The sequence below is a fragment of the Canis lupus genome, unplaced genomic scaffold, assembly GCF_011100685.1.
Source record: "Canis lupus familiaris isolate Mischka breed German Shepherd unplaced genomic scaffold, alternate assembly UU_Cfam_GSD_1.0 chrUn_S1812H2009, whole genome shotgun sequence".
Classification (NCBI taxonomy): Eukaryota; Metazoa; Chordata; class Mammalia; order Carnivora; family Canidae; genus Canis; species Canis lupus.
The window spans coordinates 1-69,134 of record NW_023330670.1 but is presented as its reverse complement, the minus strand read 5'-3'; the positions used below and the strand labels follow the sequence as shown (position 1 = coordinate 69,134).

At 38.7% G+C, this 69,134-nt stretch overlaps 2 long non-coding RNA genes across 4 annotated transcripts; one reads left to right on the top strand and one right to left on the bottom strand.

The window, feature by feature from the left end:
- Positions 1-30,630: 30,630 nt before the first annotated feature.
- LOC119878676 lies at positions 30,631-32,446 on the top strand. The gene is made up of 3 exons (XR_005387067.1): positions 30,631-30,644; positions 32,195-32,320; positions 32,437-32,446. It is a non-coding gene; the product is annotated as an uncharacterized LOC119878676 (long non-coding RNA).
- Positions 32,447-36,610: 4,164 nt separating this feature from the next.
- On the bottom strand, positions 36,611-64,698 carry LOC119878675. 3 transcript variants are annotated; one of them, XR_005387064.1, is made up of 3 exons: positions 64,574-64,698; positions 36,839-36,964; positions 36,611-36,722 (listed from the first exon to the last, which is right to left on the bottom strand). It is a non-coding gene; the product is annotated as an uncharacterized LOC119878675 (long non-coding RNA). The 3 variants fall into 3 exon arrangements; XR_005387066.1 differs by lacking the exon at positions 64,574-64,698 and adding an exon at positions 44,039-44,262; XR_005387065.1 differs by lacking the exon at positions 64,574-64,698 and adding an exon at positions 38,523-38,636.
- Positions 64,699-69,134: the final 4,436 nt, after the last annotated feature.

Here is a 69,134-nt window from a genome sequence, read left to right as displayed (position 1 = left end):
TCTTTGAAAAGCTAGGGGGTAAAGGCTTTGTGATTGAACAGGACAGGAAATCAGGGGACCACCATCCTTTGATGTTAATGTAGCAGGAAAAGGAAAAATATTGAGAGATACCCTGTGGTGTAAAACACGCTAGATGGATGAGCTATTTGATGAACCGTACCACCCATTCAATGATCTCTTAGTGAGACCTTACTATGTATGAAGCACTATGGATAGAAATATGTGTAAGAAATAACTCTCAGCCCCAAGGAGTTTATAGCATAACTGGGGAGAGAAATATAAATCAGTTCTGCAAGGTAGCAGAGTCAGAAGCCAGGGACAACAATATTTGTAAGACTGCAGTGGAGGTGGTCAGTAAAAGCATGAAAGAATGGTACTCAAAGTGGGTCTCAAAATGCAAATTTTTTTTGTTATCTGGCAAACAAGGAGAGCAAAGACAGTGCAGAAAGGAGCGAGTCCAAAGGCATGCAGAGGTGTAAAAGGATGGCGTGGGTAGAAAATGCCATGTACATTGACATAGTGGCAAAATAAAGGACTCAACAGGTGGCACAGGGCTAGTAATGATGTTGGTTTCTGCAAAAATCCAGAGAAAAGAAAAAATCCCCAGCTAAGTCAGTGACAAGTGGGGAGAGAGAGAGAAGAGGATTAACTTAAGAAATAGCTGGAAAGTAAGAATATCAGGATTTAGTACCTCTTGAGAAAGCCATTATGAACCCTTGCCAAGGCTGCATTAGCAACAAAGATACTGAAAACATCATGTTAGAATCAAAACCCCACCTCCTCTTTAAGAGACTACAAGACATAGGGGGCGCCCTGGTGGCTCAGTCGGTAAAGCATCTGCTTTTGGCTCAGGTCATGATCTCAGAGTCCTGGGATCGAGCCCCTCCACCAGCTCCCTGCTCAGCAGGGAATCTGCTTCTCCCTCTCCCTCTCCCTGGCCCCAACTGGCTCATGCTCTCTCTAGCTTTCTCTCAAATGAATGAATGAATACATAAATAAATAAAATCTTTGGGGGGGGGGAAGGGACCACAAGAACTAGTTTTATTATGTCTCACACCTCTGTTTACCTGTTTATCTCTATTTGGGCTAAGCTTTCCCCAAATGCTCACCCTCATATTGCTCAAGTTATTATCTCCAGGGCCCTTTGGATGCAAAACTCAGGGAGTACTATTTACATTATATTCTGTGCAAATAGGACATAGGGTACAAGCTGAATGATGCCCTGCTCACCCCTTCCTCAACTCCCAAATCCTTTCACTGTGACCTTCAAAATGCCCTCCAGAATGTCTTATTGTGTGATCAGCAAACTGCCCTACAGCTTCAACCTCTTGTTTAAATGATTCCTTGCATTAACTGAAAGCTCTGATATCCTGTTGTTCTTGCAGCCTGTCCATGTGGAAACTGTTTTTCCTCTTACATCCAAAGCACCTCAGTGCTAAGAGGTGGAGTAGATGGCTTTGCATCCATAGCTCCTTGCAAACCACTTCATGCCCTTCTCTTTCTTCAAAACTCATTTCCATTTCTTCCCCTCGTCATCACCAATATTTAATGTCCTCCTTCCCATCTCAACCACTGAAGACTTTAGCTTTTGGTTCATTTTTTCTCTTCACCTCTTTCTATGTGATCTCTGGAACTGTGTCATTTATGTGGGTGATTTATCTCCACTTGCTGTCTCTATTCCTGGATCTTCTCACCTCCAACACCTGGTCCTCCGTTCCATTGCAGCTGCACTACCTCAGCCATTTCTCGAATCTCTCAGAACCAAAGTTTGGTACCACTGAAATCTGGGCTGTAGATATCTGGCTCCGGGCCATTGTCCTTTTATTCTTTCCCCTTTTCTGTAGAACTACCACAGCCACAATTTGTCGATTTAATTGAGACTTCCAGTACCCTGACCCCACACATTTTCATTATCATTTAATCCCCTTTTCCTTCTACCTTTTTGCCTGGTTTAAGTTCTATGATTATTGAATCATAGAGATTATTATAATCATAATAATTGATATAATATGATTATATTATAATAATCATAGTTATTATGATGACTCCTTTGATAATACCTATCTTTGCCTCTTTATTCATTCTGCCTGGAGAGGTAGAAAAACTTATTTGATTGGAAAATTTGTGAAGAATTACTGAGCATGCTCAGCTCAACTCTTTCCTTGCCCCGTGGGTGATAAACCTGCCCACAAAAAGCACATGTTCCCCTGTGCCTCTAAAGGCAGGCTCTGTCCTGTGCAAAGATTGGAAGAGGCCTGGTCTGTCCCAGTGCTGCACTGTGCTGGGTAAGCAGGCTAATTCTGCACTGCGCTGGGTGAGTGGGTTCAGTATTAGGAAACTCATTTCTGTTTTTTCTTTTGCCAGTGGTGTTTCAGCCATACTGGTCTTTGGTTTCCTAGAACAACCCAACTCTTGGTACCTTCCTGTTTTTGGCCTTTCTCTGCCTGATTCACTTCTTTTTCTGCTCTTCTTTCAGCTGGCTCTTAATTTTTTAAGGTTTCGACTTAACGCTTCTCTAAAGTATTCCCTGGCTTCACTATTGAAGGTAGGTTGTCGTCCTATTATGCTTATGTCTGCCTCTTGTGGAGTTTAACTTGAATATATTGATCTGGGCCTCAAAGGAGAAGGCGTGTGCTAATTAGAATTTAAACATACGGAGGCATATAAGATGGCCCAAGGAAATAGTCAATGTTGGATAAGTGGAAACAGTGTTGGGCGAGATCAGAACCCTGAAGAACCTATAAGAATTATTTCCAGGGAGAGAATTCAATGATGGAACTTGAGAATGAATAGTCAGAGAGATAGGAATTCCTTGAGACAGGAGAGGAAGGAGAGATCTTTAAGGAAGGTTTAGTTTACAGTGTAGAAGCAGCACTGAAAACTGTCAAAAGGAATCCAAAGTTAGGGTCTGGGCTTTGCTATCTTTCCAAGAGAAATCTTAGCAGAAGTAGGAAGGGTGTTAAAGCCAGGCTACAGTGGATTGGAGACTAAAGACATGGAATAGTTTAGAATAAGTATTTTTGGAAACTCAGCAATGAAAATGAGAGAGATGAAGCAGAATAGTTGGAGGGGAACTTAGGACCAAACAAATTTTATTAAGACTGGAAAAGATTTCACACCAGTTTATAGATGAGGCTAACAGATTGGAGAAATTTACAGTATCGATAGTCTAGGTACTAGAGAAGGCAGGAGGGTAATCAGCTTTAAAGAGGAGTAGCTTACTTCTCCTGACAGAGGAATGCTTCTTCCTCTGACCCTGGAGGGAAGAATGCATATGGCATCGGTAAGTTTAGGAGAAGATGGATAGGAAATCTGGGAACAAGAACATCAGTTGAGAATGTAAGAGTTGAGGCCCTGAGGAGAATGGTAGAAGTTTATAATAGCTGCTTGAGGTGGTAGGTGGGATGATAGACGGAATTTTCACCAAGGAATAGTGAAAGGATTGGTACTTAGTATTATAGCTATGGCTGAGGCCAGTGGGAATCTTTATCCACAAACTCAGGTCTGCAGAAAATACCACACTATTTTTTTTAAGCTAATTTAAATTTACCTCTGAGCCTCAAATTAATAAAGCTGGAGAGTAATTCATTCTCAATTATTACTGGGTTCCCCAACCTCCTCCCCTGAGAACTGTACAAAAGCCGCTACCTTAGAGACCCCTCCAGAAAAGTAGATTTAAGTTATTGGCTCATTCTGCTTAGTACTGAAATAACCACTGCCCAACCCATGAGCCATCCTTCAGATCTGGCAACTCTGCTGCATGTTTTGGGAATAAGACTCTTTTGCTAGTTAATAGCTCCTATGGCCCCAATCCCGTCTACCTGTATGCCTGTTGATGCATTTTCATATACTTGGCATGGACACTCTGGGATCTGTGGACCTCTGACCTTTCCCAATACAGAATGTAATGCAATGATTTTAAAATTGTGACTGGAGAGGCAGATTAAAAACAAAATTTAAGTAAATCCATACAAGCCAGATTGGGGGTAGTGATGGTGTATGAAATTAAATTAAGTTGTCACATACTAAGAGGTTAACTGCAACCTGGGTAAGAAGTTCAGAATCCTATTTTCCCAGATCAGGTGATTAAATTTATAATGTTTACAGTAAAAATTAGGAAACTGTGAAACTCAAAAAGATACCTAGCCACACATGATTTTCTGGGAAACCAAATTCTAGAATATAATGTAGACAGGGTTAGACAAGGTTGTAGGTTAAATAGGGTTAGACAGGGTTGTGGGTTGACCTAGCGAGCAGAACTTACTTACCATGTGGATTGAAGATGGCTGCGAATTCTTTGAAATTTGTGTCATTGAGAGGTTGAGTTGAATTCCTTACTTCTTGAATCTAGCCTGGACTCAGTGACTGCCTAATTAATGGAATTTGGTGGAGTGACATTCCGGAACTTCTGAGGCTAAGTCATTAAAAGCTCAGGGGCTTCTTTTCTGTCGGGGGCCTCCTGAGCAGCCATGTAAGAAGTTTGGTTACTTTGCAGGAGAAACTGCATGGGAAAGTGTTCACCTAAGTCCAGCCTTCTAGACATCCATATTCAGACACGATGAGTGAGTACACTGTCTTTCACTCTCCAACTCTGCTCAACAATCAGCTGAATACCACCAAGTGGCTACCTAGTCAAAGCTAGATGGAGTAGATGAGCCTCTTAGCCAATCTCTGCTTGAATTTATGATTATAAAAATCACCCCACGTAACAAAATTTTAGTTGTTTTAAGCCACTAAGTTTTGGGGAATTTTTTAAGCAGCTGTAGTTGCTTGTTGAATTGTAAGTTTGTCTTGTCAGTCATGTAAAGTAGCAGAGATAATCAGATGTCTTAAATTTGTCAATATAGTTTAAAAGGCTTATTTTTATGTGTGTAAATGGAGACTAACTTTTAAGGAATTTTAATCTGTTGAACTTAAGAATTAATTGAACATTCATCAAAGAATGAATGAATGTGATTTATAAAGGATTTTTACTTCCCATCCCAGTACACTGATAATGATTAGGAAGTCTGACTATATCAAAAGTCTGGGGAGGATGGAGACCACTTTGTTTAAGAGAATGTAAAGTGATGGAATCCTTTGGAACACAATCTGCTGTACCTTACAACTTAGTGATTCTACTCAGTTATTTATCCAAGAAAGATTCATACATCTATACACTAAGAGATGTGTTTAAGAATGTTCATAGCAGGGTGCCTGGGTGGCTCAGTCAGTTAGGTGTCTCACTCTTGATTTTACCTCAGATCATGATCTCAGGGTTGTGAGATCTAGCACCATGTCAGGCTCCCTGCTGGGTGTGGAGCCTGTTTGAGAGTCTCTCTCTATACCTCCCTCTGCCCCTTTCCCTGCTCAGGCATGTGCTCTCTCTCCCTCTTTCTGAAAAAACAAGAACAAAAACAAAAAAACATTTAACAAAACAAGACAAAAACTGAAAACAACCAAGATGTTCATTGACAGAAGGATGGGTATATATAATTGTTGTTTATTCAAATTGTGGAATAGTATATAGCAGTGAAAAATGAGTGAACTATACAGATGCAATAACTTAGGTGATTGTCAGAAATGTAATGTTAGTAAAACAAATTACAGACAAACATAAAGTATGATATCCTATAAGTTCAAAGTCATATCAAGCTAAATATGACTTAGGAATAGACATACTCATTTGTAGATATAAACTTATGGAAAGCAAAGGAATTGTAAACACAAAAATAAAATAGGTAGCTACTTCTGGAAGAGGTGATAGGATGATTACAGAGAGTCTGGAAGGCTTCGAAGGTAATGTTCCTTTTCTTAAACTGGGTGGTAGTTATATGGATGTTTATTTTGTTGTTCTTTAAATCATGCATATTATTTATATGTATCAGTTTATATATGTGTATATATGCACCTATACATATATTCTTTTTATAGCATGAACTACTTCATAATTTAAAAATTCACAATAAAGTGAATTTATTCGATTTCCAAGTTATGTCTCAAAGCTTAAAAAAAAAGTAACTTTACATTACACTTGAATAAATTGACAGCTATTAAAAGCACAACAGTGATTAAGTACTGCTGCCCTTTTCACCCATAGGAACCCTGTAGAACATTTCAAAACTCAACTGGCACAGTTCATACTTTTCTTCTGTCCTCTCTAGTGGGGTTCCCTTCTTTTTAAGATTTTATTTATTTATTCATGAGAGACACAGAGAGAGGCAGAGACACAGGCAGAGGGAGAAGCAGGCTCCATGCAGGGAGCCTGATGTGGGACTCAATCCTGGGTCTCCAGGATTACACCCTGGGCTGAAGGCAGCGCTAAACCACTGAGCCACCCGGGCTGCCCCTCTAGTGGGGGTTCCTATCGTAATATTATTATGAATTTCAGCCTTTACAAAAGATGGAAAGAGTTTGAATATATGCAACTTTTGCGTTTGAATTCAACCTGACAAAGGGAACTATAGCCACAAAACTTCCCTGACAAAGGGAATCTAAAGCATGACTGTCTGCTTGAAATGGAGAAAGAAAAATATAAGGAAATAAAGAGAGGACAAGCACAAACTAATAAATTACCTGGCTATAGATGTTTTATTACACATTTATAATTCTCTACCATTCAACTTTTTTCAGGATTTTTACCATTTATGTGATCCCTTCCTATCAGTTTGTTATAAATAATATGTTCATTTTAAAAAGGCCATATGCTATTCTATAGCATTAACAGCCCAGAAGCTTCTCTCTCTCCCTTCACAAATATTTTTAAAATTTCTTAAAAAATCAGTCTATTCTTGAAAGTCAGTCTTTCATCCTGGCATCTGAGTCAATAAAAGAGCCTTAAATCATCCCTCGTGACTTTATAATCGAATTTCCTTCAATGAGATCCTTGTGTGGGTATTTGCTGACTTAGAAATCTCCCAACTACAAATTGCCCTCTAGGTTTTAAGTTCTGTGCTCTTCCCTTCAGAAATTCTGCTTAGTATTTTTTTTCCCCTCAGCAGAATTTTCTTTTATGGATTTTAAGGTAATAATTAGGCAAGGGACAAATTTCAGAACCCCCTTGCCTTTCTTTCTTGCATTTGATCTCAGTTTTCCTCTCTTGTGTATCCATTCTATTTCTCCCTATACCTTTCGCTACTTTTCCTTTGAACTCCCTCCTTTTTCTGAGTGTGTAGCTATTAATTCCCCAATTCCCAAAATAAACATAAGAGATTTAGTATTTGGTGCTAATCTGCCCCCTATTTTTGCTGCATCTTTGTTTTGCCTGTCTCCAATCTCTTTTCAATTTTTGTCCTGTCTCATTCCAAACATAATTTTATGCCTTTTGCCAAACACATTTTCTCTTGGTTTTACTCCTTTTTAAAATTTAACTCTCCTTTTTCTTGGCAATCATTTGAAAATTTAACAAAATATATAAGTTATTATATTATTTGAAACTTACAAAAGTTTCCCCGGGGAGCGAAGCCAATAGACTTGATCTCTACATCTTGTTTTACAGATAGCCAAAGGAAGGTAGACGGAAATATCTTGCCTTAAGCCATATGTTAAGTCTGTTAGAAAGGCAAATTAGGTCAGGGATCAACTGGCCTCATATCTATCACCACCTGATACACTATCACCTGAACCACTTCTTTCTCAGAGAAATCTAGGGACTACCTACATCAAGTCATCCTCCTCACTTTTCTGCTCTAAACCCAAGTATTCAGATTCAAAGGATAAGGCCCAGAAAGCTCCATGTTTAATAACCCCACAGTCATTCTTAGGTACAGTAAAGTAAAAAAGGAAGGAGGAAGAAGGAAGGAAGGAAGGAGGGAGGGAGGGAGGGAGGAAGAAGAAAGGAAGGAAGAAAGGAAGAAAGAAAGAAAAAAGGAAAGAAAGAAAGGAAAGAGGAAGGAAGGAAAAATTGAAAAAAAGAAAAAAAGCCACTGCTCTACTACTGTAGCTCAGCTTCCTAAGTAGTGAAGTAACTAACCTTTTGTGCACATTGTGTGCATCCAGTATTGTGGTCTATTTTTTCATAGACATGTTATTATTTATTATTAATTCTATAAAAATCTATTGAGTTAGATTTCTTAAATCTATTTTATAGTAGAGAAACTGAGGTTGAGCCAAAGTCATTCAGCTGGTAACACAAAGAGTCAATGCCTACCTCCATTACTCTGGATTTTTAAGAACTGTGGCATGGTACATGTTTTAAATGTAGCATAAATAGGGATGCCTGGGTGGCTCAGTCAGTTAAGCATCTGCCTTTGGCTCCAGTCATGATCCCAGGGTCCTGGGATTGGGCCACCCCAGGCTCCCTGCTCAGCAGGGAGTCTGCTTCACCCTCTCCCTCTGCCCCTCCTCACCAGCTCATGCTCTTTCTGTCTGTCTCACTCTCTCTCAAATAAATAAATAAAAATTAAAAAAAACATAAATGTTGCATAAATAGCTATCAGATATAATGTTACCATATATATGGGATTATATTCATCTCCTAGTATACTGCAAACTATAAAAACATGAAATCGATTAAACTCACTCAAATATGTCTACTTTTTTATTGCTATGATTGACATAAACATTATATTAGTTTCAGGTACACAACATAATGATTTGATACTTGTATATATTGTGAAGTGATCACCATAATAAACTTAGTTACATCCATAAACACTCATAGTTATGAATTTTTTCTTGTAATGAAAAATCTACTCTTGGCAACTTTGAAATATATAATCTAGTATTATTAACTATAGTCACCATGCTGGACATTATATCCCCAGCACCTATTTATCTTATAATTGTAAGTTTGTACCTTTTAACCACCTCTACCCCATTTCACCCATCTCTAAGCTCCTATCTCTGGCAACTACCAATTTGTTCTCTGTATCATGACTTCAATTTCTTTTTCTTTTTTTTTTAGATTCCACATATGACTGAGATATTTGTCTCTTTCTGTCTGACTTGTTTCACTTAGCATAATGCCCTCAAGATCCATCCATGTTGTTGCAAATGACAGAATTTCCTTCTTTTTTTATGGTGAACAATATTACATTATATATATGTACCACATTTTATTTTTCCATTCATCCATTGATGGACACTTAGGTTGCTTCCATATCCTAACTATTGTAAATAATGTTGCAGTGAACGTGGGGGTGCAGATATCTTTTCAAGTTAGTGTTTTTGTTTCCTTTGGGTAATTACCCAGAAGTAGAATTGCTGCATTATATAGTAGTTCTTTTTTTTTTTTTTAAGATTTTATTTATTTATTCATGAGAGAGAGAGAGAAAGGCAAAAGCACAGGCAGAGGGAGAAGCAGGCTCCATGCTGGGAAACCCCATGTGGGACTCAATCCAGGTCTCCAGGATCAGGCCCTGGTGGGAAGGTGGCCGCTAAACCGCTGAGCCACCCAGGCTGCCCTATATAGTAGTTCTAATTTTAGTTTTCTGAGGAACGTCTACACTGTTTTCCATAGTGGTTGCACTAATTTACATTCCTACCAACAGTGCAAAAGGGTTTTCTTTTCTCCACATCCTTATCCCAACTTGTTATTGCTTGTCTTTTTTTTTTTAATATAAAGATTTTATTTTTAAGTAATCTCTGCATCCGATGTGGGACTTAAATTTACAATCCCAGGATGAAGAGTAGCAACTGAGCCAGCCAGGCACCCCACCTATCTTTTTTATAATAGCCATTCTAACCGGGATGAGGTGACATCTCATTGTGGTGATTTATCTTTTCGTGTATCTGTTGACCATCTGTGCGTCTTCTTTGGAAAATGTCTATTCGGATCCTCTGCACATGTTTTTAGTTGTTTAGTTTTTTGCTATTCAGTTTGTACGGGTTCTTTATATATTTTGAATATCGATCCCCTTATCAGATACATAATTTGCAAATATTTTCTCCCATTCAGTAGATTGTCTTTTCATTTTGTTGATGGTTTCTTTTTCTGTGCAAAAGTTTTTCAGTTTGATGTAGTCCCACATGTTTATTTTTGCTTATGTTGCCTTGCTTATGGTATCAAATTGAAAAACATTGTCCTTAAGACTGATATCAAGGATCTTACTGCCTATATTTTCTTCTAGGATTTTTATGGTTTAGGTCTATGTTCAAGTCTTTAATCCATTTTCAGTTGATTTTTTGTGTATGGTGTATGATAGTGATCCGGTTTCATTCTTTTGCATGTAGCTGTGGAGTTTTCCTAATAACATTATTGAAGAGATCATTTATTTCTCCATTATGTATTCTTGATTCCTTTGTCATAAATTAGTTGACCGTGGTATGCATGGGCTTAGTTTTGGGCTATTATTCCATTAATCTATGTGTCTGTTTTTAATGCTAATGCCATATTGTTTTGATTACTAGAACTTTATGATGTCTTTTATTTTTTTTAAAGATTTTATTTATTTATTCATGAGAGAGACAGAGCGAGAGAGAGAGAGAGGCAGAGGGAGAAGCAGGCTCCATGCAGGGAGCCTTACGTGGGACTCAATCCCAGGTCTCCAGGATCATACCCTGGGCTGAAGGCGGCGCTAAATTGCTGAGCCACCCATGGCTGCCCTTAATATAGTTTAAAATCAGCAAGTGTGATACCTTCAGCTTTGTTCTTTCTCAAGATTGCTTTGTTGTGAGTCATGAGTTTACTTTTTCTTGAAAATTATCTTTTAATATAGAAAATGTATAATCAAATACAATGACAAAAGAAATTAAAAATTATGAATATACTAATTACGTCAAAGAACCACGATCAAGTTTTGGTCATAAAATTTACAATGCATTGTTCTGTGTGTGGGAAATGCCTCTTTTTTTTTCTTCCTGCTATCTGGACTACGAATGCAGTAGCTAGAGGTAGAGACCACCTTAAATCGCAAATTAGAAACTGAATATTGAGGATGGTAATAAAAGTCTGAGTCCTGAATGTCTATCCATAACACCCCTGAAACTGCTTTCTAGATTTTAACAAATTCTATCATGTAAATGTTAATGATTGTAAAAGCTAACAAAGCTATACTTGGTATTATTTCAAAAGGATAAATCAACAATGAGAATGTAATATTTTAATAATAATGCATATGTTGTCATTCTTTGGTTCTCAGTTATAGCTATTAAAATTCTGTTTGTGCTTAGCAATCATACAGGAATTGTTTGTAGCACACTTCAAATTTAAAATAAACTCAAAATGAAAATGACAAATCCGCTGTTAAGATAATTATTTATGATTCTATGGTAACTTTTTAGAGATAACTTTGCTATGTCAAAACAAAATTTGAATTTTATAGGATGAGTAATACATTGAGACAACAGAGGAACTCTGTTTTTCCCAGTTTCCAGGTTTCTGGCTCTATTGCACAAGCCAAATGTCCTATATTCCGTTTTAAAGTACTCTAGCAGATTTAGGATTGGAATGCAAGAATACGTTGTAATGCTGGATAAAACTGGACTAATGGGAGGAAATATGAACTCTTGGAGAAAGTTCAAGTATCAACTAAGCCAGTCAAAGAATCACAGTTTATCATTATAATTGATACTTAGAAAAATATCTTCTGAAGAATGAAGTGAAAATCCTTCATTCCCTATTCTAGAAGTTGACCCATTATACCGAATTCTGTCATAGCAGAATTTATTCCCATGATTTAAAATATTTTTTCCACCTTGCTCTTCTCAGAGGGACAGCATCACACGTGTAAGAAGATATTGTCGTTTTTAATCTGTATCTATTGTATATTTAGGGAGTGGATAGGTAAAGTAGGGGTTGGATTTGGAAACCCGGAGAGAACATGAAGAATCAAATATTTTGATTTAAAAAGGAGAAATGTAGTGTTTATAACTAATGTAACAAATTTTAGGAAATTGCTCTTTCTTGTTATTGTTTTTGAATGCAAGATGCATTGAACAGGTCCAAAGAGCAAATTGCAAAGTGGACTTCAGTGGACTTAATGCAAGACGAAATTTCTGCATTTAAAATAGAAACTACTAATATTTTCCTAAATGTTCAAGTTTTATAAAAAAAAAAATAGATAACTTTAATTTCAGGATCTTTATAGGTTGGATTTCCCCCTTTTTTTAATTTAACATAAATAAATGTTAAAATCTAGAGGCATTCTCTGAAGCTATAGAGCTACTAAAAGCCACTACACAAGGAATTCCATTTGAAGATCCCCCCAGAGGACAAATTTAGTGAAAACTCCATTCTATTTTCCTTCTATATAATGCCAGAAGACCAAACTGACCCTGTCAGGATTTGATCCTTTAACTCTGATTTCTCACCATGAGATTTGGACCATATATCATGCTCTAAGTACTTTAGCAAGGCATTCTAAACACTGCATTTCTAATCAGGGAAACATAAAACAAGATTTGTCCTTAAGCTGTTTTACTTTTCCTTATAATGGGTCTCCATTTCCTTTCATGAGGCATTATCTTGATAAATTGCTGTTTTTAAAGCTCACTTCTTTGCCTGGAAATGTGTAATAGGTCAGACACTGAAGGTTCTTGTTGGGGTTGAGATTTTGGCCACATGTTGTATAACCTTACTGCATCTGTACTAATACCCCATGATATTCCTGATTTTGCTCATTGTTTCTAATTTGTATACTGGCTATATTAGTAAATTAGACTGGGTAGATTCTCCAATGATAAAGGATACTCTTAGCTAAACTAAGAACTAAAAAGCAAATCAGAATATTATTTTACTTGGGAAAATTATTGTATTCTCAGTACTTAAGCTCTGTGAAAGAAAGAAAGAAGGAAAAAAAAGAAGAAAGAAAAGAAAGAAAGAAAAGAAAAGAAGAAAGAAAAAGGAGAGAGAGAGAAAGAAAACAGTCCTGTAAGTCAGGTCACATTCCTTGAATTCAAATGTTAATTATTCCCAGAGAAAATTACTGTGCTAATTGATTTATAGATGTATGTTAGAATTTGAATCACTTACCTACATTCAATCCCTAGAAATCTAGCAGTAGTTAAAGAAAACTTACATGGTAATTTGTCTGTACTTATTACACTTGGAGGAACACTTAAAAAACACTACACATAAACAAAACACAAAGCAGGCACATCACGGTGGAGTACAAGTTCCTTAGAGTGACAATAACAATTAGTATAAAAAGAGCAGCGTTGGCTCCATTGAGGACTACTATTTCCTCAAAACCAAAGGAGCAATTTAGAGGAAAGTTATCAGAATTAGTCACTATATCAGTGAGTTGGTTGTTAAGTAATGCCCTGAACCAATTTTGAAATAAACACACGAGTATAGTAGTGCTACTGGGAAACGGTTAAAGAAAACATTTCTGAATTCATTTATATTTACCTAGACTTTCTGTCAAGTAAGTTTTTTTATTACCAAGAAGTCAAGAAAACACCTGTCCTTCTGTTAATTTTTTATAGGCATTAGGTTTATACCTCTAATAGAGGATTAAAAGACTACTTATAATTATCAAGCATGAATCTCAGATTCATATTTAAAAATAAAATTCATGTCATGCCCAAAGTCATGGAGAAATTTAGAAGTGGTGTTTAAAATAGAAATTTAGACTACTGACTTGAAATCTCATGCTCTGACCACTAGACCACACGCCTGCCCAAGAATACTTACATTTTTTTTACTGTGTATTCTTCTTTGTAATTAGATGCAGTGATTAGAGTGTCTTTTGCATTACTCTGCATTTTTTCTTTTAAGTCAGGGTTTGTAACCCAACATAGGGCAATGTCCCTTACAAAACTAAACAAGGGATTTTCAGTCTTGCAATACAATCTCTTGATATTTGTTTATAGGTTTCACACATCAAAAAAACAATGAAATCTGTAATTTTTCAAATTACAATCTTCTCATTCTCTAAGTTATGTGCCTATGAGAATTTGCAAATCTTTTGAAGAGAATGTAATCTTTATGCTTACAAAATGTAGGCTTTCATATTTGGGTACAATTACAAATCAAGGCCTTCCCCCCCCCCCCCCATAATAATCAGTTCTCCCAGTTGTGGGTTTTCCTCATTTGAAAATAAATTAATGGGAATTTTAAAATATAATTCATCCAGTTATTAAATCTTTTCAATCTTTAAAATTAGAAATCATTTCTATTCTCAATCTGCAAGGAAACAATGGCAGAACAGGCCTGATAGCATATTACAATTTAATTTCTGTTGACTGAGGAAGTAAGAATAAACAGCTAAAACCACATTAATTTAAATCTAAAAAGGGAGAAAACTTCTATGAGTCCTTATTGTTTTACTTTTTTTTTTAATGACAGCTATATATTGCGTGCTTAAATATTGAGTTTTTCTCTATCAAGTACTTGTCCAGAAAGAAAGGCCATTTTTGGAACAACAAAAATTCAAAGTACTATAGATGGCTTTCTAAAGAATTTGAGTTAGTATTCAATGTTGCAAAAAACAGTGATAACTTTTGTAGCTCTAACCATCTAGTTTATAAAATTAGAGATTGATATATAAGGGAACTGATTTTGCATAGTCATTCATTTTAAAATAACACATCATAGTTACTAAATCATACAGTATATGTAGAGGCATACATATTTTCTGAATGCTGTCATGTAATTATGTAGAAATTTCATTTTCAAAGCTATGAATTTGAGACACAGGTTACTTTTTTTCCTATTAATACTTTATTAATTGAAATGAAGATGTGGTCATTCACATTTTTCCCAGACCTTTCTGGAGCAATCTATATATAGGGCAGGCAGTGGGAGCTGGGGGGACCAAGGAAGCAATAGACATATGTAAAACTTGTTAACTCTTAAATAAAATGTGTGGGCTTGTTGGGAGGATATAAAGAGTTTCCCAAAGGGAAAATAAAGTAGAATCAGGAACACCAATGCTCATACAAAGAAGTACTCTTCTACATAATGGTTGTCTTTTTTTAAATCAAAACTCTAGAATATAAGTTTGGAGAACAAGTTCTTTGTCTAATTTGTTCAACACTGCTCCTCTGGTGTCTAGAATCACAAATACTTATTAAATGAATAAATGAGTGAATAGATGAATGAATATGCAGTGATTCTTCTAGATATATTTTAAATCAAATTGCCATATTAACCTTAATAATTATGGGTAAACTGAAGGTAATCCCACTGACAGTGAGTGGTATAGGAAGTATACACATTGAAGATGTTTGAGGAGAACAGAACTGTGGCTGGGATCAAGGATTCTTGAGAACAAATGGCCACTTGGGCAACCTGAACTTTTCCACAGTAGTTGTAAGTTGTGGAGAGACCATTGATTTATTGACGTGAAAATCTCTTCTTAAATTTATGGATGAAATATGATAATTGGGCTTTCCTTTAAAATCATACTTTGATCAGATACTTGGGTGGCTCAGTTGGTTAAGTGTTTGACTTTGGCGCAGGTTATGATCTCAGGGTCCTGGATGGAGCCGTGGGTCAGGCTCCCCACTCAACGGGGAGACTGCTTATTCCTCTGCCCCACCCCACCCCGCTCATGCACTCTCTCTCTCTCTCAAATAAATAAAATCTTACAGATAAAATAAAATATACTTTGAGAGCTAAAGTGGAGAGGAATAGATGAGGTATAGATGAAATAAAAAATAGATGAGGTATAGATGAAATCAAATTTACTCATGTTGATAGTGGTTGAAACTGGGTACATGGGATCCATCATACTCTTCTCTACTTTTATGCTTGAAACTTGAAAAGTCAGCAAACACACAACCCTCCACTTAAGCGTGACATAATAAACATTTATATTGCCCAATACATAGTCTAATCTTAGAAGGGCCTACTCATATCATGTAGGTTAAGAAAATTTTTGAAAAGATTTGTCTTCATGACAAAAATTGCTTTTAGCTCTAGATGCAATAAATCATGATGTAAATCATTATCATATCACTGATAACAGGTTTTAATAATCTCGGGGAAAGCTAGGGAGCATAGGCTTATGTTTACCCAAAGCTCAAGTTATCCTCAGCACATCTTGACATTCAGCTAGATGAGGGCTGAGGAAGTCAAGGAGGTTAGTGGGAAGGTAACCAAGTAACCAAGATAGCTTCGGAAACCCACTTACTGCTACCATTTGCAGAAGACTTAGGTTTGGCCCTCTCATTGGGCACTGGAATTTATTACTTTAAAGTGCTTTTACATTATTCTCATTGTTTGAGCATAAGCCAGACTTATCTGTCAAATAAAATTAATCTTAGTTCTGGCCTCACAACCTTATCTTAGTCCATTTAGGCTGCTGTTAAAAAATACCAAGGGCTCATGGGTGGCACAGCTGGTTAAGTGGCCAACTCTTGTTTCTGTTCAGGTCATGGTCTCTGGGGTCATGAGATCCAGCTCCTGGTCCAAGTCCATACTCAGCACAGAGTCTGCTTAAAACCATTCTCTCTCCCTCTGCCCCTGCTTCCCACCTCTAAAATAAATAAATACATCTTTAAAAAATATCATTAGACTGGGGAGCTTATAAACAACAGAGATTTGTTTCACACAGTTCTGGAGACTGGAAGTTTGAAATCAGAGTGCCAGTGTGGTTGGGTTCTATGAAGCCCCCTTCCAAATTAAGGCCAGTAGACTTCTCTGAATCCTTTTGTAAGGGCACTAATCCCATTCATGAGGGCTCCATCCTCATGAACCTAATCATACCCCAGAGGCTCCACCTGCTAATACCACCACAGTGGGCATTAGCTTTTCAACATATGAGTTCGATGAGGATGCATTCAGACCATAGCAAACCGTTTAATGATTTTATTTTTCTCTTAAAGTCTAATTCTTTAACAAGGGACACATGTTTTTTCCCTCCCTCTTCAGAGGATTTTTTTTTCAAGTCTTTTTCAGCTCAGTGATTTGTAACTTCATAAATAAACAGTCTAATATATATTAAGTAATTAGGGTTAAAATGAGTTTGAATTCTCAGTGTGTCTTTAGGCACCATCATAAGTAATGTGATGCATTCAAATAAGAGTTGATGAGAGGAAATGAGGTGATTTTTCCAGTCCAATCCTCATGTTTTCCTACTCAAAGAGTATTTTCATTGAGATTGATTTACAAATATTTGGCTTGAAAACTTAAAAAAAAAAAAAAAAAAAGCTATGTATTATAGGGTCATCAAGGGCAGGAATTATCTCTCTACAGGGATCTTTTTAATTTTCTCATAGCACGTAATAAACAATTCTGTTGCATGGTAGGCCCCAATACCTTTCTTTGCACTCTTAACCATCACTATCACCCACACAGCCTGCTGTGAAAATAAATAATTCCAATCTTTAATAGTGTTAATCTGAAAATTTTTAAGCCTATCTTTTTATTGAATTAAGAAAATACACAATGGCATCATTGTACAATTGAAACCCACCCACTGTGTGTTTGGTACTAAGACTGAAAATCATACTGTAACAGAAGAAAGCCAAAATTAAGTGAGCTGTTCACTTCAAATTGTACCATAACTCTCGTATTCATACAATGTATTACAGTTTCCATCTGACCTCTCAAATCTACTTACAAGAAGAGAGGTTTATAATTCAAATATTATAGGAAGAGGAAATCTAATTTTGACCTTGAGTCAAACTGATGCCAAAGGAACTTTATGGTTTTCTTTACTTTATAAGCTGTAATTGCAAATACAGTTTCCTTCATCTAAAAAACTATTCCACCCTGAAATTTTCAAACAAAAATAGTTTGCAGAAACATTGGCAAAAGACATCTTCAAAGGAAACTAACTAGTTTGAATTAGAAGGAGAAGGAGGAGAGAGATGGTGGATATTTTAAAGGGATTATGTTTTCAATATTTTGGGCATTCGATGTCTAATTCCTGTTGCTTTTTTTAAAAGCATTTCTCATTTAAAATTTAAAAGTAGATTAGTAATTTAAATGTGCTTAATTTGTAAATAAGATAAAAATAACATGTGTATAAGATAACTTGAAGAGAACTTAAAGCTTCTCTTAAATATTAAATAGAAATAAAATTGTTATTAGGAAATGTCATAAAATACTAAAATGGGTAGTATTAATAAAGACATAGAAATGGTGTGAAGTTCATTTATCAAAAATATTTTGACTGATTATTTCTACCAGAATACTTGAGAATATAATTCATGTTCAATACCAAAAAAGAAAAAAAAAGTTATGTTGGTTGTCCCCAAAACTGTTCATTATGATGTGTCTATAGCCAGTTAATCTCAAAGTAAATCATGCCTAACTTTGAGATTAACTGGCTCATTACCTTTGCCACAAATGTTCAATATAAAACACCTCAGACTTCTGGTTTTATGAAGTTAGTGTATTATTCAGTAGGTGAGAGGTTAGAGTAGGGTGTGACATTAGCATTACGTAAAAATATTATTCCTTCAGGGTGCCTGGGTGGCACAGTTGGTTAAGCTTCTAACTCTTGATTGATTTCAGCTCAGGTGGTGATCTCAGGACATGAATTCAGGTTGTGATCCTGGGGTCATGAGATTGAGCCCCACTTTGGGCTCTCTGCTCAGTGCAGTGTGCTTGAGATTCTCTCTCCCTTTGCCCCTCTGGCTCCTGTTCTCTCTCTCAATAAATAAATCTTAAAACAAATTTTTTAAATTAAAATGTCCCTTCTCACTTCTTATTGCCTCAGATTCTAGGTTATTTCACTGACCTCAGTTCTCAAATAGATAACTTTCGTGTACGTATATGTGTATTAAGTTCTCAGACTCAAATAGTTTTTGATTCCAGTGAATATTACACATGGATTTTCACTACCAAAACCATGTTTGACCAAGGTTGCACAAAGGAACCCACCAAATTCGTCTCAAATGTTTTTAGTTTACCTTTGAATTAAATATAGAAAATACAGAAATGATAATTGCAGCAATGAATAAAAGAGATAACCTGAATCATTAGGAATACATAAATGTTGGACTGAGGTAGTTCATTTATCTTTAAACAGCCATCATATTAAAGAGAAAGTTCAGAAGCTCTTACTTGTTTCTAGGAAGACATAATTAAATACAATAAAAACAAAAAGATTCAAAGAAGCATCACACCTTCACAGGAATGACTTGTGTCAGGTCAGGATAAAATGATAGGTTTAGAAAGATAAAGCCATTTCCTGAAGTAATAGCTCACCCCTTCCCCACCAAAAAAAATCCCCACCAGATTAAGAAAAACAGAATAAACTACCCCAAGACAAGAATAATAAGAAAATAAAGATAAAAATGGATTTCCTAATCATTAAAATTGTAGTGGCTGTTGTACATATCCAAGAAGACAATATACCATGTGGTGAGACCCAATCTTGTTTGCATTGTGGAAAACTTATACCTTGGGTAGTAAATGCTCTGTAGGACCTCTTCAGGAATAGGTGGTTTATCTTGTTAGATTCCTAAACTGTGCAGGGGCAACACTATTCAATTCATCCTGTGGTTCCCACTCTCAGAAAGAATATGAAAATGGGTTTATGTTTTTACCCAATAGGGCACTTCATAGAAACTTAACTATTAAACTAGAAAGGACATGATAGGATTCCTCGTCCAACTCCCTCATTTTACAGATATGGAAACTGAGGAGCAGAGAGAGAGCCTAAGCCATTTGTCTAATGTTATACACTTGTTGACAGGCCGGAATAAACACATGGCTTCTTGATCACTGGCCCAGAGTTCTTTTCACTATGCAGTATTACTAATCAGGGACATAGCTGTATCAATTCAAAACCAAAAATGTGTTATTCATAACATTGATGATCTTCTTACAGAAGTAATGTGGGACCTGAATGCCATTACAATTATTGTCGTTGTGGTTGTTAGATTTCACCGCCTTTATCCACCTGCTGGGGCTCTATTTTAAGGCACACAGGCAAGCAAAGTAGTCTACTCTCTTGTAACATAAAATAGTTACTTTGGGGTCAAAACGATTATGTGAAGATTCCTGCAGGAAAAGTTCTCTTTTTAACACTCTTGCCTTCTCCTGTTTTCCAAAATAAGGGTAACTTAGAGAAGAATGGACTTTGGATACCCACTTGCCCTTGGCTGAACCTCGTTAGCCATTCTTGGTGTTTCCATTTGAAGAGATGAACAAAGGAGATGATTAAGTAACAAAACCTTTCAGGGTATGGCTTTGCTTACTTTCAGGGAGACAGAGAGGACGATTGTCTATTAAGATGGGAAAAACAAATAAGAATTATAACCAATTGAGCATTTGCCTATAAAATTAGAATTTAATTATAAATGTAATTAATATAAATGCTTTTTCTATATCAATAATCCCATGTAGGCTTCCCACACTGCCCTTAACATTTGGTGCTCCTGATACCTTGTGCTGAATATTTTCTTTCAAGTCAGAAAGGAAAACTTACATTTTGAAAAAGAGAAGAAACTTCAAATATACTATGTTGTACATAATCTTCTTTTCATTTTACTCTCCTTTTAGATTTAGAATAGATTTATATAAATACATATTTAGGCTGAATGCCAAACAGCTTAGTATTACAATTGTCAGATGCTGAAGCTAGATATAATAGAATGAACTGTTGGAAGAAGAAGAAATGTGAAATGTAATCACAATTACACTTTTACAATTAAAAAAATGTCGGTAATGGAATTTTTAAAGTTTGGTCTGGTACAGGCACAAATATTCATATTTCTGTCGATCTATTTCTCAATTTCACAATTAAAAATTCTTATTCTTTTTCTATATAACATTATCAGCTTTCACAATCTTCCCTAATTTTGCAACATTTTGCTCTTCCAATAGTTCCAGCGTATAAGGAAATCTTAATCCAAGTTATATCTGTACATTCAAAATGAATATTCATGTTAACCAATACATTAGAATGGCCTTCCTTGTTGGCATATGGCCCCTGCTTTACTAATTGTACATGATGCAGACATGATGATGTTGACATAGGTATGTGGCTACTTGACATTCCAAAGGCTAAAGGGAGGCTATGGTTGAAGCCAAATAGAAATCTTGGCCAAACACCAAAGTAAAAAAATCAAACTTTAGGAAGTCCCTAATTCAGAGTTTGGTAGAATATTTCAATAAGCAAAGGATGTCCTAATTTTTTATAGTTTTTTCGATTCTTTTTTTCTCTTTTTCTGGAGAAATAACTAGACATTTTAAACTGAAATCAGTGAATTCCCCTAAAATCCACAAGATGGTGCTATGAAGTGGCATTTAGAAAATTTTTGAAAACCATATGCCTTGTAGGAACAACTTTCAGGCAGGGCCAACTAAGTACCATTTAATGATATCGACTACAGGTAAACGCCATTTAAAGAAAGTAATGTCAACCAGATTAGTTGACATTAAAGAAGGCATATCTTTACTCCTACTGTAATACTTTTAATACTTTGTCCCCCAAATTATACTTCTGAAATTCTTTTATTGGTCTCCAGTTTTAAAAATGTCTTATGAGAAGGCTAAGAAATAAACTTGCATCTTAGTGGAGCTAAGTCGTAATGAAAAAAGTTCTGGGCTCAGATAGAGACCAGAGTCTAATCTCCGCCCTCCCACTGAATCGTAGCATTCAGCCAGCCTTCCACGTATTTCAGCTGTTCTCCACCATGGGTGATTTTACCCTCTGGGGAATATTTAGCAACGTCTTGGAGACATTTTTGATGGTAACAACTTGGGTGACGAGGCTGCTACTGGCATCCATGGGTAGAGGTCAGGGATGCCACTAAGTATACTACTGTGCACAGGAAAGACTTACCCACAACGAAGAACTATCCTGCCTAAGATTAACCGTGCCTAGGTTGAGGAACTTGACCTATTCGTTCATTCCTTTGTTGGCTTGTCTGCTCATTCATTAACTAGTTCATACATTCATTGACTTCTGCATGTACACATTCATCACTTCAACACATTTTTACAAAGCGTCTACTATGATTCAAGACCAGACTAAGGTTTAGGGATTAAAAAGACAAAAATTATCCAATTCCTGTTCAGCATGAGACTATGGGGACCTATGAAATAATGTAACAGTATGTGATCAGTGTTTCAGTGTTAAATGTAGGATGTTCTAGAACACAGAAGAGAATAATAAATACCAGAGAAAAGGGCAGGATTCAGGAAGGCTACACAGGGATGGGGGTTGTTCACTCTGTGGGGGGACGGAGGTCATAGAATGAAATTTTGAGCAGTGCACAAGCTAAGCCAGAGGCAAACATTAGTCCAGAGTGTGCTTGGTGAGCAGTAGGCTGCTGTGGTGTCAGATTAGAGAGAGGAAGGAGGTTGGGAAAGAAAAGTGAAACTCTTAAAGTAGAATGGGGTCCTGCTGAGAAGGGCCTTGGGCTTCACCCTTCAGCCATCAAAACTTAAAGTAGAAGAGTGATATTAAAGTAAAAGAGTGGTAATCACTTTACCTCTTTAGGTCTGGGTTTCACACCCTTCAGGTATTTGATGAGATATGTTAAAGGTTGCCTTTAGTTTTAAAACTACATTTTATAAAGTCAGTCAATTAGATATATTAAATGCTGTATATTCTTAGGTTGATATTAGGGCTATCAAAAATCACAATACAAAGTAAATATACACAAAAGTTGTGTTGTTACAGATATGTGATTTCACTGTAATGAACAAAATATAATATATTCCTATTAATATATTATTTGGCATTTGTTTTAAGGGTGGACATACTTGAGAAGATCAAGTTAGTCTGCAGAATATAGTCTTCCAATTGGTTATTTCCTATGTCAATAACTTCTTTTGGTTGTACCCGGGATAGATTTTTTTTAAAAAAGATTTTATTTATTCATGAGAGACACGCAGAGAGAGAGAGAGAGAGAGAGAGAGGCAGAGACACAGGCAGAGGGGGAAACAGGCTCCGTGCAGGGAGCCCGACGCAGGACTCGATCCCGGGACTCCAGGATCACACCCTAGGCCAAAGGCAGGCGCCAAACCACTGAGCCACCTAGGGATCCCAGGGACAGATTTTTTTTTCTCCCCAGGGACAGATTTTTAAAATATTTTTTCCTTAACCTTCTCTACGTTTATCAACAAGTTTCAGGCAATCTAATTAGATCTAAGTAATTTAAGAATGCTTTATAATTTGAGTAATCACTTAATAATATGAGTGCTTTAGGGACATAAAACACTGGGGTTTCTTATGTCGTACATTAACAAATGAAGAGAACCCAAAGATTAACAATTGTTTGAATTTTACTTAAGTAAAATTAGTAGCTATCAAACTGAATATTTGATATAATTTGATTATGATTTATAAAATGTTTTATGATATATTTCTCATTTGATATTTTTATATTTGTAATTTAAATTCAGTTTTAAAATATAGATAGCTGAACCCCTGTTCCAATCCAGTTCTGTTGTCATTCAGAATTTAGTCCATAGGTCAAATGACATACCATGAGATTTTAAAAAATTGGATGGGGAATGCAGAAAAAGAAGAATGGGCCCCATATCTAAATAAAATACAGAAATCTCCTTTGGGAAATGCTGCCATTATTGTACCCCAAATAGAGCCATGAAAATACTAATGATAAAGTGACAGAGGCACCAGGAAAGCCAGGGCTGTGCTAACAGCCTTCAGAACTGGTTAGGGAGGCAGGAACTAAGCCACTTTCATCCTTGCTTGGATGAAATGGTCTGATTGCATCTTTTTGAATCCTTTTTCTCCTTCCCCCAAATCATGATCTTTCCAGGTTTCTGTATCATACTTCCTTGAATATTATTAATGAAAACCTTTGATGGATCATTTCAGATTTGAATATCCATTCATATTCATTTTCTTCCACAGAAATTATTGTTAAAACCCAACAATGTAAAGTAGTGTTGATTTTTCACAGTGCTTGTGTTTTTGAGACAGCATCATAGACTTATTTCAAGATAGAGGGTTTATCTTCAAAAGATGAGAAATATATATGCAGTTGTAAAAAGGATTTCAAGCCCCAGAAAAGTGGTTGAATTCCTTGGTACTTTTCAAAGGCACTTTGCAGTAGCAGGGGCAAAGTGTGAGGGTGACCTGCAGCACCCACCCCTACCCCTGCTTCATCACAAACTCAGCTTCCACCTCTATGGTCTCTTTGTTCCAGATCAGATATCCTTCGAACAAAGGTTATGATGAGGGTGTCAGATGATCTCTAAGGTCTTTTCTGACCTGAACTTCTGTGAATTTGTATTTTCATTTTTTTTTTTTTTGAATTTGTATTTTCAAATCCTTTCCAGAAAACACAGAACTTCAAGCTAAAGGAGTTGCATAGTAACTGAGAGGCTACAAGGTAGGATAAAGAAAACATTAAAAACAATAGCAGCAAAAAATTAATCTTGTTCACCTCTTCTTAAGAAATTAGACATTTTCTATTTAAATGCAATGAAAAATAATATTTAAAAAGTTAATCCCCGGCAGCCTGGGTGGCTCAGCGGTTTAGCACCGCCTTTGGCCCAAGGCGTGATCCTGGAGACCCAGGATCCAGTCCCAAGTTGGGTTCCCTGCATGGAGCCTGCTTCTCCCTCTGCCTGTGTCTCTGCCTCTCTCTCTCTCTCTCTCTCTCTCTCTGCGTGTCTCTCATGAATAAATAAAATATTAAAAAAATATATAAATAAAAAGTTAATCCCTTCAAACACTACAGTATACAATAAAAGAAAAAATCAGCAAGAACAACTTCATTGGAACCTTCAGTTTGAATGTCCTACAGAGACAGAACTTAAAGATCTGACCAAAAGCAGAAATGGTTCTCCTCCTGAAGGGCTCATTTTCTTTCTTTCTTTCTTCTTTCTCTCATCTTTCTTCTTTCTTTCCTTTCTTTTCTTCTTTCTTTTCTTTCTTTCTTTCTTTCTTTCTTTCTTTCTTCTTTCTTTCTTTCTTTCTTCTTTCTTTCTTTTCTTTCTTTCTTTCTTTTTAATATTATTTATTTATTTATTCATGAGAGACACAGAGAGAGGCAGAGACATAAACAGAGAGAGAAGCAGACTCCATGCTGGGAGCCTGATGTGGGACTCCATCCCGGAACTCCAGGATCATGCCCTGGACTGAAGGCAGATGCTTAACTGCTGAACCACCCAAGCATTCCCATGGAGAGCTCATTTTCAATGCAAGGGATGGCTCTGAACACACACGTGATTAGGACATGCAGACATCACAGGAATGCTTCTGTCTAAGGTCTCTGATTCCTGTGCATATAGGAGGTTACTATCTTGGAATCAATGAGTTGACATTCTCTTGCATATACATAGGACATGAAGAACAACAGTGCCTACTACTGCGCAGAGCGTGAGTGGCCACTACTGGGTAAGTTACAAGATGTATTATCTTTCTTAATGAAAACTGGCGTCATCACTCAGTGGTTGGCATTTTAGACTAAATATTAACAAAACCTCATGACACAACCAAAATTCATGTTACCTAGGGAAAAACTTTTCTAAGCATTCCCAGCATTTTTCTGAATATGATAAGATACACTTTGTGAATTATAGTTTTAGAAAAAATTTTAATGTAGTCCCATAAATTAGAACAAATTTTCAGCAAAAAATCAAAGTCTATTTTAGGAACTGTTTTTCATCTGCGATTTGACTAATAGCTATAAAAGACAGCTTTGGAGAAAGCCTCTAGGAGACATTTCATTGCATTCAATGCCTAGGTTGCATATTAAAGGAATGCACAACTGAATGACCACATGGAATAAAAAGGAATGTGTGGCATAAAACATGGCGTACATGGTATAAAAAGGCAAAAAAATGAATTAAGGGGTGGATAGGTCACAGACTTTTAATTTTTGCCTAGTTACATGAGATAGTCCCTGTATGAATGAATAGAATGCATAACAAGTGATTCCAATTTAAGCTAATAAGGATGCTTACATTCTAGTCTACTGGTCTTTTATGATAAATTCAGCCAACCGAATCCATATTGTGTAAAGGGAAAGACATTTCCCAAAAATGTAGGTTAATTCTGGAAATCTTGTGGGTTTTTTCTTTCCTTTATTAAGACAAAAATGGCTGGAGATAATTTCCCATAATTAAGGCAGCAGTGTGTGGGCAATGGAGGTGTCTCTGTTAGTTGTTATGACTTCTTTCTGGACATTAAACCCCTTTTACTCATTTAAACAAACTAAAAATTAATTTTTACAAACTAAAAATGGCAGCAGTGAAACCCATTTGCTGTTTTTAGAAAATGACTAATAGAACAGATATTTCATAATGTCACATGATTCAAATAGTTTAAAACAAGTAATTAAAACCACTTCTGTGCTTGTCCTGGGATGATAACTAAAGTCGCCTTTTTAAATTATTCATTTATCAGATCATATTTATATGAAAGAGGAAATGAAATCTTTTTGTGTTTCATGAAGAAGGGAGAATGTAATCTGATATAGTGAAAAAATAGGGCAAAAATAAAATGTTAAAAGAAAAAAATTGCATTAGGAACTAGATTTCTGGGGTGCCTGAGTGGCTCAGTTAGTCCAGTGTCCGACTGGATTTCAGCTCAGGACATGATCTCAGGGTCCTGGGATCCAGATACTTAGCAGAGAGTCTGCTTGAGGATTCTCTTCCTTTCCCTCTGCTCCTCTCCCTGCTTGTGCTCTTTCTCTCTCTCTCCCTCTCAAATAAATAAATAGATCTTTAAAAAGATTACTAGATTTCTGTCTTTCTATGAGAAATTATCACATTTTCCTGAGCAGAGGTAAGTGCTAGAATATGAAGATTGAAAACAGACTCCTAGCATTAATTTAAAATGGTCTTTAAAACATTATTTCAATGTTCCTAATAGGAAACTTTCTAATTACCATATTTTGAAATGTAGCAGGTAAATAGGTAAGGAATGCATTTAGTTAATGGAGCTAATTCTTTTGCTTGTCTAATAAGGATTTGCCTTCTCTTGTGGTAAGTTGGCCAAGTCTCTTGTATATGGAGGTCTAGAAAACTCTTGAACAGACTACAAATTATATATAACCACTGGCTTGGAAATTTCTACCCATGATATTTCTGGGTTTTTGCCCATTTGGGGGGCCCAAAGAGAGGATACAGGCAGGGCAGAGTGGTGCAGTTTCCTCTTACCCCTTCAATCAGAAGCAGGCTGGTTCAAAGGGAAGTGCAACCACAGGGCAGGGATCAGGGTAAAGTGAGGGTGACCGGGTTGGACAAATACAGGGTAAGGTTCCGTTTTACTTAAAATGTCATCATTTTGTCCGCCACAGATTTCTTATTTTGCATTAATTTTGACTTTTTAGGATAGTGCATTACCACGCTTTTTGGCACCCACTTAAATTTTGCATGTGAAGTGAACGCTTCACTTCCTCACCTTGATCAAGCAGTGCCTGAGCTCTGCATTCCTGTAGCCGTGTGGAGCTGAACTAGAGCATGGCCTCTCCCTTTTACCCACCTTAGCTCTGAGGGGCCACGGAAGGCTCCTAGAAGACCTAGGTTCTCCTTGCTTTCAAAAATGAAACTCAAGGGTACAGAAAGCTATCTTTGTCTCACAAGGGACCAAGGGGAGTGTTAGGAAACAGGTATCAGATAGAACTGACACTGGGACTTGGAGCTATGCTCTCTTCCAGTGCTGCTGCTGCTGCTGCTGCTGCTGCTGCTTCTTCTTCTTCTTCTTCTTCTTCTTCTTCTTCTTCTTCTTCTTCTTTCTTCTTCTTCTTCTTATTATTATTATTATTATTATTATTATTGACAGGAATCGTAATAATCAAAGGAGCTAATGCCCTGAACGTGGACTTAGCAGGAGATTACGAGGAGTCAGAATAACTCATTCACCCAGAAAGTATGGAAAACTCCTCCAAAGCATGCTAACTAAATAATGAGAGGTTTGATGCTCATACATTGTAAATATGACATAGAGCTCTTTTAAATAGCAAAAAAGGCAGGATTACGTGTGGCTGAGCTAAAGCAATACCAAGGGTGCTTTTCAAATTCCTGAAAAGAGCAAAATAAGACTTTCCAGTCTTACTGCTGAACTTTCCATCGGACTTGCTGGTATCCGTCTCCTTGTCTTAGACAGGCTTACAGTCCGCAGGCAGGGGCGGACGCTGCCTTCCTCCACAAAGAACACTGAGACCCTGCCTGCCTTCTCTCCATTTGTGTCTGACCTCAGTAGAGTGGAGAAGCGGATTAAGGCTCACTGAGTAACTGCTGGATGTTGATGCTTTCAGAAATGTTATCTTCCTTAACGCCCCAGCAGCCCTGTAAAGGGAGAGACATTCTCACAGGGATGGTCAGTAGAGTGGGAAGAAGCTTTAGTTCTAGCAGTTGTTACAGCTAGAACTGTGGGTCCCTCAGTGTCACCCTGGTTGTTTTTTTTTTTTTTTTTTTTGGAGGAACAGGTAAGACTAGATGTAATGTGACTGTCTTCCCTTGTAGCAAGTAGACTCATCATAGGTTTGTTTCGAAAGGTGAGATACAGGGCCTTCCAACTCCATCGTCTTCCTTGGAAGGAAATGTTGGACACCGCAGTACTTTTTGCAAACTGGGAGCTAATGCTACCGTCAGTAAAAGCTCTCTAAAGGAGAGAAGAGAAAGTTAGGGACATCGGCCTAGTAAAATTATTTTGAAATTATCTGCTGACATTAGTGTTGGTTTTTAGGCATTCGTATGGGTATATGTCTATTTTATGTGTATCTATTGTAGGTTCAGTGGTGGAAAAAATACCTAAATATATATTTAATTCCATAGGATCCCAAAGCATTTTGAGGATTTAAATTGATAAGCCAACCTCAAAGGGACTGATTCTTGCAACTAAAACACAGACACCTCTGGGGTGAAATGTGGCAACAGTTTGACAGGCATAGCAGTAGCTTAGGCCAGAAAGGATTTATCCAATTAAAATTATGGGATGAATTTTGGCTGGCAGAATGTAATTACCAGCCTTGGAATGAATCCAGGATCCTGAGGTTAACACCCCTCCTCTTGCCAACAACCCTCCTACCTGCCAACACTCCGAGATGGAGAAGGCTGGATCTGACACAATCGCACATAATACTGTTGTGACATCTAAGTACAATGATGATGATGTGAGAAGCATCATGAACCTGATTTTTTTAACACTCATTATGTTACTTATTTTTATGCCACATTAGGCTAGAAACCAAATGTCCACATAAATGTTAATTTCCTCAAATCTGTGTTAAAAAGTATAATTAGAAAATTAAAAAAAATAGATCTAAAAATTAATTTATTCCGTCAAAGTGGTTATTTAGTGATTATTTCACTCCAGGAACGAAATTGGATCAAAACGGTGACATTTAATCCCTGCTATCTATGTGTTTCAAAAAATCAGGTTTTTTGTAGGAGCAATGTGTTCTCAAGGTTCACTGGCCTAGGGAAAAAAGGGAGACGCTTAAATGCCTGGTTCACATGGCTTGTCACCCTGGAGTTCCGGGGCGGGCAGGTGCTGGTACTGCTTCGCCCTGGGGTGGGCCCAGCCCTCCGCGCCGCGCGGCCGGCAGTGCGGGAAGTGCCCGGAGACCACGGGGGCGGCTGGTGCGCGCGGAGCCCCCTGCCCGACCCGCCTCGTCCTTCCATCCTAAGAAGGCGGGCGTGTACAAAAGACCCTGGTGGGGACGCCCACGCGAAGCCAGAGGGGGCGCGAAGGCGACTCCAGGCGACACGTGCCACGGTCCGGCGGCCCGCTCGTCGCGAGGCGGCCGCGGAGCGCGCTCGGGCCGGGGCGGGGGCGGGGGCGGGGGCGGGGGCGGGGGCGGGGGCGGGGGCGGGGGCGGGCCGGCGGCGGGGCTGCGCGCACACCCGGGGCCGCGCGCGAGGGTCGGCCCTCCGCGGCGGCGCTGCGCTCTGCCTCCCGAGCTGGGCCTGCCAGTGCCCCCGCCCCAGGTCTGCTCGCGGCGGGGCACTGCCCCGAGCCCGCGCCCCGTCCCTCGCGTTAGCCTTCCCAGGGCGGGTGCCCCGCAGCACGCGACCCCGCCGAGGCCCCCCACCCCCGTGCCCGCCAAACCCCCTCGCGCCCCCGCGCGCCCCCGCCGAGGCATCCCCCGGGCCTCCCAGCTTCCGCGCGCCCCTGCCCCCCACCGAGCCCCCCCCCGCCAAGCCTCTGCGCGCCCCACCTACCCCCCAGCCTCCTCGCGCCCCCTCCCCGCGACCCCCCAGACCCACCTCCCTCCGCGCCCCCGCCGAACACCCCCGCGCCCAGCCGAGCCCCCGCGCCCCCCGCCGAGGCCCCCCACGGAGCCCCCGCGCGCTCCCCCGAGCCCCCGCTGAGCACCCCCCCCCCGCCCCCCCGAGCCCCCGCCGAGCCACCCCGCGCACCCTCCGAGCTCCCGCTGAGCCCCTCTCGCTCCGCCCCGAGCCCTCTCTGATCCCCCCCCCGCCCCCCCGAGCCCCCCCGCGCCCCGCTGAGCCCCCCAAGCCCCCGCTGAACCCCCCCGCCGCTCCCGCCGAGCCCCACGAGCCCCCGCCCCCCCCTGAGTCCCCCCTCGCGCCCCCCTGAGCCCCCCCCCCCGCCGAGTCCCCCCCCCCCCCCCGCGCGCTCTCGCCGAGCCCCTCCCGCGCCCCCGGCGAGCCCCCTCCGCGCGCTCCCGCCGAGCCCCCCGCGCGCGCCCGCCGAGCCTCCTGGCGGCCCCGGAGCGCGGAGGCGGCGCGTCGCAGGGGCGGGGTGGCGGCGGGCCCCGGGTTTCGGGGCGGCGGGGTGGAGCCGTGGCTGGGGGCTGCGTGGCCGGGGCGCGTCCTCGGAAACCGCTGGCGCTGGCGCGGTTGCTCGGCGGGGCTGTGAGAGCGGAGAGCGGAGAAACCCCGACTCCGCTGACCAGCCTGACTGCGCTCAGCTTTCGCGGTGAAGGTAGATTCCCCCAACACCATCTTGTGTGATCTAAGTGTCCACAGGGAATCGAAATGTGGAATGGGAGGATGAAACTAATCCTTTCTTTGCACTGTTAGGGGTTGCCATAAACACCATTTGTTACAAAGCATAATTATGTTGGGAAAGTGCCTGATGAGACATTAAGCTACATAAACACACTGAAAACAAATGAAAGCCAGAAGACGCCCACACCCCTTGTGTAAAGCAATTTTTTGTTTACATAGAGACGAGAGGGGTCTGAGCTGCTGCTCTATTGCAACAATGTTATTAATGTCTGCAAAAACCTAATGACCGTATTTTGATGAATTTTCGATCATGAGATGATGGTCACAAGATGAAGAGTCGTGGCCATCAACTCAAACCTGGACCAGCCGTGACCCCTGCGTCCCTCTAGGTGAGGACGGTTAGGCCAATGGACAATCCTAGAACAGGAGCCGAAGCCAAAGGATTTAAGCCCCGGCGGTACTGCTATTTGTACCAGGGCACAACTGAGCCTAAACCCTAAAGCTTAACATGAGTCTCAAACTCGTACACCATGCACTGGGGTGTTCCCCACCCTGAGAACGTTACCTGATACAAAAATAACCCTTATGAAATAATTTGTTGCCTGAATTCGTGAGGGCCACATTTATTTTTAGTTAGGATATTTAAAAGAGACCGAAAGAGACCAAAATATGGCCTGATTTGAAAAGGGGAATTTTTTTTTCGTTATTTTCAGATATTAAATTTCTTTAGTTTATAATATTTGAGACATGAAGAGATAACGAGTTGAAAAATGCCCGAGTACCAAAAAGAACCAAAGCAACCTCCAAAACTTATGTGATTAATCCACTTTCAACTAAAGGACATCAGTCACTTTTTGGCTCTACTGATTCACACAGACTATTATGTCAGATTTCAGTTCAAGGAAGAGAGTCCTGTGAAAAGATTTTAAACTGAAAGGGGAATTTTGCAGATTAAAGTATGAGAGGAATTTAGTTAAATAGTTTTCACTTACAGCACCCAGATGAGTCCCTTTTATTTGTTCATGTATTGTCTATTACATGGCCCATACAGAGAACTTTTCTTTTTGCCAGAAAAAATAGCTTTTATAAGAATCTTCATTTCCCTAGTAAATCTCATTTAGCAAGAAGATCATGCTTATTTTATTTAAGTAGAATAGACCTTGAAACAGGGATAATCTAAGGAACATGATGTTTAAAAGGAAATAACATATAAAAGGAAATAACATACTTTAATAAATATATGCATTTACATGACAATTTAGGCTGACAAACTTTCCTTATATTTTCTAGTATTGTAACTATGTTCGTATGTTATATGTGCATGACCACAAAGACTTGACTTCCCGGTTGACTCACTCTGAGGATTTTATCTTTTAGATGTTCTCCAGGAATGACATGGTGAATTGTTCATATTATGACTGCCTGGCTTCTAAAAAATATCTACTTTTTTTTATGGTTGATGAACATGAAAATATGAATGAGACATAGAGACCAAAATGAACCATGATTTTTCTCCTTTTCTAGAAAAATCACCATGTCTTCTTCTAGACTGGGGCTCCGTGTGGCTTCTTGTTTACTAAATATTTCAGAAGCCAGAAGAAAATCCATGGTTGAGAACATAGCAAAAACAGCTCTTCTTGAAAAATAATGGTAGGAACAACAGACAATTGAAGCAAATATGGAGTGTTTTGATACAATAATTTTTGTATTGTGCAGATAGTGCTGTAGAACACTCTTCTTAGACTTTCCTCCTTGTTCTTGTGCAGCTTGTTACAGCTTCTACAGGACTCCAGGATGCAAGATAGATCTCTTATGTGCACATGTGCTCTTTCTGAAAGCCCACAGAAGCTCAGCAATGCACTTATTCACTTTGGAGGGTGAGTGTCTGAGATGAGCATTGTTCAGGATTTCAGGCTCCTGAGGAGGATATATTTACATAAAGGTTTAATGTTTCCCTCATGGGCCATTTATTTGATCATTAATAGAATGAGCATAATTGTACATTATGCCTTTTATTCAGCAGGCTAAATAAAAAATAGACTTGTCAAATACCAGCTACTTTCAAAGCTCTCTTGCCAGCAAAGCGCATGCCTTCGTTACAACATTATTTCTACTCCATTTTTTTCCCATATAAAAACTCTTAGGCAATTGCATTTAGTGATATGTGTAAGATCACTCAGTAATTCAGAAGACTGGGACTCAAGCCTCCTTACTCCCTAGCCCAGTATTTCCAATGAGAGATACTACTCTTTATTTTACCCTTGTAAAAAACGTTCATGTGATGACACACAGTTCTAGATACCAGTTGTTTGCTTTCACACACACACACACACACACACACAAAACGCAGTATATTCAGACTTCAAATCATTTTTTTTAAAAGATTTTATTTATTATTCGTGAGAGACATACAGAGAGAGAGAGAGGCAGAGACACAGGCAGAGGTAGAAGCAGGCTCCCTGCAGGGAGCCTGACATGGGTGGGACTGGATCCTGGGTCTCCAGGATCATGCCCAGGGCTGAAGGCGGCGCTAAACCACTGAGCCCCCCAGGCTGCCTCAGACTTCGAATCATTTAAATAGAATTGCTTTGTTATTAAATCAGCTTTTTGTCAACAGGTGAGCATTAAGGTCATAATCCTGAAGCATTCCAGTGTATTTTAATTTCTGAGTCATTTTTGATTTGGTGACTACTTTTCATGAGAAAGAAGTGTTTCCCTTAACCCACTTGTAATGATGGACACATTAAGTTACTGTCTTACAAACTGCAGGAGCTGGAAATGTCTAAGAAAAATTCCTGATAATTGCTGATAAGAAAACTCCTCTGGAGTCAGTGTGCAGCTGTGCTTTGCATTCTCTTTGTGGGAAGAGCCAGCTTGGGCCTCTCATTGTCAGACACAGTACCTCCTAATGGGATTGGGTTAACCTGTCTCTGTGATTAAATGAATGTGCAGAGACATTTGTGGAAGCTGTATACTGATGGACACCTGGGTCTTAACTCACAGTTTTTATCAGCTTATTAGTGGCAGCAGCTCAAGTGGAATTATAGCTATTATACTCCATTACAAATACCAAACAATTTACTTCTGCTGAGATTCATACTGACGGTTCCTTCTGCCAGCAGTAATTTTTTCCTATAAGCATGCTTAAGAAATTGCAGGAAAGAGTGTTTCATTCTTTAGCATTTGATTCAATTGTATCATATGAAACTGAGAATAAAAAGCTTTTCAGAAGAAAATTTAGAATAAAAAAAATAAAATCATCTCTTTTCTTCCAGGAGCTAGAGTATGTTGAAAAAAATACGTAAAATAAGAGGTTGCATAATCTTGTTCTTGCTTCAGTCTTTTATGGGTTTTAAAAAATGAGAGAAGGGGGCACTAGCCAAAGAAAATGAACCTGTTGTTTTACAAATATTTTAAATGCATTTATTTTTAAATAAGTGGACTAAATCTGTAGCATTCCATATGATGAGAACGCATACATTTTCTGATTAAGCAATGTTGAAAATATTTAAAATAGCCTAAAATGCCTCAATATAAGGAAACCCGAGGGGAGTTATAAATTTTAGATTATTACCAACCAGGGCAGGGGCTCTTGTAGGATGGTCACTTGGCTATGAGTGAGTGACATATGTTTAGTCTTTTCATGTAGTTAAAATTAATAGTGTAGGCCTGCCGTAAACTCTGGTATTCATATGTATAACTTATTTTTCCTCTCTTCGGAAAAGTTTAATTGTTAGGGCTGCAAGGGACAGGGGACAAAGGTATAATAGCATAGCTAACGGTTTAATTAACTGCCTGAAAACTTTTGTCCTTCACTTTGAATTTGCTTTTGTAGGCTTAAGGGGGACTTTTAAGGAGCTGAACCAGGCTGTAACTTTAAAAATAACTTTGGGGTAACGTGCGGCTGCCATACACTTGTATGGCAGCCGCACGTTACCCCAAAGTTATTTTTAAAGTTTACAAGCCTGGTTCAGCCTCCTTAAAAGTCCCCCTTAAGCCTACAAAAGCAAATTCAAAGTGAAGGACAAAAGTTTTCAGGCAGTAATTAAACCGTTAGCTATGCTATTATACCTTTGTCGCCCTGTCCCTTGGCAGCCTAACAATTAAACTTTTCAGAAGAGAGGAAAAATAAGTTATACATAGGAACTACAGAGTTTACGGCAGGCCTACACTATTAATTTTAATAACATGAAAAGATAAACATATGTCACTCACTCATAGCCAAGTGACCATCTACAGAGCCCTGCCCTGGTATAAATCTAAAATTTATAACTCACTCGGGTTCCTTTATCTGAGGCATTTTAGGCTATTTAAATATTTTCACATTGCTTAATCAGAAAATGTATGAGTTCTCATTCATATGGATGCTACAGATTTAGTCCACTTATTTAAAAATAAATGCATTTAAAATATTTGTAAAACAACAGGTCATTTTCTTGGCTAGTGCCACCTTCTCTCATTTTTAAAACCATAAAAGATGAAGCAAGAACAAGATTATGCAACCTCTTATTTTACGTATTTTTTCAACATACTCTAGCTCCTGGAAGAAAAGAGATGATTTTATTTTTTTTATTCTAAATTTTCTTCTGAAAAGCTTTTTATTCTCAGTTTCATATGATACAATTGAATCAAATGCTAAAAGAATGAAACACTCTTTCCTGCAATTTCTTAAGCATGCTTATAGGAAAAAATTACTGCTGGCAGAAGGAACCGTCAGTATGAATCTCAGCAGAAGTAAATTGTTTGGTATTTGTAATGGAGTATAATAGCTATAATTCCACTTGAGCTGCTGCCACTAATAAGCTGATAAAAACTGTGAGTTAAGACCCAGGTGTCCATCAGTATACAGCTTCCACAAATGTCTCTGCACATTCATTTAATCACAGAGACAGGTAACCCAATCCCATTAGAGGTACTGTGTCTGACAATGAGAGGCCCAAGCTGGCTCTTCCCACAAAGAGAATGCAAAAGCACAGCTGCACACTGACTCCAGAGGAGTTTTCTTATCAGCAATTATCAGGAATTTTCTTAGACATTTCCAGCTCCTGCAGTTTGTAAGACAGTAACTTAAATGTGTCCATCATTACAAGTGGGTTAAGGGAAAACACTTCTTTCTCATGAAAAGTAGTCACCAAATCAAAAATGACTCAGAAATTAAAATACACTGGAATGCTTCAGGATTATGACCTTAATGCTCACCTGTTGACAAAAAGCTGATTTAATAACAAAGCAATTCTATTTAAATGATTCGAAGTCTGAGGCAGCCTGGGGGGCTCAGTGGTTTAGCGCCGCCTTCAGCCCTGGGCATGATCCTGGAGACCCAGGATCCAGTCCCACCCATGTCAGGCTCCCTGCAGGGAGCCTGCTTCTACCTCTGCCTGTGTCTCTGCCTCTCTCTCTCTCTGTATGTCTCTCACGAATAAATAAATAAAATCTTTTAAAAAAAATGATTTGAAGTCTGAATATACTGCGTTTTGTGTGTGTGTGTGTGTGTGTGTGTGAAAGCAAAACAACTGGTATCTAGAACTGTGTGTCATCACATGAACGTTTTTACAAGGGTAAAATAAAGAGTAGTATCTCTCATTGGAAATACTGGGCTAGGGAGTAAGGAGGCTTGAGTCCCAGTCTTCTGAATTACTGAGTGATCTTACACATATCACTAAATGCAATTGCCTAAGAGTTTTTATATGGGAAAAAAATGGAGTAGAAATAATGTTGTAACGAAGGCATGCGCTTTGCTGGCAAGAGAGCTTTGAAAAGTAGCTGGTATTTGACAAGTCTATTTTTTATTTAGCCTGCTGAATAAAAGGCATAATGTACAATTATGCTCATTCTATTAATGATCAAATAAATGGCCCATGAGGGAAACATTAAACCTTTATGTAAATATATCCTCCTCAGGAGCCTGAAATCCTGAACAATGCTCATCTCAGACACTCACCCTCCAAAGTGAATAAGTGCATTGCTGAGCTTCTGTGGGCTTTCAGAAAGAGCACATGTGCACATAAGAGATCTATCTTGCATCCTGGAGTCCTGTAGAAGCTGTAACAAGCTGCACAAGAACAAGGAGGAAAGTCTAAGAAGAGTGTTCTACAGCACTATCTGCACAATACAAAAATTATTGTATCAAAACACTCCATATTTGCTTCAATTGTCTGTTGTTCCTACCATTATTTTTCAAGAAGAGCTGTTTTTGCTATGTTCTCAACCATGGATTTTCTTCTGGCTTCTGAAATATTTAGTAAACAAGAAGCCACACGGAGCCCCAGTCTAGAAGAAGACATGGTGATTTTTCTAGAAAAGGAGAAAAATCATGGTTCATTTTGGTCTCTATGTCTCATTCATATTTTCATGTTCATCAACCATAAAAAAAAGTAGATATTTTTTAGAAGCCAGGCAGTCATAATATGAACAATTCACCATGTCATTCCTGGAGAACATCTAAAAGATAAAATCCTCAGAGTGAGTCAACCGGGAAGTCAAGTCTTTGTGGTCATGCACATATAAACATACGAACATAGTTACAATACTAGAAAATATAAGGAAAGTTTGTCAGCCTAAATTGTCATGTAAATGCATATATTTATTAAAGTATGTTATTTCCTTTTATATGTTATTTCCTTTTAAACATCATGTTCCTTAGATTATCCCTGTTTTCAAGGTCTATTCTACTTAAATAAAATAAGCATGATCTTCTTGCTAAATGAGATTTACTAGGGAAATGAAGATTCTTATAAAAGCTATTTTTCTGGCAAAAAGAAAAGTTCTCTGTATGGGCCATGTAATAGACAATACATGAACAAATAAAAGGGACTCATCTGGGTGCTGTAAGTGAAAACTATTTAACTAAATTCCTCTCATACTTTAATCTGCAAAATTCCCCTTTCAGTTTAAAATCTTTTCACAGGACTCTCTTCCTTGAACTGAAATCTGACATAATAGTCTGTGTGAATCAGTAGAGCCAAAAAAGTGACTGATGTCCTTTAGTTGAAAGTGGATTAATCACATAAGTTTTGGAGGTTGCTTTGGTTCTTTTTGGTACTCGGGCATTTTTCAACTCGTTATCTCTTCATGTCTCAAATATTATAAACTAAAGAAATTTAAATATCTGAAAATAACGAAAAAAAAATTCCCCTTTTCAAAATCAGGCCATATTTTGGTCTCTTTCGGTCTCTTTTAAATATCCTAACTAAAAATAAATGTGGCCCTCACGAATTCAGGCAACAAATTATTTCATAAGGGTTATTTTGTATCAGGTAACGTTCTCAGGGTGGGGAACACCCCAGTGCATGGTGTACGAGTTTGAGACTCATGTTAAGCTTTAGGGTTTAGGCTCAGTTGTGCCCTGGTACAAATAGCAGTACCGCCGGGGCTTAAATCCTTTGGCTTCGGCTCCTGTTCTAGGATTGTCCATTGGCCTAACCGTCCTCACCTAGAGGGGACGCAGGGGTCCACGGCTGGTCCAGGTTTGAGTTGATGGCCACGACTCTTCATCTTGTGACCATCATCTCATGATCGAAAATTCATCAAAATACGGTCATTAGGTTTTTGCAGACATTAATAACATTGTTGCAATAGAGCAGCAGCTCAGACCCCTCTCGTCTCTATGTAAACAAAAAATTGCTTTACACAAGGGGTGTGGGCGTCTTCTGGCTTTCATTTGTTTTCAGTGTGTTTATGTAGCTTAATTGTCTCATCAGGCACTTTCCCAACATAATTATGCTTTGTAACAAATGGTGTTTATGGCAACCCCTAACAGTGCAAAAGAAAGGATTAGTTTCATCCTCCCATTCCACATTTCGATTCCCTGTGGACACTTAGATCACACAAAGATGGTGTTGGGGGAATCTACCTTCACCGCGAAAGCTGAGCGCAGTCAGGCTGGTCAGCGGAGTCGGGGTTTCTCCGCTCTCCGCTCTCACAGCCCCGCCGAGCAACCGCGCCAGCGCCAGCGGTTTCCGAGGACGCGCCCCGGCCACGCAGCCCCCAGCCACGGCTCCACCCCGCCGCCCCGAACCCGGGGCCCGCCCGCCACCCCCGCCCCTGCGCACGCGCCGCCCTCCGCGCTCCCGGGGCCGCCAGGAGGCTCGGCGGGGCCGCGCCGGGGGGCTCGGCGGGAGCGCGCGGAGGGGGCTCGCCGGGGGCGCGGGAGGGGCTCGGCGAGAGCGCGCGGGGGGGGGGGGGGGACTCGGCGGGGGCGGGGGGCTCAGCGGGGGCGCGCGGGGGGACTCAGGGGGGCTGGGCGGGGGCTCGTGGGGCTCGGCGGGAGCGCGCGGGGGGGTTCAGCGGGGGCTTGGGGGGCTCAGCGGGGGCGCGGGGGGGCTCGGCGGGGGCGCGGGGGGGCTCAGCGAGGGCTCGGCGGGGGCGCGCGAGGGGCTCAGCGGGAGCTCGGCGGGTGCGCGGGGTGGCTCGGCGGGGGCTCGGCGGGGGCGCGCGGGGGGGTGCTCAGCGGGGGCTCGGCGGGAGCGCGCGGGGGCTCCGTGGGGGGCCTCGGCGGGGGCGCGCGGGGGCTCGGCTGGGCGCGGGGGTGTTCGGCGGGGGCGCGGAGGGAGGTGGGTCTCGGCGGGGTCGCGGGGAGGGGGCGCGAGGAGGCTGGGGGGTAGGTGGGGCGCGCAGAGGCTTGGCGGGGGGGGCTCGGTGGGGGGCAGGGGCGCGCGGAAGCTGGGAGGCCCGGGGGATGCCTCGGCGGGGGCGCGCGGGGGCGCGAGGGGGTTTGGCGGGCACGGGGGTGGGGGGCCTCGGCGGGGGTCGCGTGCTGCGGGGCACCCGCCCTGGGAAGGCTAACGCGAGGGACGGGGCGCGGGCCTCGGGGCAGTGCCCCGCCGCGAGCAGCACCTGGGGCGGGGGCACTGGCAGGCCCAGCTCGGGAGGCAGCGCCCGCAGCGCCGCCCGCGGAGGGCCCGACCCTCGCGCGCGGCCCCGGGTGTGCGCGCAGCCCCGCCGCCGGCCCGCCCCCCGCCCCCGCCCCCGCCCCCGCCCCCGCCCCGCCCCCGCCCCCGCCCCGGCCCGAGCGCGCTCCGCGGCCGCCTCGCGACGAGCGGGCCGCCGGACCGTGGCACGTGTCGCCTGGAGTCGCCTTCGCGCCCCCTCTGGCTTCGCGTGGGCGTCCCCACCAGGGTCTTTTGTACACGCCCGCCTTCTTAGGATGGAAGGACGAGGCGGGTCGGGCAGGGGGCTCCGCGCGCACCAGCCGCCCCCGTGGTCTCCGGGCACTTCCCGCACTGCCGGCCGCGCGGCGCGGAGGGCTGGGCCCACCCCAGGGCGAAGCAGTACCAGCACCTGCCCGCCCCGGAACTCCAGGGTGACAAGCCATGTGAACCAGGCATTTAAGCGTCTCCCTTTTTTCCCTAGGCCAGTGAACCTTGAGAACACATTGCTCCTACAAAAAACCTGATTTTTTGAAACACATAGATAGCAGGGATTAAATGTCACCGTTTTGATCCAATTTCGTTCCTGGAGTGAAATAATCACTAAATAACCACTTTGACGGAATAAATTAATTTTTAGATCTATTTTTTTTAATTTTCTAATTATACTTTTTAAACACAGATTTGAGGAAATTAACATTTATGTGGACATTTGGTTTCTAGCCTAATGTGGCATAAAAATAAGTAACATAATGAGTGTTAAAAAAAATCAGGTTCATGATGCTTCTCACATCATCATCATTGTACTTAGATGTCACAACAGTATTATGTGCGATTGTGTCAGATCCAGCCTTCTCCATCTCGGAGTGTTGGCAGGTAGGAGGGTTGTTGGCAAGAGGAGGGGTGTTAACCTCAGGATCCTGGATTCATTCCAAGGCTGGTAATTACATTCTGCCAGCCAAAATTCATCCCATAATTTTAATTGGATAAATCCTTTCTGGCCTAAGCTACTGCTATGCCTGTCAAACTGTTGCCACATTTCACCCCAGAGGTGTCTGTGTTTTAGTTGCAAGAATCAGTCCCTTTGAGGTTGGCTTATCAATTTAAATCCTCAAAATGCTTTGGGATCCTATGGAATTAAATATATATTTAGGTATTTTTTCCACCACTGAACCTACAATAGATACACATAAAATAGACATATACCCATACGAATGCCTAAAAACCAACACTAATGTCAGCAGATAATTTCAAAATAATTTTACTAGGCCGATGTCCCTAACTTTCTCTTCTCTCCTTTAGAGAGCTTTTACTGACGGTAGCATTAGCTCCCAGTTTGCAAAAAGTACTGCGGTGTCCAACATTTCCTTCCAAGGAAGACGATGGAGTTGGAAGGCCCTGTATCTCACCTTTCGAAACAAACCTATGATGAGTCTACTTGCTACAAGGGAAGACAGTCACATTACATCTAGTCTTACCTGTTCCTCCAAAAAAAAAAAAAAAAAAAAACAACCAGGGTGACACTGAGGGACCCACAGTTCTAGCTGTAACAACTGCTAGAACTAAAGCTTCTTCCCACTCTACTGACCATCCCTGTGAGAATGTCTCTCCCTTTACAGGGCTGCTGGGGCGTTAAGGAAGATAACATTTCTGAAAGCATCAACATCCAGCAGTTACTCAGTGAGCCTTAATCCGCTTCTCCACTCTACTGAGGTCAGACACAAATGGAGAGAAGGCAGGCAGGGTCTCAGTGTTCTTTGTGGAGGAAGGCAGCGTCCGCCCCTGCCTGCGGACTGTAAGCCTGTCTAAGACAAGGAGACGGATACCAGCAAGTCCGATGGAAAGTTCAGCAGTAAGACTGGAAAGTCTTATTTTGCTCTTTTCAGGAATTGAAAAGCACCCTTGGTATTGCTTTAGCTCAGCCACACGTAATCCTGCCTTTTTTGCTATTTAAAAGAGCTCTATGTCATATTTACAATGTATGAGCATCAAACCTCTCATTATTTAGTTAGCATGCTTTGGAGGAGTTTTCCATACTTTCTGGGTGAATGAGTTATTCTGACTCCTCGTAATCTCCTGCTAAGTCCACGTTCAGGGCATTAGCTCCTTTGATTATTACGATTCCTGTCAATAATAATAATAATAATAATAATAATAAGAAGAAGAAGAAGAAGAAGAAGAAGAAGAAGAAGAAGAAGAAGAAGAAGAAGCAGCAGCAGCAGCAGCAGCAGCAGCACTGGAAGAGAGCATAGCTCCAAGTCCCAGTGTCAGTTCTATCTGATACCTGTTTCCTAACACTCCCCTTGGTCCCTTGTGAGACAAAGATAGCTTTCTGTACCCTTGAGTTTCATTTTTGAAAGCAAGGAGAACCTAGGTCTTCTAGGAGCCTTCCGTGGCCCCTCAGAGCTAAGGTGGGTAAAAGGGAGAGGCCATGCTCTAGTTCAGCTCCACACGGCTACAGGAATGCAGAGCTCAGGCACTGCTTGATCAAGGTGAGGAAGTGAAGCGTTCACTTCACATGCAAAATTTAAGTGGGTGCCAAAAAGCGTGGTAATGCACTATCCTAAAAAGTCAAAATTAATGCAAAATAAGAAATCTGTGGCGGACAAAATGATGACATTTTAAGTAAAACGGAACCTTACCCTGTATTTGTCCAACCCGGTCACCCTCACTTTACCCTGATCCCTGCCCTGTGGTTGCACTTCCCTTTGAACCAGCCTGCTTCTGATTGAAGGGGTAAGAGGAAACTGCACCACTCTGCCCTGCCTGTATCCTCTCTTTGGGCCCCCCAAATGGGCAAAAACCCAGAAATATCATGGGTAGAAATTTCCAAGCCAGTGGTTATATATAATTTGTAGTCTGTTCAAGAGTTTTCTAGACCTCCATATACAAGAGACTTGGCCAACTTACCACAAGAGAAGGCAAATCCTTATTAGACAAGCAAAAGAATTAGCTCCATTAACTAAATGCATTCCTTACCTATTTACCTGCTACATTTCAAAATATGGTAATTAGAAAGTTTCCTATTAGGAACATTGAAATAATGTTTTAAAGACCATTTTAAATTAATGCTAGGAGTCTGTTTTCAATCTTCATATTCTAGCACTTACCTCTGCTCAGGAAAATGTGATAATTTCTCATAGAAAGACAGAAATCTAGTAATCTTTTTAAAGATCTATTTATTTATTTGAGAGGGAGAGAGAGAGAAAGAGCACAAGCAGGGAGAGGAGCAGAGGGAAAGGAAGAGAATCCTCAAGCAGACTCTCTGCTAAGTATCTGGATCCCAGGACCCTGAGATCATGTCCTGAGCTGAAATCCAGTCGGACACTGGACTAACTGAGCCACTCAGGCACCCCAGAAATCTAGTTCCTAATGCAATTTTTTTCTTTTAACATTTTATTTTTGCCCTATTTTTTCACTATATCAGATTACATTCTCCCTTCTTCATGAAACACAAAAAGATTTCATTTCCTCTTTCATATAAATATGATCTGATAAATGAATAATTTAAAAAGGCGACTTTAGTTATCATCCCAGGACAAGCACAGAAGTGGTTTTAATTACTTGTTTTAAACTATTTGAATCATGTGACATTATGAAATATCTGTTCTATTAGTCATTTTCTAAAAACAGCAAATGGGTTTCACTGCTGCCATTTTTAGTTTGTAAAAATTAATTTTTAGTTTGTTTAAATGAGTAAAAGGGGTTTAATGTCCAGAAAGAAGTCATAACAACTAACAGAGACACCTCCATTGCCCACACACTGCTGCCTTAATTATGGGAAATTATCTCCAGCCATTTTTGTCTTAATAAAGGAAAGAAAAAACCCACAAGATTTCCAGAATTAACCTACATTTTTGGGAAATGTCTTTCCCTTTACACAATATGGATTCGGTTGGCTGAATTTATCATAAAAGACCAGTAGACTAGAATGTAAGCATCCTTATTAGCTTAAATTGGAATCACTTGTTATGCATTCTATTCATTCATACAGGGACTATCTCATGTAACTAGGCAAAAATTAAAAGTCTGTGACCTATCCACCCCTTAATTCATTTTTTGCCTTTTTATACCATGTACGCCATGTTTTATGCCACACATTCCTTTTTATTCCATGTGGTCATTCAGTTGTGCATTCCTTTAATATGCAACCTAGGCATTGAATGCAATGAAATGTCTCCTAGAGGCTTTCTCCAAAGCTGTCTTTTATAGCTATTAGTCAAATCGCAGATGAAAAACAGTTCCTAAAATAGACTTTGATTTTTTGCTGAAAATTTGTTCTAATTTATGGGACTACATTAAAATTTTTTCTAAAACTATAATTCACAAAGTGTATCTTATCATATTCAGAAAAATGCTGGGAATGCTTAGAAAAGTTTTTCCCTAGGTAACATGAATTTTGGTTGTGTCATGAGGTTTTGTTAATATTTAGTCTAAAATGCCAACCACTGAGTGATGACGCCAGTTTTCATTAAGAAAGATAATACATCTTGTAACTTACCCAGTAGTGGCCACTCACGCTCTGCGCAGTAGTAGGCACTGTTGTTCTTCATGTCCTATGTATATGCAAGAGAATGTCAACTCATTGATTCCAAGATAGTAACCTCCTATATGCACAGGAATCAGAGACCTTAGACAGAAGCATTCCTGTGATGTCTGCATGTCCTAATCACGTGTGTGTTCAGAGCCATCCCTTGCATTGAAAATGAGCTCTCCATGGGAATGCTTGGGTGGTTCAGCAGTTAAGCATCTGCCTTCAGTCCAGGGCATGATCCTGGAGTTCCGGGATGGAGTCCCACATCAGGCTCCCAGCATGGAGTCTGCTTCTCTCTCTGTTTATGTCTCTGCCTCTCTCTGTGTCTCTCATGAATAAATAAATAAATAATATTAAAAAAGAAAGAAAGAAAGAAAGAAAGAAAGAAAGAAAGAAAGAAAGAAAGAAAGAAAGAAAGAAAGAAAGAAAGAAAGAGAGAAAGAAGAAAGAAAGAAAGAAAATGAGCCCTTCAGGAGGAGAACCATTTCTGCTTTTGGTCAGATCTTTAAGTTCTGTCTCTGTAGGACATTCAAACTGAAGGTTCCAATGAAGTTGTTCTTGCTGATTTTTCTTTTATTGTATACTGTAGTGTTTGAAGGGATTAACTTTTTATTTATATATTTTTTTAATATTTTATTTATTCATGAGAGACACGCAGAGAGAGAGAGAGAGAGAGAGAGAGAGGCAGAGACACAGGCAGAGGGAGAAGCAGGCTCCATGCAGGGAACCCAACTTGGGACTGGATCCTGGGTCTCCAGGATCACGCCTTGGGCCAAAGGCGGTGCTAAACCGCTGAGCCACCCAGGCTGCCGGGGATTAACTTTTTAAATATTATTTTTCATTGCATTTAAATAGAAAATGTCTAATTTCTTAAGAAGAGGTGAACAAGATTAATTTTTTGCTGCTATTGTTTTTAATGTTTTCTTTATCCTACCTTGTAGCCTCTCAGTTACTATGCAACTCCTTTAGCTTGAAGTTCTGTGTTTTCTGGAAAGGATTTGAAAATACAAATTCAAAAAAAAAAAAAAATGAAAATACAAATTCACAGAAGTTCAGGTCAGAAAAGACCTTAGAGATCATCTGACACCCTCATCATAACCTTTGTTCGAAGGATATCTGATCTGGAACAAAGAGACCATAGAGGTGGAAGCTGAGTTTGTGATGAAGCAGGGGTAGGGGTGGGTGCTGCAGGTCACCCTCACACTTTGCCCCTGCTACTGCAAAGTGCCTTTGAAAAGTACCAAGGAATTCAACCACTTTTCTGGGGCTTGAAATCCTTTTTACAACTGCATATATATTTCTCATCTTTTGAAGATAAACCCTCTATCTTGAAATAAGTCTATGATGCTGTCTCAAAAACACAAGCACTGTGAAAAATCAACACTACTTTACATTGTTGGGTTTTAACAATAATTTCTGTGGAAGAAAATGAATATGAATGGATATTCAAATCTGAAATGATCCATCAAAGGTTTTCATTAATAATATTCAAGGAAGTATGATACAGAAACCTGGAAAGATCATGATTTGGGGGAAGGAGAAAAAAGGATTCAAAAAGATGCAATCAGACCATTTCATCCAAGCAAGGATGAAAGTGGCTTAGTTCCTGCCTCCCTAACCAGTTCTGAAGGCTGTTAGCACAGCCCTGGCTTTCCTGGTGCCTCTGTCACTTTATCATTAGTATTTTCATGGCTCTATTTGGGGTACAATAATGGCAGCATTTCCCAAAGGAGATTTCTGTATTTTATTTAGATATGGGGCCCATTCTTCTTTTCTGCATTCCCCATCCAATTTTTTAAAATCTCATGGTATGTCATTTGACCTATGGACTAAATTCTGAATGACAACAGAACTGGATTGGAACAGGGGTTCAGCTATCTATATTTTAAAACTGAATTTAAATTACAAATATAAAAATATCAAATGAGAAATATATCATAAAACATTTTATAAATCATAATCAAATTATATCAAATATTCAGTTTGATAGCTACTAATTTTACTTAAGTAAAATTCAAACAATTGTTAATCTTTGGGTTCTCTTCATTTGTTAATGTACGACATAAGAAACCCCAGTGTTTTATGTCCCTAAAGCACTCATATTATTAAGTGATTACTCAAATTATAAAGCATTCTTAAATTACTTAGATCTAATTAGATTGCCTGAAACTTGTTGATAAACGTAGAGAAGGTTAAGGAAAAAATATTTTAAAAATCTGTCCCTGGGGAGAAAAAAAAATCTGTCCCTGGGATCCCTAGGTGGCTCAGTGGTTTGGCGCCTGCCTTTGGCCTAGGGTGTGATCCTGGAGTCCCGGGATCGAGTCCTGCGTCGGGCTCCCTGCACGGAGCCTGTTTCCCCCTCTGCCTGTGTCTCTGCCTCTCTCTCTCTCTCTCTCTCTCTCTGCGTGTCTCTCATGAATAAATAAAATCTTTTTTAAAAAAAATCTATCCCGGGTACAACCAAAAGAAGTTATTGACATAGGAAATAACCAATTGGAAGACTATATTCTGCAGACTAACTTGATCTTCTCAAGTATGTCCACCCTTAAAACAAATGCCAAATAATATATTAATAGGAATATATTATATTTTGTTCATTACAGTGAAATCACATATCTGTAACAACACAACTTTTGTGTATATTTACTTTGTATTGTGATTTTTGATAGCCCTAATATCAACCTAAGAATATACAGCATTTAATATATCTAATTGACTGACTTTATAAAATGTAGTTTTAAAACTAAAGGCAACCTTTAACATATCTCATCAAATACCTGAAGGGTGTGAAACCCAGACCTAAAGAGGTAAAGTGATTACCACTCTTTTACTTTAATATCACTCTTCTACTTTAAGTTTTGATGGCTGAAGGGTGAAGCCCAAGGCCCTTCTCAGCAGGACCCCATTCTACTTTAAGAGTTTCACTTTTCTTTCCCAACCTCCTTCCTCTCTCTAATCTGACACCACAGCAGCCTACTGCTCACCAAGCACACTCTGGACTAATGTTTGCCTCTGGCTTAGCTTGTGCACTGCTCAAAATTTCATTCTATGACCTCCGTCCCCCCACAGAGTGAACAACCCCCATCCCTGTGTAGCCTTCCTGAATCCTGCCCTTTTCTCTGGTATTTATTATTCTCTTCTGTGTTCTAGAACATCCTACATTTAACACTGAAACACTGATCACATACTGTTACATTATTTCATAGGTCCCCATAGTCTCATGCTGAACAGGAATTGGATAATTTTTGTCTTTTTAATCCCTAAACCTTAGTCTGGTCTTGAATCATAGTAGACGCTTTGTAAAAATGTGTTGAAGTGATGAATGTGTACATGCAGAAGTCAATGAATGTATGAACTAGTTAATGAATGAGCAGACAAGCCAACAAAGGAATGAACGAATAGGTCAAGTTCCTCAACCTAGGCACGGTTAATCTTAGGCAGGATAGTTCTTCGTTGTGGGTAAGTCTTTCCTGTGCACAGTAGTATACTTAGTGGCATCCCTGACCTCTACCCATGGATGCCAGTAGCAGCCTCGTCACCCAAGTTGTTACCATCAAAAATGTCTCCAAGACGTTGCTAAATATTCCCCAGAGGGTAAAATCACCCATGGTGGAGAACAGCTGAAATACGTGGAAGGCTGGCTGAATGCTACGATTCAGTGGGAGGGCGGAGATTAGACTCTGGTCTCTATCTGAGCCCAGAACTTTTTTCATTACGACTTAGCTCCACTAAGATGCAAGTTTATTTCTTAGCCTTCTCATAAGACATTTTTAAAACTGGAGACCAATAAAAGAATTTCAGAAGTATAATTTGGGGGACAAAGTATTAAAAGTATTACAGTAGGAGTAAAGATATGCCTTCTTTAATGTCAACTAATCTGGTTGACATTACTTTCTTTAAATGGCGTTTACCTGTAGTCGATATCATTAAATGGTACTTAGTTGGCCCTGCCTGAAAGTTGTTCCTACAAGGCATATGGTTTTCAAAAATTTTCTAAATGCCACTTCATAGCACCATCTTGTGGATTTTAGGGGAATTCACTGATTTCAGTTTAAAATGTCTAGTTATTTCTCCAGAAAAAGAGAAAAAAAGAATCGAAAAACTATAAAAAATTAGGACATCCTTTGCTTATTGAAATATTCTACCAAACTCTGAATTAGGGACTTCCTAAAGTTTGATTTTTTTACTTTGGTGTTTGGCCAAGATTTCTATTTGGCTTCAACCATAGCCTCCCTTTAGCCTTTGGAATGTCAAGTAGCCACATACCTATGTCAACATCATCATGTCTGCATCATGTACAATTAGTAAAGCAGGGGCCATATGCCAACAAGGAAGGCCATTCTAATGTATTGGTTAACATGAATATTCATTTTGAATGTACAGATATAACTTGGATTAAGATTTCCTTATACGCTGGAACTATTGGAAGAGCAAAATGTTGCAAAATTAGGGAAGATTGTGAAAGCTGATAATGTTATATAGAAAAAGAATAAGAATTTTTAATTGTGAAATTGAGAAATAGATCGACAGAAATATGAATATTTGTGCCTGTACCAGACCAAACTTTAAAAATTCCATTACCGACATTTTTTTAATTGTAAAAGTGTAATTGTGATTACATTTCACATTTCTTCTTCTTCCAACAGTTCATTCTATTATATCTAGCTTCAGCATCTGACAATTGTAATACTAAGCTGTTTGGCATTCAGCCTAAATATGTATTTATATAAATCTATTCTAAATCTAAAAGGAGAGTAAAATGAAAAGAAGATTATGTACAACATAGTATATTTGAAGTTTCTTCTCTTTTTCAAAATGTAAGTTTTCCTTTCTGACTTGAAAGAAAATATTCAGCACAAGGTATCAGGAGCACCAAATGTTAAGGGCAGTGTGGGAAGCCTACATGGGATTATTGATATAGAAAAAGCATTTATATTAATTACATTTATAATTAAATTCTAATTTTATAGGCAAATGCTCAATTGGTTATAATTCTTATTTGTTTTTCCCATCTTAATAGACAATCGTCCTCTCTGTCTCCCTGAAAGTAAGCAAAGCCATACCCTGAAAGGTTTTGTTACTTAATCATCTCCTTTGTTCATCTCTTCAAATGGAAACACCAAGAATGGCTAACGAGGTTCAGCCAAGGGCAAGTGGGTATCCAAAGTCCATTCTTCTCTAAGTTACCCTTATTTTGGAAAACAGGAGAAGGCAAGAGTGTTAAAAAGAGAACTTTTCCTGCAGGAATCTTCACATAATCGTTTTGACCCCAAAGTAACTATTTTATGTTACAAGAGAGTAGACTACTTTGCTTGCCTGTGTGCCTTAAAATAGAGCCCCAGCAGGTGGATAAAGGCGGTGAAATCTAACAACCACAACGACAATAATTGTAATGGCATTCAGGTCCCACATTACTTCTGTAAGAAGATCATCAATGTTATGAATAACACATTTTTGGTTTTGAATTGATACAGCTATGTCCCTGATTAGTAATACTGCATAGTGAAAAGAACTCTGGGCCAGTGATCAAGAAGCCATGTGTTTATTCCGGCCTGTCAACAAGTGTATAACATTAGACAAATGGCTTAGGCTCTCTCTCTGCTCCTCAGTTTCCATATCTGTAAAATGAGGGAGTTGGACGAGGAATCCTATCATGTCCTTTCTAGTTTAATAGTTAAGTTTCTATGAAGTGCCCTATTGGGTAAAAACATAAACCCATTTTCATATTCTTTCTGAGAGTGGGAACCACAGGATGAATTGAATAGTGTTGCCCTGCACAGTTTAGGAATCTAACAAGATAAACCACCTATTCCTGAAGAGGTCCTACAGAGCATTTACTACCCAAGGTATAAGTTTTCCACAATGCAAACAAGATTGGGTCTCACCACATGGTATATTGTCTTCTTGGATATGTACAACAGCCACTACAATTTTAATGATTAGGAAATCCATTTTTATCTTTATTTTCTTATTATTCTTGTCTTGGGGTAGTTTATTCTGTTTTTCTTAATCTGGTGGGGATTTTTTTTGGTGGGGAAGGGGTGAGCTATTACTTCAGGAAATGGCTTTATCTTTCTAAACCTATCATTTTATCCTGACCTGACACAAGTCATTCCTGTGAAGGTGTGATGCTTCTTTGAATCTTTTTGTTTTTATTGTATTAATTATGTCTTCCTAGAAACAAGTAAGAGCTTCTGAACTTTCTCTTTAATATGATGGCTGTTTAAAGATAAATGAACTACCTCAGTCCAACATTTATGTATTCCTAATGATTCAGGTTATCTCTTTTATTCATTGCTGCAATTATCATTTCTGTATTTTCTATATTTAATTCAAAGGTAAACTAAAAACATTTGAGACGAATTTGGTGGGTTCCTTTGTGCAACCTTGGTCAAACATGGTTTTGGTAGTGAAAATCCATGTGTAATATTCACTGGAATCAAAACTATTTGAGTCTGAGAACTTAATACACATATACGTACACGAAAGTTATCTATTTGAGAACTGAGGTCAGTGAAATAACCTAGAATCTGAGGCAATAAGAAGTGAGAAGGGACATTTTAATTTAAAAAATTTGTTTTAAGATTTATTTATTTGAGAGAGAGAACAGGAGCCAGAGGGGCAAAGGGAGAGAGAATCTCAAGCACACTGCACTGAGCAGAGAGCCCAAAGTGGGGCTCAATCTCATGACCCCAGGATCACAACCTGAATTCATGTCCTGAGATCACCACCTGAGCTGAAATCAATCAAGAGTTAGAAGCTTAACCAACTGTGCCACCCAGGCACCCTGAAGGAATAATATTTTTACGTAATGCTAATGTCACACCCTACTCTAACCTCTCACCTACTGAATAATACACTAACTTCATAAAACCAGAAGTCTGAGGTGTTTTATATTGAACATTTGTGGCAAAGGTAATGAGCCAGTTAATCTCAAAGTTAGGCATGATTTACTTTGAGATTAACTGGCTATAGACACATCATAATGAACAGTTTTGGGGACAACCAACATAACTTTTTTTTTCTTTTTGGTATTGAACATGAAATTATATTCTCAAGTATTCTGGTAGAAATAATCAGTCAAAATATTTTTGATAAATGAACTTCACACCATTTCTATGTCTTTATTAATACTACCCATTTTAGTATTTTATGACATTTCCTAATAACAATTTTATTTCTATTTAATATTTAAGAGAAGCTTTAAGTTCTCTTCAAGTTATCTTATACACATGTTATTTTTATCTTATTTACAAATTAAGCACATTTAAATTACTAATCTACTTTTAAATTTTAAATGAGAAATGCTTTTAAAAAAAGCAACAGGAATTAGACATCGAATGCCCAAAATATTGAAAACATAATCCCTTTAAAAATATCCACCATCTCTCTCCTCCTTCTCCTTCTAATTCAAACTAGTTAGTTTCCTTTGAAGATGTCTTTTGCCAATGTTTCTGCAAACTATTTTTGTTTGAAAATTTCAGGGTGGAATAGTTTTTTAGATGAAGGAAACTGTATTTGCAATTACAGCTTATAAAGTAAAGAAAACCATAAAGTTCCTTTGGCATCAGTTTGACTCAAGGTCAAAATTAGATTTCCTCTTCCTATAATATTTGAATTATAAACCTCTCTTCTTGTAAGTAGATTTGAGAGGTCAGATGGAAACTGTAATACATTGTATGAATACGAGAGTTATGGTACAATTTGAAGTGAACAGCTCACTTAATTTTGGCTTTCTTCTGTTACAGTATGATTTTTCAGTCTTAGTACCAAACACACAGTGGGTGGGTTTCAATTGTACAATGATGCCATTGTGTATTTTCTTAATTCAATAAAAAGATAGGCTTAAAAATTTTCAGATTAACACTATTAAAGATTGGAATTATTTATTTTCACAGCAGGCTGTGTGGTGATAGTGATGGTTAAGAGTGCAAAGAAAGGTATTGGGGCCTACCATGCAACAGAATTGTTTATTACGTGCTATGAGAAAATTAAAAAGATCCCTGTAGAGAGATAATTCCTGCCCTTGATGACCCTATAATACATAGCTTTTTTTTTTTTTTTTTTAAGTTTTCAAGCCAAATATTTGTAAATCAATCTCAATGAAAATACTCTTTGAGTAGGAAAACATGAGGATTGGACTGGAAAAATCACCTCATTTCCTCTCATCAACTCTTATTTGAATGCATCACATTACTTATGATGGTGCCTAAAGACACACTGAGAATTCAAACTCATTTTACCCTAATTACTTAATATATATATTAGACTGTTTATTTATGAAGTTACAAATCACTGAGCTGAAAAAGACTTGAAAAAAAAAATCCTCTGAAGAGGGAGGGAAAAACATGTGTCCCTTGTTAAAGAATTAGACTTTAAGAGAAAAATAAAATCATTAAACGGTTTGCTATGGTCTGAATGCATCCTCATCGAACTCATATGTTGAAAAGCTAATGCCCACTGTGGTGGTATTAGCAGGTGGAGCCTCTGGGGTATGATTAGGTCATGAGGATGGAGCCCTCATGAATGGGATTAGTGCCCTTACAAAAGGATTCAGAGAAGTCTACTGGCCTTAATTTGGAAGGGGGCTTCATAGAACCCAACCACACTGGCACTCTGATTTCAAACTTCCAGTCTCCAGAACTGGTGTGAAACAAATCTCTGTTGTTTATAAGCTCCCCAGTCTAATGATATTTTTTAAAGATGTATTTATTTATTTTAGAGGTGGGAAGCAGGGGCAGAGGGAGAGAGAATGGTTTTAAAGCAGACTCTGTGCTGAGTATGGACTTGGACCAGGAGCTGGATCTCATGACCCCAGAGACCATGACCTGAACAGAAACAAGAGTTGGCCACTTAACCAGCTGTGCCACCCATGAGCCCTTGGTATTTTTAACAGCAGCCTAAATGGACTAAGATAAGGTTGTGAGGCCAGAACTAAGATTAATTTTATTTGACAGATAAGTCTGGCTTATGCTCAAACAATGAGAATAATGTAAAAGCACTTTAAAGTAATAAATTCCAGTGCCCAATGAGAGGGCCAAACCTAAGTCTTCTGCAAATGGTAGCAGTAAGTGGGTTTCCGAAGCTATCTTGGTTACTTGGTTACCTTCCCACTAACCTCCTTGACTTCCTCAGCCCTCATCTAGCTGAATGTCAAGATGTGCTGAGGATAACTTGAGCTTTGGGTAAACATAAGCCTATGCTCCCTAGCTTTCCCCCGAGATTATTAAAAACCTGTTATCAGTGATATGATAATGATTTACATCATGATTTATTGCATCTAGAGCTAAAAGCAATTTTTGTCATGAAGACAAATCTTTTCAAAAATTTTCTTAACCTACATGATATGAGTAGGCCCTTCTAAGATTAGACTATGTATTGGGCAATATAAATGTTTATTATGTCACGCTTAAGTGGAGGGTTGTGTGTTTGCTGACTTTTCAAGTTTCAAGCATAAAAGTAGAGAAGAGTATGATGGATCCCATGTACCCAGTTTCAACCACTATCAACATGAGTAAATTTGATTTCATCTATACCTCATCTATTTTTATTTCATCTATACCTCATCTATTCCTCTCCACTTTAGCTCTCAAAGTATTATTTTATTTTATCTGTAAGATTTTATTTATTTGAGAGAGAGAGAGAGTGCATGAGCGGGGTGGGGTGGGGCAGAGGAATAAGCAGTCTCCCCGTTGAGTGGGGAGCCTGACCCACGGCTCCATCCCAGGACCCTGAGATCATAACCTGCGCCAAAGTCAAACACTTAACCAACTGAGCCACCCAAGTATCTGATCAAAGTATGATTTTAAAGGAAAGCCCAATTATCATATTTCATCCATAAATTTAAGAAGAGATTTCACGTCAATAAATCAATGGTCTCTCCACAACTTACAACTACTGTGGAAAAGTTCAGGTTGCCCAAGTGGCCATTTGTTCTCAAGAATCCTTGATCCCAGCCACAGTTCTGTTCTCTCAAACATCTTCAATGTGTATACTTCCTATACCACTCACTGTCAGTGGGATTACCTTCAGTTTACCCATAATTATTAAGGTTAATATGGCAATTTGATTTAAAATATATCTAGAAGAATCACTGCATATTCATTCATCTATTCACTCATTTATTCATTTAATAAGTATTTGTGATTCTAGACACCAGAGGAGCAGTGTTGAACAAATTAGACAAAGAACTTGTTCTCCAAACTTATATTCTAGAGTTTTGATTTAAAAAAAGACAACCATTATGTAGAAGAGTACTTCTTTGTATGAGCATTGGTGTTCCTGATTCTACTTTATTTTCCCTTTGGGAAACTCTTTATATCCTCCCAACAAGCCCACACATTTTATTTAAGAGTTAACAAGTTTTACATATGTCTATTGCTTCCTTGGTCCCCCAGCTCCCACTGCCTGCCCTATATATAGATTGCTCCAGAAAGGTCTGGGAAAAATGTGAATGACCACATCTTCATTTCAATTAATAAAGTATTAATAGGAAAAAAGTAACCTGTGTCTCAAATTCATAGCTTTGAAAATGAAATTTCTACATAATTACATGACAGCATTCAGAAAATATGTATGCCTCTACATATAACTGTATGATTTAGTAACTATGATGTGTTATTTTAAAATGAATGACTATGCAAAATCAGTTCCCTTATATATCAATCTCTAATTTTATAAACTAGATGGTTAGAGCTACAAAAGTTATCACTGTTTTTTGCAACATTGAATACTAACTCAAATTCTTTAGAAAGCCATCTATAGTACTTTGAATTTTTGTTGTTCCAAAATGGCCTTTCTTTCTGGACAAGTACTTGATAGAGAAAAACTCAATATTTAAGCACGCAATATATAGCTGTCATTAAAAAAAAAAGTAAAACAATAAGGACTCATAGAAGTTTTCTCCCTTTTAGATTTAAATTAATGTGGTTTTAGCTGTTTATTCTTACTTCCTCAGTCAACAGAAATTAAATTGTAATATGCTATCAGGCCTGTTCTGCCATTGTTTCCTTGCAGATTGAGAATAGAAATGATTTCTAATTTTAAAGATTGAAAAGATTTAATAACTGGATGAATTATATTTTAAAATTCCCATTAATTTATTTTCAAATGAGGAAAACCCACAACTGGGAGAACTGATTATTATGGGGGGGGGGGGGGGGGGAAGGCCTTGATTTGTAATTGTACCCAAATATGAAAGCCTACATTTTGTAAGCATAAAGATTACATTCTCTTCAAAAGATTTGCAAATTCTCATAGGCACATAACTTAGAGAATGAGAAGATTGTAATTTGAAAAATTACAGATTTCATTGTTTTTTTGATGTGTGAAACCTATAAACAAATATCAAGAGATTGTATTGCAAGACTGAAAATCCCTTGTTTAGTTTTGTAAGGGACATTGCCCTATGTGGGTTACAACCCTGACTTAAAAGAAAAATGCAGAGTAATGCAAAAGACACTCTAATCACTGCATCTAATTACAAAGAAGAATACACAGTAAAAAAAATGTAAGTATTCTTGGGCAGGCGTGTGGTCTAGTGGTCAGAGCATGAGATTTCAAGTCAGTAGTCCTAAATTTCTATTTAAACACCACTTCTAAATTTCTCCATGACTTTGGGCATGACATGAATTTTATTTTTAAATATGAATCTGAGATTCATGCTTGATAATTATAAAGTAGTCTTTTAATCCTCTATTAGAGGTATAACCTAATGCTATAAAAATTAACAGAAGGACAGGTGTTTTCTTGACTTCTTGGTAATAAAAAACTTACTTGACAGAAAGTCTAGGTAAATATAAATGAATTCAGAAATGTTTTCTTTACCGTTTCCCAGTAGCACTACTATACTCGTGTGTTATTTCAAAATTGGTTCAGGGCATTACTTAACAACCAACTCACTGATATAGTGACTAATTCTGATAACTTTCCTCTAAATTGCTCCTTTGGTTTTGAGGAAATAGTAGTCCTCAATGGAGCCAACGCTGCTCTTTTTATACTAATTGTTATTGTCACTCTAAGGAACTTGTACTCCACCGTGATGTGCCTGCTTTGTGTTTTGTTTATGTGTAGTGTTTTTAAGTGTTCCTCCAAGTGTAATAAGTACAGACAAATTACCATGTAAGTTTTCTTTAAACTACTGCTAGATTTCTAGGGATGAATGTAGGTAAGTGATTCAAATTCTAACATACATCTATAAATCAATTAGCACAGTAATTTTCTCTGGGAATAATTAACATTTGAATTCAAGGAATGTGACCTGACTTACAGGACTGTTTCTTTCTCTCTCTCTCCTTTTTTCTTTCTTTCTTTTTCTTTCTTTCTTTTCTTTCTTTCTTTTTTTTCCTTCTTTCTTTCTTCACAGAGCTTAAGTACTGAGAATACAATAATTTTCCCAAGTAAAATAATATTCTGATTTGCTTTTTAGTTCTTAGTTTAGCTAAAGAGTATCCTTTATCATTGGGAGAATCTACCCAGTCTAATTTACTAATATAGCCAGTATACAAATTAGAAACAATGAGCAAAATCAGGAATATCATGGGGTATTAGTACAGCATGCAGTAAGGTTATACAACATGTGGCCAAAATCTCAACCCCAACAAGAACCTTCAGTGTCTGACCTATTACACATTTTCCAGGCAAGAAGTGAGCTTTAAAAAACAGCAATTTATCAAGATAATGCCTCATGAAAGGAAATGGAGACCATTATAAGGAAAAGTAAAAACAGCTTAAGGACAAATCTTGTTTTATGTTTCCCTGATTAGAAATGCAGTGTTAGAATGCCTTGCTAAAGTACTTAGAGCATGATTATATGGTCCAAATCTCAGGTGAGAAATCAGAGGTTAAAGGATCAAATCCTGACAGGGTCAGTTTGGTCTTCTGGCATTATATAGAAGGAAAATTAGAATGGAGTTTTCACTAAATTTGTCCTCTGGGGGGATCTTCAAATGGAATCCTTGTGTAGTGGCTTTTAGTAGCTCTAATAGCTTCAGAGAATGCCTCTAGATTTTAACATTTATTTATGTTAAATTAAAAAAAGGGGGAAATCCAACCTATAAGATCCTGAAATTAAAGTTATCTATTTTTTTTTTATAAAACTTGAACATTTAGGAAAATATTAGTAGTTTCTATTTAAATGCAGAAATTTCGTCTTGCATTAAGTCCACTGAAGTCCACTTTGCAATTTGCTCTTTGGACCTGTTCAATGCATCTTGCATTCAAAAACAATAACAAGAAAGAGCAATTTCCTAAAATTTGTTACATTAGTTATAAAACACTACATTTCTCCTTTTTAAATCAAAATATTTGATTCTTCATGTTCTCTCCTCTCCGGGTTTCCAAATCCAACCCTACTTTACCTATCCACTCCTAAATATACAATAGATACAGATTAAAAACGACAATATCTTCTTACACGTGTGATGCTGTCCCTCTGAGAAGAGCAAGGTGGAAAAAATATTTTTAAATCATGGGAATAAATTCTGCTATGACAGAATTCGGTATAATGGGTCAACTTCTAGAATAGGGAATGAAGGATTTTCACTTCATTCTTCAGAAGATATTTTTCTAAGTATCAATTATAATGATAAACTGTGATTCTTTGACTGGCTTAGTTGATACTTGAACTTTCTCCAAGAGTTCATATTTCCTCCCATTAGTCCCAGTTTTATCCAGCATTACAACGTAATTCTTGCATTCCAATCCTAAATCTGCTAGAGTACTTTAAACGGATATAGGACATTTGGCTTGGTGCAATAGAGCCAGAAACCTGGAAACTGGGAAAACAGAGTTCCTCTGTTGTCTCAATGTATTACTCATCCTATAAAATTCAAATTTGTTTTTGACATAGCAAAAGTTATCTCTAAAAAGTTACCATAGAATCATAAATAATTATCTTAACAGCGGATTTGTCATTTTCATTTTGAGTTTATTTTAAATTTGAAGTGTGCTACAAACAATTCCTGTATGATTGCTAAGCACAAACAGAATTTTAATAGCTATAACTGAGAACCAAAGAATGACAACATATGCATTATTATTAAATATTACATTCTCATTGTTGATTTATCCTTTTGAAATAATACCAAGTATAGCTTTGTTAGCTTTACAATCATTAACATTTACATGATAGAATTTGTTAAAATCTAGAAAGCAGTTCAGGGTGTTATGGATAGACATTCAGACTCAGACTTTTATTACCATCCTCAATATTCAGTTTCTAATTTGCGATTTAAGGTGGTGTCTCTACCTCTAGCTACTGCATTCGTAGTCCAGATAGCAGGAAGAAAAAAAAAAGAGGCATTTCCCACACAGAACAATGCATTGTAAATTTATGACCAAAACTTGATCGTGGTTCTTTGACGTAATTAGTATATTCATAATTTTTAATTCTTTGTCATTGTATTGATTATACATTTTCTATATTAAAAGATAATTTTCAAGAAAAAGTAAACTCATGACTCACAACAAAGCAATCTTGAGAAAGAACAAAGCTGAAGGTATCACACTTGCTGATTTTAAACTATATTAAAGGGCAGCCTGGGTGGCTCAGCAATTTAGCGCCGCCTTCAGCCCAGGGTATGATCCTGGAGACCTGGGATTGAGTCCCCACGTAAGGCTCCCTGCATGGAGCCTGCTTCTCCCTCTGCCTCTCTCTCTCTCTCTCGCTCTGTCTCTCTCATGAATAATAAATAAAATCTTTAAAAAAAATAAAATACATCATAAAGTTCTAGTAATCAAAACAATATGGCATTAGCATTAAAAACAGACACATAGATTAATGGAATAATAGCCCAAAACTAAGCCCATGCATACACGGTCAACTAATTTATGACAAAGGAATCAAGAATACATAATGGAGAAATAAATGATCTCTTCAATAAATGTTATTAGGAAAACTCCACAGCTACATGCAAAAGAATGAAACCGGATCACTATCATACACCATACACAAAAAATCACTGAAAATGGATTAAAGACTTGAACATAAGACCTAAACCATAAAAATCCTAGAAGAAAATATAGGCAGTAAGATCCTTGATATCAGTCTTAAGGACAATGTTTTTTCAATTTGATACCATAAGCAAGGCAACATAAGCAAAATAAACATGTGGGACTACATCAAACTGAAAAACTTTTGCACAGAAAAAGAAACCATCAACAAAATGAAAAGACAATCTACTGAATGGGAGAAAATATTTGCAAATTATGTATCTGATAAGGGATCGATATTCAAAATATATAAAGAACCCGTACAACTGAATAGCAAAAAACTAAACAACTAAAAACATGTGCAGAGGATCCGAATAGACATTTTCCAAAGAAGACGCACAGATGGTCAAACAGATACACGAAAAGATAAATCACCACAATGAGATGTCACCTCATCCCGGTTAGAATGGCTATTATAAAAAAGATAGGTGGGGTGCCTGGCTGGCTCAGTTGCTACTCTTCATCCTGGGATTGTAAATTTAAGTCCCACATCGGATGCAGAGATTACTTAAAAATAAAATCTTTATATTAAAAAAAAAAAAAGACAAGCAATAACAAGTTGGGATAAGGATGTGGAGAAAAGAAAACCCTTTTGCACTGTTGGTAGGAATGTAAATTAGTGCAACCACTATGGAAAACAGTGTAGACGTTCCTCAGAAAACTAAAATTAGAACTACTATATAGGGCAGCCTGGGTGGCTCAGCGGTTTAGCGCCACCTTCCCACCAGGGCCTGATCCTGGAGATCCTGGGATTGAGTCCCACATGGGGTTCCCAGCATGGAGCCTGCTTCTCCCTCTGGCCTGTGCTTTTGCCTTTCTCCTCTCTCTCTCATGAATAAATAAATAAAATCTTAAAAAAAAAAAAAAGAACTACTATATAATGCAGCAATTCTACTTCTGGGTAATTACCCAAAGGAAACAAAAACACTAACTTGAAAAGATATCTGCACCCCCACGTTCACTGCAACATTATTTACAATAGTTAGGATATGGAAGCAACCTAAGTGTCCATCAATGGATGAATGGAAAAATAAAATGTGGTACATATATATAATGTAATATTGTTCAACCATAAAAAAAGAAGGAAATTCTGTCATTTGCAACAACATGGATGGATCTTGAGGGCATTATGCTAAGTGAAACAAGTCAGACAGAAAGAGACAAATATCTCAGTCATATGTGGAATCTAAAAAAAAAGAAAAAGAAATTGAAGTCATGATACAGAGAACAAATTGGTAGTTGCCAGAGATAGGAGCTTAGAGATGGGTGAAATGGGTAGAGGTGGTTAAAAGGTACAAACTTACAATTATAAGATAAATAGGTGCTGGGGATATAATGTCCAGCATGGTGACTATAGTTAATAATACTAGATTATATATTTCAAAGTTGCCAAGAGTAGATTTTTCATTACAAGAAAAAATTCATAACTATGAGTGTTTATGGATGTTAACTAAGTTTATTATGGTGATCACTTCACAATATATACAAGTATCAAATCATTATGTTGTGTACCTGAAACTAATATAATGTTTATGTCAATCATAGCAATAAAAAAGTAGACATATTTGAGTGAGTTTAATCGATTCATGTTTTTATAGTTTGCAGTATACTAGGAGATGAATATAATCCCATATATATGGTAACATTATATCTGATAGCTATTTATGCAACATTTATGTTTTTTTTAATTTTTATTTATTTATTTGAGAGAGAGTGAGACAGACAGAAAGAGCATGAGCTGGTGAGGAGGGGCAGAGGGAGAGGGTGAAGCAGACTCCCTGCTGAGCAGGGAGCCTGGGGTGGCCCAATCCCAGGACCCTGGGATCATGACTGGAGCCAAAGGCAGATGCTTAACTGACTGAGCCACCCAGGCATCCCTATTTATGCTACATTTAAAACATGTACCATGCCACAGTTCTTAAAATCCAGAGTAATGGAGGTAGGCATGGACTCTTTGTGTTACCAGCTGAATGACTTTGGCTCAAACCTCAGTTTCTCTACTATAAAATAGATTTAAGAAATCTAACTCAATAGATTTTTATAGAATTAATAATAAATAATAACATGTCTATGAAAAAATAGACCACAATACTGGATGCACACAATGTGCACAAAAAGGTTAGTTACTTCACTACTTTAGGAAGCTGAGCTACAGTAGTAGAGCAGTGGCTTTTTTCTTTTTTTCAATTTTTCCTTCCTTCCTTCTTTCCTTCTTTCTTTCCTTTTTTTCTTTCTTCTTCCTTCTTCCTTCCTTTCTTCTTCCTCCCTCCCTCCCTCCCTCCTTCCTTCCTTCCTTCTTCCTCCTCCTTCCTTTTTTACTTTACTGTACCTAAGAATGACTGTGGGGTTATTAAACATGGAGCTTTCTGGGCCTTATCCTTTGAATCTGAATACTTGGGTTTAGAGCAGAAAAGTGAGGAGGATGACTTGATGTAGGTAGTCCCTAGATTTCTCTTGAGAAAGAAGTGGTTCAGGTGATAGTGTATCAGGTGGTGATAGATATGAGGCCAGTTGATCCCTGACCTAATTTGCCTTTCTAACAGACTTAACATATGGCTTAAGGCAAGATATTTCCGTCTACCCTTCCTTTGGCTATCTGTAAACAAGAATGTAGAGATCAAGTCTATTGGCTTCGCTCCCAGGGGAAACTTTTGTAAGTTTCAAATAATATAATAACTTATATTTTTGTTAAATTTTCAAATGATTGCCAAGAAAAAGGAGAGTTAAATTTTAAAAAGGAGTAAAACCAAGAGAAAATGTGTTTGGCAAAAGGCATAAAATTATGTTTGGAATGAGACAGGACAAAAATTGAAAAGAGATTGGAGACAGGCAAAACAAAGATGCAGCAAAAATAGGGGGCAGATTAGCAACCAAATACTAAATCTCTTATGTTTATTTTGGGAATTGGGGAATTAATAGCTACACACTCAGAAAAAGGAGGGAGTTCAAAGGAAAAGTAGCGAAAGGTATAGGGAGAAATAGAATGGATACACAAGAGAGGAAAACTGAAGATCAAATGCAAGAAAAGAAAGGCAAGGGGGTTCTGAAATTTGTCCCTTGCCTAATTATTACCTTAAAATCCATAAAAGAAAATTCTGCTGAGGGGAAAAAAACTAAGCAGAATTTCTGAAGGGAAGAGCACAGAACTTAAAACCTAGAGGGCAATTTGTAGTTGGGAGATTTCTAAGTCAGCAAATACCCACACAAGGATCTCATTGAAGGAAATTCGATTATAAAGTCACGAGGGATGATTTAAGGCTCTTTTATTGACTCAGATGCCAGGATGAAAGACTGACTTTCAAGAATAGACTGATTTTTTAAGAAATTTTAAAAATATTTGTGAAGGGAGAGAGAGAAGCTTCTGGCTGTTAATGCTATTAGAATAGCATATGGCCTTTTTAAATGAACATATTATTTATAACAAACTGATAGGAAGGGATCACATAAATGGTAAAAATCCTGAAAAAAGTTGAATGGTAAGAGAAATTATAAATGTGTAATAAAACATCTATAGCCAGGTAATTTATTAGTTTGTGCTTGTCCTCTCTTTATTTCCTTATATTTTTCTTTCTCCATTTCAAGCAGACAGTCATGCTTTAGATTCCCTTTGTCAGGGAAGTTTTGTGGCTATAGTTCCCTTTGTCAGGTTGAATTCAAACGCAAAAGTTGCATATATTCAAACTCTTTCCATCTTTTGTAAAGGCTGAAATTCATAAATAATATTACGATAGGAACCCCACTAGAGGGGCAGCCCGGGTGGCTCAGTGGTTTAGCGCTGCCTTCAGCCCAGGGTGTAATCCTGGAGACCCAGGATTGAGTCCCACATCAGGCTCCCTGCATGGAGCCTGCTTCTCCCTCTGCCTGTGTCTCTGCCTCTCTCTGTGTCTCTCATGAATAAATAAATAAAATCTTAAAAAGAAGGGAACCCCACTAGAGAGGACAGAAAGAAAAGTATGAACTGTGCCAGTTGAGTTTTGAAATGTTCTACAGGGTTCCTATGGGTGAAAAGGGCAGCAGTACTTAATCACTGTTGTGCTTTTAATAGCTGTCAATTTATTCAAGTGTAATGTAAAGTTACTTTTTTTTTAAGCTTTGAGACATAACTTGGAAATCGAATAAATTCACTTTATTGTGAATTTTTAAAATTATGAAGTAGTTCATGCTTATAAAAGAATATATGTATAGGTGCATATATACACATATATAAACTGATACATATAAAATAATGCATGATTTAAAGAACAACAAAATAAACATCCATATAACTACCACCCAGTTTAAGAAAAGGAACATTACCTTCGAAGCCTTCCAGACTCTCTGTAATCATCCTATCACCTCTTCCAGAAGTAGCTACCTATTTTATTTTTGTGTTTACAATTCCTTTGCTTTCCATAAGTTTTATCTACAAATGAGTATGTCTATTCCTAAGTCATATTTAGCTTGATATGACTTTGAACTTATAGGATATCATACTTTATGTTTGTCTGTAATTTGTTTTACTAACATTACATTTCTGACAATCACCTAAGTTATTGCATCTGTATAGTTCACTCATTTTTCACTGCTATATACTATTCCACAATTTGAATAAACAACAATTTATATACCCATCCTTCTGTCAATGAACATCTTGGTTGTTTTCAGTTTTTGTCTTGTTTTGTTAAATGTTTTTTTGTTTTTGTTCTTGTTTTTTCAGAAAGAGGGAGAGAGAGCACATGCCTGAGCAGGGAAAGGGGCAGAGGGAGGTATAGAGAGAGACTCTCAAACAGGCTCCACACCCAGCAGGGAGCCTGACATGGTGCTAGATCTCACAACCCTGAGATCATGATCTGAGGTAAAATCAAGAGTGAGACACCTAACTGACTGAGCCACCCAGGCACCCTGCTATGAACATTCTTAAACACATCTCTTAGTGTATAGATGTATGAATCTTTCTTGGATAAATAACTGAGTAGAATCACTAAGTTGTAAGGTACAGCAGATTGTGTTCCAAAGGATTCCATCACTTTACATTCTCTTAAACAAAGTGGTCTCCATCCTCCCCAGACTTTTGATATAGTCAGACTTCCTAATCATTATCAGTGTACTGGGATGGGAAGTAAAAATCCTTTATAAATCACATTCATTCATTCTTTGATGAATGTTCAATTAATTCTTAAGTTCAACAGATTAAAATTCCTTAAAAAGTTAGTCTCCATTTACACACATAAAAATAAGCCTTTTAAACTATATTGACAAATTTAAGACATCTGATTATCTCTGCTACTTTACATGACTGACAAGACAAACTTACAATTCAACAAGCACTACAGCTGCTTAAAAATTCCCCCAAAACTTAGTGGCTTAAAACAACTAAAATTTTGTTACGTGGGGTGATTTTTATAATCATAAATTCAAGCAGAGATTGGCTAAGAGGCTCATCTACTCCATCTAGCTTTGACTAGGTAGCCACTTGGTGGTATTCAGCTGATTGTTGAGCAGAGTTGGAGAGTGAAAGACAGTGTAACTCACTCATCGTGTCTGAATATGGATGTCTAGAAGGCTGGACTTAGGTGAACACTTTCCCATGCAGTTTCTCCTGCAAAGTAACCAAACTTCTTACATGGCTGCTCAGGAGGCCCCGACAGAAAGAAGCCCCTGAGCTTTTAATGACTTAGCCTCAGAAGTTCCGGAATGTCACTTCCACCAAATTCCATTAATTAGGCAGTCACTGAGTCCAGGCTAGATTCAAGAAGTAAGGAATTCAACTCAACCTCTCAATGACACAAATTTCAAAGAATTCGCAGCCATCTTCAATCCACATGGTAAGTAAGTTCTGCTCGCTAGGTCAACCCACAACCCTGTCTAACCCTATTTAACCTACAACCTTGTCTAACCCTGTCTACATTATATTCTAGAATTTGGTTTCCCAGAAAATCATGTGTGGCTAGGTATCTTTTTGAGTTTCACAGTTTCCTAATTTTTACTGTAAACATTATAAATTTAATCACCTGATCTGGGAAAATAGGATTCTGAACTTCTTACCCAGGTTGCAGTTAACCTCTTAGTATGTGACAACTTAATTTAATTTCATACACCATCACTACCCCCAATCTGGCTTGTATGGATTTACTTAAATTTTGTTTTTAATCTGCCTCTCCAGTCACAATTTTAAAATCATTGCATTACATTCTGTATTGGGAAAGGTCAGAGGTCCACAGATCCCAGAGTGTCCATGCCAAGTATATGAAAATGCATCAACAGGCATACAGGTAGACGGGATTGGGGCCATAGGAGCTATTAACTAGCAAAAGAGTCTTATTCCCAAAACATGCAGCAGAGTTGCCAGATCTGAAGGATGGCTCATGGGTTGGGCAGTGGTTATTTCAGTACTAAGCAGAATGAGCCAATAACTTAAATCTACTTTTCTGGAGGGGTCTCTAAGGTAGCGGCTTTTGTACAGTTCTCAGGGGAGGAGGTTGGGGAACCCAGTAATAATTGAGAATGAATTACTCTCCAGCTTTATTAATTTGAGGCTCAGAGGTAAATTTAAATTAGCTTAAAAAAAATAGTGTGGTATTTTCTGCAGACCTGAGTTTGTGGATAAAGATTCCCACTGGCCTCAGCCATAGCTATAATACTAAGTACCAATCCTTTCACTATTCCTTGGTGAAAATTCCGTCTATCATCCCACCTACCACCTCAAGCAGCTATTATAAACTTCTACCATTCTCCTCAGGGCCTCAACTCTTACATTCTCAACTGATGTTCTTGTTCCCAGATTTCCTATCCATCTTCTCCTAAACTTACCGATGCCATATGCATTCTTCCCTCCAGGGTCAGAGGAAGAAGCATTCCTCTGTCAGGAGAAGTAAGCTACTCCTCTTTAAAGCTGATTACCCTCCTGCCTTCTCTAGTACCTAGACTATCGATACTGTAAATTTCTCCAATCTGTTAGCCTCATCTATAAACTGGTGTGAAATCTTTTCCAGTCTTAATAAAATTTGTTTGGTCCTAAGTTCCCCTCCAACTATTCTGCTTCATCTCTCTCATTTTCATTGCTGAGTTTCCAAAAATACTTATTCTAAACTATTCCATGTCTTTAGTCTCCAATCCACTGTAGCCTGGCTTTAACACCCTTCCTACTTCTGCTAAGATTTCTCTTGGAAAGATAGCAAAGCCCAGACCCTAACTTTGGATTCCTTTTGACAGTTTTCAGTGCTGCTTCTACACTGTAAACTAAACCTTCCTTAAAGATCTCTCCTTCCTCTCCTGTCTCAAGGAATTCCTATCTCTCTGACTATTCATTCTCAAGTTCCATCATTGAATTCTCTCCCTGGAAATAATTCTTATAGGTTCTTCAGGGTTCTGATCTCGCCCAACACTGTTTCCACTTATCCAACATTGACTATTTCCTTGGGCCATCTTATATGCCTCCGTATGTTTAAATTCTAATTAGCACACGCCTTCTCCTTTGAGGCCCAGATCAATATATTCAAGTTAAACTCCACAAGAGGCAGACATAAGCATAATAGGACGACAACCTACCTTCAATAGTGAAGCCAGGGAATACTTTAGAGAAGCGTTAAGTCGAAACCTTAAAAAATTAAGAGCCAGCTGAAAGAAGAGCAGAAAAAGAAGTGAATCAGGCAGAGAAAGGCCAAAAACAGGAAGGTACCAAGAGTTGGGTTGTTCTAGGAAACCAAAGACCAGTATGGCTGAAACACCACTGGCAAAAGAAAAAACAGAAATGAGTTTCCTAATACTGAACCCACTCACCCAGCGCAGTGCAGAATTAGCCTGCTTACCCAGCACAGTGCAGCACTGGGACAGACCAGGCCTCTTCCAATCTTTGCACAGGACAGAGCCTGCCTTTAGAGGCACAGGGGAACATGTGCTTTTTGTGGGCAGGTTTATCACCCACGGGGCAAGGAAAGAGTTGAGCTGAGCATGCTCAGTAATTCTTCACAAATTTTCCAATCAAATAAGTTTTTCTACCTCTCCAGGCAGAATGAATAAAGAGGCAAAGATAGGTATTATCAAAGGAGTCATCATAATAACTATGATTATTATAATATAATCATATTATATCAATTATTATGATTATAATAATCTCTATGATTCAATAATCATAGAACTTAAACCAGGCAAAAAGGTAGAAGGAAAAGGGGATTAAATGATAATGAAAATGTGTGGGGTCAGGGTACTGGAAGTCTCAATTAAATCGACAAATTGTGGCTGTGGTAGTTCTACAGAAAAGGGGAAAGAATAAAAGGACAATGGCCCGGAGCCAGATATCTACAGCCCAGATTTCAGTGGTACCAAACTTTGGTTCTGAGAGATTCGAGAAATGGCTGAGGTAGTGCAGCTGCAATGGAACGGAGGACCAGGTGTTGGAGGTGAGAAGATCCAGGAATAGAGACAGCAAGTGGAGATAAATCACCCACATAAATGACACAGTTCCAGAGATCACATAGAAAGAGGTGAAGAGAAAAAATGAACCAAAAGCTAAAGTCTTCAGTGGTTGAGATGGGAAGGAGGACATTAAATATTGGTGATGACGAGGGGAAGAAATGGAAATGAGTTTTGAAGAAAGAGAAGGGCATGAAGTGGTTTGCAAGGAGCTATGGATGCAAAGCCATCTACTCCACCTCTTAGCACTGAGGTGCTTTGGATGTAAGAGGAAAAACAGTTTCCACATGGACAGGCTGCAAGAACAACAGGATATCAGAGCTTTCAGTTAATGCAAGGAATCATTTAAACAAGAGGTTGAAGCTGTAGGGCAGTTTGCTGATCACACAATAAGACATTCTGGAGGGCATTTTGAAGGTCACAGTGAAAGGATTTGGGAGTTGAGGAAGGGGTGAGCAGGGCATCATTCAGCTTGTACCCTATGTCCTATTTGCACAGAATATAATGTAAATAGTACTCCCTGAGTTTTGCATCCAAAGGGCCCTGGAGATAATAACTTGAGCAATATGAGGGTGAGCATTTGGGGAAAGCTTAGCCCAAATAGAGATAAACAGGTAAACAGAGGTGTGAGACATAATAAAACTAGTTCTTGTGGTCCCTTCCCCCCCCCCAAAGATTTTATTTATTTATGTATTCATTCATTCATTTGAGAGAAAGCTAGAGAGAGCATGAGCCAGTTGGGGCCAGGGAGAGGGAGAGGGAGAAGCAGATTCCCTGCTGAGCAGGGAGCTGGTGGAGGGGCTCGATCCCAGGACTCTGAGATCATGACCTGAGCCAAAAGCAGATGCTTTACCGACTGAGCCACCAGGGCGCCCCCTATGTCTTGTAGTCTCTTAAAGAGGAGGTGGGGTTTTGATTCTAACATGATGTTTTCAGTATCTTTGTTGCTAATGCAGCCTTGGCAAGGGTTCATAATGGCTTTCTCAAGAGGTACTAAATCCTGATATTCTTACTTTCCAGCTATTTCTTAAGTTAATCCTCTTCTCTCTCTCTCCCCACTTGTCACTGACTTAGCTGGGGATTTTTTCTTTTCTCTGGATTTTTGCAGAAACCAACATCATTACTAGCCCTGTGCCACCTGTTGAGTCCTTTATTTTGCCACTATGTCAATGTACATGGCATTTTCTACCCACGCCATCCTTTTACACCTCTGCATGCCTTTGGACTCGCTCCTTTCTGCACTGTCTTTGCTCTCCTTGTTTGCCAGATAACAAAAAAAATTTGCATTTTGAGACCCACTTTGAGTACCATTCTTTCATGCTTTTACTGACCACCTCCACTGCAGTCTTACAAATATTGTTGTCCCTGGCTTCTGACTCTGCTACCTTGCAGAACTGATTTATATTTCTCTCCCCAGTTATGCTATAAACTCCTTGGGGCTGAGAGTTATTTCTTACACATATTTCTATCCATAGTGCTTCATACATAGTAAGGTCTCACTAAGAGATCATTGAATGGGTGGTACGGTTCATCAAATAGCTCATCCATCTAGCGTGTTTTACACCACAGGGTATCTCTCAATATTTTTCCTTTTCCTGCTACATTAACATCAAAGGATGGTGGTCCCCTGATTTCCTGTCCTGTTCAATCACAAAGCCTTTACCCCCTAGCTTTTCAAAGA